We start from the raw sequence: 72,089 nt of genomic DNA, 5'->3' as shown, positions 1-72,089 counted from the left end.
AACACTAAGGTTTATAAGCCCACCTTCCCCGACTAAAACCATAAAATCAGCATGGATTTCATAACTAATACCATAATATACTCATAAACAGAGTGAAGGGACTTACCCAAGGAAGAATCACCCTAAAGCGCTTCAGAAATCGCCCCCAATATCTCTCTAAGTCTCCAATTTAGTGAGTGAGGCAAATGGATTCAGAATTGAGAATTTAAGGCTTCTGCTCAATGATCTTTCCTATGCGGAACTCATGTCCGCTTACGCAATCCCGCATCTGCGGAGAGGTGTTCGCAGATGCAGACTCATTAAATAACGCGGTATACCGCCGAAGCAGAATACCTCTTGCTATTGCTACACCGCGCTTGCGGATGAAACTTCGCAGGTGCGGGTCTTCCCACTCAACACAATCTCACAGATGCAGACCAGGCCCCGCAGATGCGGCCAAACATCCACGTACGCGACTCACCAGAAAACCAGATTTTTCTGGTTTTCACCAAGTTCAACCCCAAAACCCGACATCCATCTGAGACTTCCCGAATACAAATCAGATATGTAGAAACAAGTAGAAAAACGCTACAAACTCAGCCATGGGCTTGGGATTCCCAACGGAGGTCACCTTAACTCGATCAACCCCCAAACGGCCAAAAACAAATTCCCAACCAAAGGAATAAAATGCTTTCAAATGCCTCGGGAACCGAACCAATCATCCTACCAAGTTATAATCGACCTTCCTGACCTAACGGAATTCACAAAAAAAGTTTATTTACCCAAAAGTCAACTACTGATCAAAGGTTTTTCACATATTCAACTTAAAACTTCTAATTTCCTCAAAAATCAAACCAGCCTCGCCCGATCACCTCGGGAACTGTGATACCCATCCCCCGCAAGTCAAACACGCTCGAACAAGGCTAGGAAAAGGGTCAACGGGGGTAAAGGGTAAAATGCCTAAACGACCAAACGAGTTATTACACCCCCTGTCACGACCCAAAATGCCATCATGATGGCACTCACACTAACCCCCTTGGTGGGCGAACCATCCCCTTAATTCATTAATTATTCAATTATGAAAAGACTTAAATAACATGATCAATAATAATAAGTCTAAGTCCATACTATAAATATAAAGTGCGAAAGATACTAAGTCATAATACAATCCCGCAAATGAAGTCACCGTACAAGAACCACTAACTAACGATGTCTAAGAATAATACATAGGTTTGAAATACAAATGAAAATGTCTAATGGAATAGTAGTTGTCACGACCAGCCTGGTCGTTATTGGACTTTCCGCGGCTCGCGTATGAAAACCACGTTTTTGTTGTAAAATGAACCCATAGAGAAGTTTTTCGGGTATATTTGTTTTATCATGATCAAATTAGTAGGAGTTAAAACATTGTGGGCCCGGATAGGACAAGCCGCCGGGCAGCTCCCAGACTTCGCCATGAGCGTCCGTAATAGCAAACAAGAGATCACATAAATGGCCGATCCGAGCGGATCAGACCCAGTTAAAAACCCTATTACGGGAGTAATTCCCACTTTTCCACCAAACCTTCTCTAAGCTGTCACTTAGGCAATTTCTGGACAAAACGCATAAAGACCTGAGCAAGACTACCCTGTCGTGGCCTCCGGATTTGGAAGCAAGGGATGAAGACTCTATGATTGTTCGTGGCACCTAATCGGTCTCGAGGTAGGATATGATTTACTTTACTTAGACTTTGATTAGTGACTCGTATATATGTGTAGAATTGACAGGAGAAAGCATGATTCGATCTTCGGACACGACGTTCGGTTGAATACTAGTTTGGCATTAGTTATAGAATTATGTAGGCTTGTCGCCATTAAGAGAAGTGGTCGAACCAGGTGTGTAGTTTTCATATCTAAGGGGAGGTAGTAGAGTATGTATATCCTCTTGGGGTTGATTTAATCGAAGAATAGGAGTTCTCTTACTAATGAGTTATCCAATAAGGAGTCCCGTTTTATCATGTGCTAGAGTGGTTTGTACTTAGAACATAATTGACTTCATGTTGTACTATTGAGCGAGGTGACTTGTGTGGTAATTTACATGTGCCTTCATTAGAGTATTCATGTCGTGATTTAGTGGATGTCCAATTTGTCTAATTTCTGAGCGGAATTATATTGGGTCTTGTTATGACTTGTGGCGTGATGCCTTGTGATCTTGACGTCGATCGATCATACTATATTTACCGATTTAATTGAATATACATCGTTTACGAAAGGTATATATATATATATATATATATATATATATATATATACACACACACACACACACACACACACACAAACACACAAAAGGCACATTTGACAGGGGGTGAGGATGCGGTGGTCTGTTTCGAGGGCTCGTGATCCGAGGTTAGCCCCCGAGCGAAAGGTACGCGGATACCATGGGTCCCCCGCAAGTCATGGTTATTTTGGGCAAACAATACCATCTAGTACGTGTGTACTGATATGATACTAACTTGGGTTGCATTACATATTACTTACTTCCATTGCCGTGATGGATAGAGATACTTGTATTGGTTGTATTACATTGAATCGTGACTCTTTTTGTGATTTCATACTTGGTTTGTCCTTATTTTTGAGCGGTTGCGCTTAGGTGTAATTTCATGGCTCTGTTGACTAATAAGGGAAGGTGATGTTGGAGTAATTTCTTTTAGCATGGTCCAGGTTTGAAAATACGGTTGAAATATAGTTGTGGGTTGTATTACTTTTACTTAGTTTTGCTTGTAATTGATAAGTGACTTTTGGCTAATGTCTGATGTGGGCTGTCGTGTTGTTATGTCTAATTGTTAAATTACGAGTATGTTAAAGTAAGGAGGAAAATGGTAAGAATTCATGGTCCTGCCGCAGTGTCGCCGATAGTGAGGTCGAGGGTCCGTTTCCTTATAATTTGCCGTGGTTTAATTGGTCCAGAGTCCGCCTTGAACGTAAATCGTTGTCAGTTCTGCCGGGTCCTTACTACTGTAGCGTCGCATTGACATGGTAACGGGATACGAGAATGTTTATGTCAGAACTATTTAAGTATGGGTAGGATTTAAAAAGGTGTTACGACTGTACCTATTTGTTTATTCTGTTTGACTATATATCGTATTGCGTGAACTAATCTTAGTCAGCCTATGATGCTTACTGGTATGTGTTGTGTATTGATACTACTCTTTCTACATCCTTTTCGGGTGTAGATGTGTTTCAGGTTATTGGTTAAAGGTTTCACTTAGTTGCGGTGACGGAGATCTTCCTACAGCTTCTGTGTGTCTCGTTCCAAGGCAGAAGTTGTGTCGTTTTATTTTATGTTTATTCTTCTGTGTTGTAGAAGCTCTTATATAAGTCTAGACTAGGTCCCGGAAAATTGTAAGCTTGAATTTTATGAAGAGTGTCATTTATGTTTTCTCAATTTATGTTTATTAGTTATTGAATGGAAAATGAGTTTTAATAATGGGTTGGTTGGTGAGGGTTCGCCTACTAGGAGGAAATCAGGTAGGTGCCCGCATGATCCGTAGTTTGGGTCATGATAGTAGTAGACAAATAGGAAGGAACTCCAGAGCTGCATGGCAGGAAGGTAGCTCACCCTCGGGATCCTGGCAGCAATAGCCTCAAGGCTAGAATTGGGGTCTGGAAGAAGGTCCTGCCTCAAAATCTGCACTCAGGAAAAGTGCAGCAAGAGTAGTATCAGTACACACATGTACTGGTAAGCATCATAGGCCGACTAAGATTAGTTCATGCATATAAGCACAAAAATCAACAGGATAAACAGATAGACACAAACAACCACTCAAATCACAGAAGAACACACAACTGAATCATCGCTTAAGGTGAAGCACCTAAACACAAGCCTGCCAAGTTTCCAATACTGTCTCAAAGTAACCACAATCACGAATACAACCGACAAATCCAGTCAATCGATGTAAACGGTGATGATGATATGTGCAATACAATGAAATAGACGTCATGCAATGCAATGACCAGTATCTCAACCAGTACACACATGCTCCGGACGAAATATCGACATTTCGGCAGTCATGACCCGCGAGGGACCCACGTCGTCCATGTACCACTTGTGTTATATCCCGTATTTTGTACGTTGGGATATTCCGAGCTAGTCGTGATAAGTTAAGGACAAAACTATTTCGGGATACGAGGTGGAGACTTTTAGCCTCCGAATTTGTTTTAAGGCACAAGTTGCTTATGATTTTATTGGTATGGAATATTAAGAAAGATTGGGGGTTAGAAGTTAATTATTTTTCATGAAATGGCCACTTGTGGCCGTGTGGCTATGTGGGCCCCACCCATGGCTTGGCCAATTTTGATTGAGTCAAGCCATGAGGGGGGGGCATGTGTCCACTTTGTATGGGCTATGTAGCTCTATATATATAGATGAGCCATGACCAAGCAAGACATATTATTCATCTTTTCACAAACTCTAGAAACTTGGAGAGGAAGAGAGACCATTCGGCCATGGCTAGCAAATTTGATGACCATGAATAGTGATCAAAAAAAATATTTTCTTCTAGCATTTCAACCAATTGGAAGGCCCTTTTAATGTGGAGTAGTTGTTGGAGCAAGCAAAGCATTCGTTTTTGCAAGGCACAAACTCTAGCCGAGGGAGGAGTTAAGTGGAAAAGGTAAGATTCAATCCTCCTTTACATGTGTTATGGATGGGTTGCGCGTGTTGTAGTATGTAGAAATGGATGAAATTCATAAAGTCATGTGTGTTGTTGTTGTAGGGGGAATTTTGCTGCTTTGGTATAGAAGGAATGAACTAAATTCATTTAGTATTTTTGGTTGTTGTTGTTGTAGATTCTATGATGAAAATGAAGGTTTGATGGTTCAAATTGAAGTTGTAATCGTTGTGGGGTGTTTTGGAAGCGAACGTGATTTTGATATAATTTCTGGTATTTATGAGAATGATGTTGTCAACGTGTGAATTGTTGGTGTGGTTTATGAATTTGGAAGAAAGAAATGTGTTGTTGTTGTTTTCTTGAACTTATTGTTGCATTGTATATGATTTGGTCGTTTTGAATATTGTGTGGATTGTCAGAAGTGTTCTTGAGTCTTGTTGAATGTTCTAGGGTTAGTATTTGAACGTGTGGACATTGGTGTTGGCTTGATTGTATGAGGTTGATTTGAATATAAGTGAAATGTTGTCGAATTACGTAGGAAGGAGTTACTAATGTTAGAATACGTTTTGAATTAATTGTTGATGTTGCTAATATGTTTGGCATTGTTGTTCTAATGATTCTCTCGGGGTTTGTTGAATTTATGGGAATGCCGCCCGATTTCGTAAATGAGGTAGCTTAGAATTGGATTCCTAAGTGCCTATGGCTAATGTTTGGTATCTAATCGCGCTTGTAGATATTGGGAAGCCCGAGACTTAAGTTCGGATTAAAGCTTAGGAAGCGGACTTTCTTTCTTTTGGCATGTCTTAGACGTAAGTAAGATATGACATGATATGAGCCTTGGGGTAACTCCATTCTTAATTTCCGAGCATGTGTACGATTCTTATTCACTTCTTGATTTTGGCATCCTTAATATGGTCGAGCTATCGTCCTTGAGTCTTTTGTATGATTGAATAGCATATGTTGCATAAAGAGATCCTATTCCCAAAAGGTCCTATAATGAAAATGTCCGTAACTTTCATATATGGTCTCGGATTGCTATGATATGTTCGTAGAGAATTCTATAATGAATAATGCCGTAACTTTCATAGGCGGGCTCGGGATTGGCTTGATACATGTTTATGATCCCCCGAGACGTTATGTGACATATTTCGTAATGATATTTCAAGTCCTCGAGTGTGACTATTATTCGGATCCTCGAGCATTGATTTGTCTTTACTTATCTATCGAGTCCCGAAAAGATGATTTTATATGCATATGGTTTCTCACAACTCTGCTCGTGCGAGCTTGCCCCGTTATTACTTCTTTCACTGCGTCCCGGGCCAGGGCATGTATTCGTGCACAACTCCTCTGCATTATTCACCGCGTCCCTCACTAGAGGGCCGGGGCACGTTATATATATATATATGATGATATGATGATATGGGGATGGCGGCCAGGATGGCACATGATGACTTCATTCACCGCGTCCCTCACTAGAGGGCCGGGGCACGTTATATGTTCATTCACCGCGTCCCTCACTAGAGGGCCGGGGCACGTTATATGTTCGTTCACCGCGTCCCTCGCTGGGGGCGGGGCACGTTATATGTACATGTATATGATGATTTTATTTACCGAGTCCCTCACTAGAGGGCCGGGACGCGTTATGCATGCATATGTACATGATGATTATTTACTTATGTCACTCAGTCCCATAATGGGCGGGATAAGATATTGATACGCATGATTTATGTTTCAAAGGCAAGCCTTACGATTTTCTGGTTACTGTACTAATTTTCTATACTCCTTATTTCAGTATGATCCTGTTTACTGTATTTCATGCTTTACATGCTCAGTACATATTCCGTATCGACCCCCTTTCTTGTGGGTCGCGTTTCATGTCACGCAGTGTATACAAATGCAGGGAATATTGAAGATGTTCCAGCTGGATTGGCGAGCTCTATTTCCTCCCGGAGTGCTGCCGAGTCAGAGTATCTATGTTATGGCATCTTGAGTTATGTTAGAGACTTTGCAGACAGAGTCACGTATATAGCATGTCAGTTTTGTAAGCGGCTCTGTAAGCCGATGTATTATTATGCATTATGTTACACCTTTCATATGTTTACAGATTTTACTTAATTTGAGAAAGACGAAAAGCATGTTGTCCTTTGAAAAGTTTTCATTATGCACTCATGTCATGATTTAAGGGCCCAGTATGATTATGAGAATCACGAGAGTCAGCGGGTTCACTCGGCCCTAAGTAAGGGTCGGGTGCCCATCACACCCTATCAAAAGTTGGGGTGTGACAAATTGGTATAGTGCGCCTCGTCCTAGGGGTTGTCTCGCAAAGTCGTGTCCAAGCAGTCCCGTTTATGGTGGAAGCGCGCCACATTTATAAACGGGAGGCTACGGGCATCTAGGGTGGTTACTCTTCTTTCACGTCCGAGATCGTGCCATAGAGCCAAGTCATAGGAATGAGATTCCTTCTACTAACCTTGATTTCAGCAGAAGAATGGCATCGAGTAAAGTGACTAGCGATATTGGAAGTTACAAAGCACGCTGGTAAGCAAAGGTATGAAAGATATATGTCGGGTGAGATATTGAAGTACGAGTGAAATACAAGTTGAAGATTAAAAGGGAAAGTAAACAAGAAAGTGTAACAAGTGCAGTTTGAGTTGGGCATACGAGGTATGTTCATCATCTCGTACTGTTGTTGATATTGGGAGCCCTGTGTGGCTGTGATATGATATGATATACATATATACATATGTTGGCCCTGTGAGGCATTGTTGGTATTTCGCGTGTGTTTTGAGATAGTAACAATTACGCGCAGGAAACTTCCCTAAAATTTTCCTGGAAATAAAGAAAGAATGAGATATAGGTTTGTAATATGTCTTGAAAGGTCGTGCCGACAGTAATGATAAGATTTGACTAAGCTATGAGTACGGTTGACATCGAGAAAGAAGTTAATGGCTGAATTGAGGATAATAATAACTAGAAGGTCGATATCGATGTGGTAAAAAGAATTTGGAGAGGGCTTGTAATCCTAAGAGATGATTCAGAAAAGGGCTGGTAAATCTTGATGGAGTGTTATTTAAGGTACCGACTGAATTGATAAGCAGGGATGAATTATGACGAGCTTATAGTTAAAAGAAGTAATAGTATGATTAAGACAAGAGTACGGAAAAGAATTGTGATGGATATGAATGTATTGATAAGACAGCTTGTGAGATATTAAGGATAAAATTGATCAGGAAGGGTAAAGGATTAAGAAGTGTTATATTATAGGATTGATTACGAATAAGGTATAATGTGAATATAATGGGAATTGTTATGAAAGTAAGTAAAGCCTAGTGAGAAAGTGGCCAAAGCTATGATGTGATCTATGAGCTTTAGAATACGAAGGCAAGTGTGAAACGGAAAAGCGATACTAGAACGAATCCTTTAAGGTTATCAAGTTCTGTAGGGGAAGTTGGAATAAGGGTTAGATAATAACGGAAATGATAGCGAGTGTAAGAAAAGAAAGGGTATTATTATGCATTATGTTACACCTTTCATATGTTTACAGATTTTACTTGATTTGAGAAAGACGAAAAGCATGTTGTCCTTTGAAAAGTTTTCATTATGCACTCATGTCATGATTTAAGGGCCCAGTATGATTATGAGAATCACGAGAGTCAGCGGGTTCACTCTGCCCTAAGTAAGGGTCGGGTGCCCATCACACCCTATCAAAAGTTGGGGTGTGACAGCTTGCTCCCGAATGTCCCATCAGATCACGAGCACACATACCTTCCGCTCCAAAACAATTCTCGGATCACGAATTCACAAAATTACTTTCATCAAAAGTGTCACATTTCCTTTCATAGTTGCCATAAATCTTTCATCATCGGTACCATATTTCTTCCATAAAATCATTTCCAAACTATTTCCATCATGTATGAATGTATGGATGCAAGAATGCTAAATCGAATGTAGTCAATGCCAATGAATATGCTATGGAAATCACAATTACCATAAGCCATATCAAGACTTGAATAAATCACAACACCCATGGAAATGTAATCAACATCGAGTTTCAATCACCATATTGAATCTATCACATCACATCACTCTACGCACATAACAAGTACACCATATGTCATAATGTGTAAAATAACGACGACAAACCCACATAATCAGAAGTCATACCAACCTAGTTGTATATCCATCCCAACATCATGTCCAAAGACCTAATCATGCTTTCTCCCGTCAATTCTATTCATACATATGTTTCAGTAATCAAGGTCTAACTAAAGTAAGTTATAACCTACCTTAATTGTCGAACAGGAGCCACAAACTACTCCACCTGAGCCCTTTTTTTTTCGAAGCGCCGTAACGATCGAAGTCTAATAATATCAATTCTAAGTAAGTAAATGATCACAACATAATCAACTATTCGAAAAAAGAGTAGGCTGGGAAAGTTACCCAAAATACCCCTAACGAACTACAAGGGCAAAATCGAAAATTAAGGGCGAAATTACACTACCCAAAGTCCAATTGGTCATTATCCTTAATTTCGTGGAGTTCTAATCACAATTTGTTCCTCAATTTCATCAATTACACCAAAATCCCCAAATTGGAAAGGAACCCTAATTCCATAATTTGAATTCTTGAAGCAACGGGAGATTTAAGCTTAGAATCTATTTACCTCATGATTAGATAGTAGAAAATAGTGATTAAATCAATCAAAACTCAATTAGATAAAAGGGGTTTTAATATCAAAGTCTAGGTTTCCATACCCATCTTCCCAATAGTTAATGAACACTATGAATGTTAATAAATCAAGAATTTACTACAAGATTAAGGCACAAAGACTTACCCCAAGATGATTCTACCAACACTTCTTCAGAAATCGCCCACAATACTTCTTAGGATTAGGTTTTTGGTGAATGGGAATAATGATTCGAAGTTGGGGAATGAAATAAAGTTTCTGATACAGCGATCATCACTGGGGCGAAGGGCATCTCTCTTCCGAGATTCCGCCTCGGCGGATACTCGTCCGCTGGGGCGGACTTCATTAAATGACTCGAATTTCCGCTCTTACGGGCTAGGTCCCGCTTGGGCGGATCTGCAGGAGAGAATCCCTTCCACTGGGGCGAGACATCAGAAACCGAAAAATTCTGATTTCACCAAGTTCCAACCCCAAATCCCGGCATTCATGCGAGACCTCCCGGATACAAACCAAACATGCATCCACAAGTAAAAACATACTACGAACCCATCCGTGATCTCAGAATTCCCAACGGAGGTCACCTTGACTTGGTCAACCCCCAGGCGGCTAAAATCAAGTTTCCAACCAAGTACCCAAAACAACCCCGAAAGCCTCGAGAATCGAACCAGCCACCCCACCAAGTCATAAACAAACCTCCAGACCTCACAGAATCGACGAGATTTCGAAAAAGGTCCGTTTACCCAAAAGTTAACTATTGGTCAAGCGTTTTCACTTAAGAGTTCTAATTCTTTCAACTTTCGCTAGAATCACCTGATAACCTCGGGAATTGGGCCTGTGGGGTAATATGGTTTAAACACGTATAATGACTGAAAGGGTCGTTACAACCCCAACCGCCTCCACCCCGATAAACCCCACCTGCCACCACTATAACCATCTCCATGATTACTAGCAAACACAAATGTTTCATTTTTTTTAATCAAATAATATTTTTATTTTATTAACTTTATATCTATTTTCTAATATTTAGTTACTACATTAACTCCCAAGTCTGATACCACTGTACTGCAATATCACGCAGCCTATACGAAGCCAAATCTATGGACTCGACCTCATCTGCATGCATAACCCTCAAAGTCCTCTGCATACCATCAATGAAATCCTGGGGGTCCATATTCTGCTTTACCACGGAAACTCTGGAGGACCTAACCTAAGGAAGGTCTTAACCCTCGAACTACCAGTCCCATCTGCCTGGTCAACACCAACTCCTCGCCGCCGAGCTCGCGCTAGTAATCTCGGTCAACAACGTACGCATCCCGCACATCCCGGCCCCGCGCATCCGGCCGAGGAACCGGGCAGGCCGGGAGGCGCGTATGCGACGTCCTCGCACGGCCCCTCAATCCGAATCTCATCCCCCGGGCTCTCGTGGCTCCGTCGAGTGCGCGCTAGTGGCCCCACCTCGTGGCTTTCGCTCCTTTTGGCGTCGTAGCTTTCTTGGGAGGCATCGCCGAAATCATAACAATTCACCGAAGCGAACGCCAACACATGGCTCTATCGCACAATCTAGGAGAAAGAATGACATTATCCTAAACGTCCCGTAGCCCCTCGTTTATAAAGTGTATAACACGCCCATAAACAAGATTTCATTGCAGACACGGCTCGTATACAACCCTAGGACGAAATCGCCTTCCGATACCACTTCGTCATGACCCAACCCGAGCCGTGACTTCCGGAGTCTGACCTCTAGCGACCAAACACCCCTAAATACTTATCTGAAACATACTGAACATTAAAGGCCCATAAATGGCACAAACTAATCTCATAAAAAGGAATCATCAGAACTCTGTACAATCTGCATACACAACATGCGGAAGAACAGTGCAAGCCAGCTAGGCTACTACATATACTGTACACAAAAGAATAGAAGCCGACAAGGCCACACCATCTGACTATTACATATAACTATCTACAGACCTCTACTGGAATGAAAGCTGTAGAAAGGACGGGACAGGGCCCCGTCATACCCATATGCATACACATCTAAAAAGGGGCATACCAAACCGACCGTAGCTCCCATCGAACGGAGCGTACCGACCACAAGCTAGATCTGGGTGTCTGCGAGCCGGACCACCGTCTCTCCCTCGTACACGCGGGCATGAACGCAACCCCCCCGAGCACCCGTGGGAGTCAGTACGGATAATGTACTGAGCATGTAAAGCATAAGAGCAACATCATATATATATATACACATGGGAATCATGGATAAGATCTGAACTCATAAGCTGAAATGACTGACTGCATGTACTTGTATGAACTAGTATCTGCATGTATCTGCATAAATCGCATATCTACCAATATTCGGGCGCACATGTGCATGCTCATGCCTATCAATGGTTGTCATACATTCGTATATGTGTGTATATAACGCTCGATATATGCGCGCGCGTATATAACGCCGTTTTTTCTCATATCATATCGGCCATCATCATATACATTGCTGCGATACTTTACCGATTCTCATATCATCATCATAGTGCACCAAATCGGATGTGTGCGTATATAACACCTACTTTTTCCATACCCCATATACACATAATACTTGCGAATAGAACGCCTTCTGGTCACGGGTCAACATACATATATATATATATATATATGTATATATATGAATGAATGTAATGTATGAATAATCGTATACATAAAAGCTGGACCCATAACCCGGAAGGAATAATCATAACTAGGCGCACGAATGTCAAAAATCGAAACACTTCTAATGCTTCTAAGAAAGTAGTAGTAATATGGACTCGCTTATTAGATCATATCATAGGATCATGCCAAAAGAAGGAAAGAATAGCGTTATTCACATATGACGTATATCAAATCGTCCAACTCCTACTTCTCAACTTGTAAATCTACAATCAAGATAACATAGACCTTCATTAGACTAGGTACTTCACTTGCTAACCTTCTTTAGATGCATAGAGAGCTTAACCAATCATGGACAACATTTCTCTCATAAGCTTAACAACCCTTCAACTTCTCATTCACTTTAATACCAGCCATAACAACAATAACAATACTTATATATCAAAATATATTCAAATCCATTCCCAATCATCCCTTAAAACAACCCTAAGTCACTATTTTGTCTTTCATCAATTTACCACTTTCACAACTGCCCCCTCTTTACTTAGAATCACTAAAACTCTTGATACTCAACTTAAATACAAAGGTAGAAATCATTTACATACCTTGAGGGGTAAAGATCCCAAGAATCACTTTAACTCCCTAAACTCCACAACTTGAAGAAACCCTAGAAGCAACCTTTCTTCTTCACCATCTCGGGTTTACGGGGTCCGGATCTTGTCAAATCTTCACTAATATGATGGAAATATTGGGAGAGAATATATTAGGGTTTTCTGATTTTTGGAAGGAGGAAAATATGAAATGAAGTCGTGACCCACATATTTATACTTGAATGCCAAAAAGGCTACAGCGGTCCGGTTCGACGAGCGGGTTGACGACCTGTCGACATGTAGACGGTACGTCGACTTGCCCGTTGACCTATGCCTGCAATTGCATAGCTGCGGGATCCCATCGACGCTGCACGTCGACGGTCCGTCGAACATGTCGACGACCCGTCGACGTTGACTGGTGTCCTGCAGATTTTTCTAGTTCAGTTTTGATCGCGTCAACTTGATTCGCTCAACTTCTAACTCTGTAAATTACCCGGAACACATACTGGTACTCCTGTACACGGGGTAAGACATTTTCTACCTCCAAACTCGGGCTCGGGTCTCTATTCCAAAGGCATACCCGACTAGGAAACCATAGGTTCTACTACTACGAAAACGAGGGGTGTAACAATCTAAGTCCACATGGAAAAAAAAACTCACAAATTTTCCCTCCCATTTGATGTTTGCTGAGGAAAATCTAGAAGAAAAAGGGGACAAAAGAAAGTCCAAAATATTGGATTAGCTTACTAACAAGCAGAATTGGAGGGACGAGAAAATGGCTAATAAGCAGAATAGAGACGATGTAAACTTTCATTGTGGTCTTTAATTTTTTCCCTTCAAACATGTGGTCTTTAATACAAAATTTACAGTTAACAGAAGGCAATGGACTAGCAGATTTTTTGGCTAACTTTGTTTTTGGTTTTGCAGGTACACAACAGTTCACTACCTTCCAGGAGTTACCAATTATGGCAAGAAGAATTCTTAACTCAGATAAATCTCAGATACCATATTTGAGAATCAGATATGCCACAGATTCTATACAGCTTCAAACATGAGAAGGAAAAGAACTTCAGCATATGAACTATAGCTACTGCTTTATACTGTCATATATGACATACTGTTGTTGAATTGATCTAATACAGTTGGAAGCTATTTGTATGGGTGGTAGTAGTGTGATCACATGCTCATTCCCATACAGAGAGTTTGCAGCTGTTTTAGTTTCAAAACACAACAGGAATGGGACATATGACACAAGGAATACTTGCTGATTTGCATAAGCTAAAAACTGCAAGAATTGTGAGTTGGAAACTATTTTGGAGGCCCGAATTATATTCATCTAGATCTTGTACCATATCACCTGGTGAGAGCTTGGAGGTGTGATAAATGGAGGAAGATCAAGGCACCAGAATTAGTACTTCCAAGTGCTTTTTCATTGCTGTTTTTAGCTTAGTTTCTTAGGTTGATTAGCTTCTTTTTTGTTTCTTTTGTTTTCTTAGCTTCTTTTTTGTTTTCAAACACTCCTATTTTGGAGTAGTTCTTTTGTACAGATTCTTTATTTTAATAAATCCCCATCATTATGATGGTTTAATTTTAAAAAAAAATACATTTAACACATCCCACAAATTATGTACGGGCACTGCAAAACTTTCAACACTCAACGTAATTTAAAAAATATTACACAACTTATGCCGTATAACTTAATTCCGACAAAATTTGTGCCGAGTGAGATAAAAATTCAATATATGAATATAAAAATTCTATAGAAATTATGCCAAACAAACAGTTATTAATATTAAAAATGAGAGACCGTACATATGAGGGCCAAAAAATTGAAGACTAGTGCATTTGAAGGGCAATCCGTGCCAAAACTTGTATAAAAGGTCAACATCTAAGTCCACCTAAAAATAGAAATTCACAATTTTCCCTCCCATTTGATGTTTGGTGAGGAAAATCAAGAATAATAAGGGGACACAGAATTGGATTTTAGCAGAGCTCTTCTCTAAAATGGGTAATAAGCAGAAGAGAGACAGAAACAATTTAATTGCTTTGACGGGTGGCGCTGCTATTGTAGCTATTGCTGTTAACTTTGCTATCTTCGCTTTCAACAAGAAATATCGCAATAAAACAGGTTGGTCCCTTTGCTTTGCTGCTCTATTTACACTTCAATTTATGTTTATTCATATAAGAATTGGAACTTGTTTTTAGGCTTAATACATAGACAACCCCTTAAACATGCTAGTATATTTCCTTTAGATACTTGAACTGAAGCTTGTTCTAATTGAGCACTTGAACACATAATAAAGTCTTCCTATTAGACGCTTATGGTTCATAATTTGAAAAAACTTTTCCGCGGGTTCTCAAGCGTCTATTAGGTAGCTAAGTTAACCACATAAAATATATCATCTCCCTTTTAAGTATACACATCAACCTCAATTGGAGTAGGCCTGAGGTTTTACGGCTTATTGAGGCGAATGCATATAATTAAAAGAGGTGACATATTTTACGTGTTTAACTTATTTACGTAATGGACGCTTGAGAACACACACAAAAGTGTTTTTTTTTTTTAAAAAAAAAATTTGAACCGGAAGTGTAATAGGAACACTTAATTTTGTGTTGTTGTTCAATTGGAACAAGCCTTAGTTCGTGCATCTAAATGGAATTTGCTGGCAAGTTTAAAGGGTAAAGGTTGTCTATGTATTCAACCTTTTTTTAAAACTCAAGAGTGTGGTCTATGGGTTGTATGGAATGAAAACCATGAAAGCAGTTTTTAAAAGCACTGGCGACAGACTAACCTTATTATAACAGATAATGAAAAGCATTTTTTAAATTGTCAGTAGTTGATGTGCTGATTATTAAAGGAATTTGTAAGCAAATTCGGGAACTAATTCATAGTTATTTTTTGGGAGTGTTTGGTATGAAAGGAAAATGTTTTCTTGGAGAACAAGTGGTTTCTTACTTATTTTCTAGTGTTTGGTAAGTGAGCAAAAAAAATTGCATTTATATGTATTGTAGCCAAAAACTATGGGAGTGGGATAGTCAAGGGATGGGCGTCGGGAAGGGGCGAATTTAGTGTGTAATTTATGGGCAGGGGCGAATTTAGTGTGTAATTTATGGGCACGTGAATCCATGGTTTTTCTGCAAAACTAGGTATTTAGGTACATATTTTCTAGAATTTATCTAACATTACCCACTGGCACTCATGCTACAAAAAGGCTTAATGATGCACTTGGTTGAAAACTGAGTTATTTACCAAGAGCAACAAGGATCACTTTTCACTTAATGCATTTTCCTCGTTTCTTTAGTAGTGCACCCATGTTCTAGAAATCCTACATTCGCCTCAGGCGTTTGCGTTGGGTGGGCGGGGAGGAGACAATGAATTTGGAATGTCAATTATGGAACTTGTTTTCCTTTGGGAATACAGAGTCTATCTTTGTTATACGCGTGTCAGGATCCGCTATTAACTGATTCCGTCGGTTTTCCTTTCTTTTCCTTCTTTTGTGAATTGCAGATGTTCCAGGTTCAAGAGTTCGAGTGAATCTATCTGCTTCTGAAATTTTGAAATTGGCAGAAAGCATAATTAACAAATCGAATCAGGTTCATGAAGCTGTTGCTTCAGTTCCACTTGACAAGGTACTTCTTGTGTTTAACTGTGCCTAGTTAGATTATGGGTTGTCCATTTTATTCTACTCCTTCCGTCCCAATTTATGTGGCACCGTTTGACTTGACACAAAGTTTAAGAAAGAAAGGAAGACTTTTTAAATTTGCGGTCTAAAACAAACTTTAGACATCTTTAAGGGTAAAAGGGAAATTTTAAAGTTAAGATGTTTCCAATTATAGAAAGGTGACATTCTTTTTGGTACAGACTAAAAAGGAAAGGGTGCCACATAAATTGGAACAGAGGGAGTAATATTTTAGCTATATCATCTTTCTTGGCTAGCTATACTAAGGTGACTCTCATGTTGTCATGAAATTGAGAAGTCCACTTTTGCCACTAAACAAACATATTGGGCTCAAAATGTATGGACTTTGTATTGTAATGATTCTCAAGTTTGAGGTCCTGGCTGAGTGGCTGAAGTACAAGATTAACAACGTAAATATCTAACACTCGAATCTCTGCTGCAAATACTTAGTGTGAGTCCTGCTTCAACTTTGGTGGGTAGGTTTGTACTCTGTTCTACATGACAACCTACTATTGATGCTGATACATATACATCGAACTTTACCTTATCCAAAAAAAAAAAAAAAAAAAAAAAAGAAAAAGAAAAAACTTTGGTGGTTAGGTTTACCTAGCACGTGCTTGTGGGTTGTAGCAAACTGTCTAGTGGATTACTCGAGGACGCATAAGCTTGTGGGGACACCAATGTCATAAAAAATGATTCTCAACTTTGAGAAGTAGGTTGAATGTCAAGTTTGGTTTGGCGACTTGTAGAATTGACATTCAAAATTCTTGGAGGGCGGGCATGATGACATCATTCACTAATATTAAAAACATTTTGGGGAAGTACAATATCCAATAGTCATGGGACAATCTCCTCTTTTGCCTTCTATGACCATAAATCTATTCTTTAAATCTTGTAGGCGACTCACATCTTGCGTCTATCTTTTATTAGAGGCTTTCTATGTCTTGACTGTTGCGTCGAGGGGAATCTTCAATTGTTTAGGTTTCTACAACCTCGGTTGCTAGAGAACTATTACTGACTCTCTGACCACTCTATCTGTTGTGTAATCCATGAGCTTACGTATAATCCAGCGTGCTGTCTTGGTGATATCTATACCAGCGTGCTCCCCAGCGCCAGAAAATGGACAAGTTGCGTCTGTAGGCCTGTTAGGAAGCTCGATATAGTCTTTTCTTACTTTTTCAGAAGTTTCAAAGGTAAGACATGAATAGAAGGGACTGAACTCAAATTCTATTACATCTAACGTTATTCCTGGCCGGAATCTTGCCTCTGGCTAACTCCAAACTGTGGGTGACAAGGTTAATGGGAAGGGCTGTTCATGAGGAGATTTCTTACGACTTACGATAGCAGTTGTACGTGTATATTAGGCATTGTAGGGTCTTATACAATAAACTTCTGATATTGAAAGCTGACAATGGTTCTCTCCCGACCTTCTTTTTCTCTGTCTCTTAGCTCAATCTGAGCTAGTTCATTCTGCAATACCAAATTTGACAGTGAAGTATTACACTCTCTAACCATACCATTTGTTGTGAAATCCATGAACTTATCAAATGTTTACCTAATGGAACTTTCATATTAGGGAGATGTTTCTAACTGATACAAAATGCAGTATGCAGACTATGGCTGATATATTGCTTATATGTTTGTTGCTCGGTTTTGTTAGTGCAACAACAAAACTGTAATCTAGGCAGAGGACAATCACTAGCTAGAATTGATGGAATCTTGGGTGATTATATTTAGGTGGCTTCTGCGTGAAGCCCCATCCAGACCACCATATTTGATAGATGATAGAGGATTAAGTGGCAAACCTATACTATGCAAAGTATGGTACCCTATGTTTAATTCTGACTAAAACTTTGTTAATATTTTTTGAGTTCAAATTCATCTTGTGAAGAGGGAAGTGTCTCATTTAGCTGACCGTTAGGCTAACTTGGGTGCTAGGTTGCAGTCTTGTAGTCGAAAACCAGTCTTTAGCCTTCTGCTTACCTTTCTGGAGTCAATCAGGGGTTTGTTTTCCTGGGAACTTATCAAATATTGCTATTTTAGAACTGTCCTGTTCATTAAGTATTATGCTTTATGCTTTAATCTGATATGCACTCAAGATGTGGCTGGATCTTTATTTTTAAATTTGTAGGTTAGCTATGTAAATGTGATATCGCCATTGGCAGAGTTGGAGGCAGAGCAGTTCCCATTGATACAGTCATGTGTCTTTCCTAAATGGTTATCAGCTTCTGAGGATGTACGCAAAGCTAGTGCTGAAGCAGAGAGAAAAATAGATGCTCACATTTCAATGTGCAGGTTCTGCCATTGCAAAGTTTCAACCCTTCTATTTTTTTATGTCTTTTAACTGCAAATTCCTCTTCTGCTTTCTGTTATCTTGAAGTAGGAAAGAAGATCTGTTTGGTTCCGAGTTTGATCTGCTGAAATGGAGCAATTTGTCATTGTGAAGTAGTGATAGACTGATTGGAAATCTTTGAAATCAACTAGCATGGAATTAAATTATCAGGAATCATCATCGACATTTCAGCTTGACCTTTCAAATAACAATCGTATTGACCTTTCTCATGGTCATTAAGCGGACATGATATATGTGTATCTTATTAAATATCTCAATTTCCACCTTCCATTGTCATCAAGACTACCCAGAATCCTCTATTCGTTGTTCTAGTGTTTAACTATTATTAACAGAAACTTAGTGTTAAATATGGACCGGCCCTAACTCATATCCCAAAAGCTAGCTCATGATGGAGGATTGCCCAAGTCCATATAAGGAGACCACCCGTCCCTTTTTCATCCGATGTGGGACTCTTCAAAACTTAGAATTATGATATAAACTAAGTTTTTCTTCCTTAACATGTTTATGCAAAATTCAGAAATTCAGTGGCTTGTAGGGGTGGGCATGGTACGGTATTTGAAATTTCAGTGCGGTAATTTCGGTTTTAAAAATACTATACCATAACCATAACAAATTAATTCTGTATGGTTCGGTATTTTTAAGTTCGGTTTCGGTATTTTTAAGTTTGGTTTTAGTATTTTGCGGTACGGTAAATTGGTACCATAGTTTGTTCGACTTCGACTTACATATACTCATATTATAGAGAATTATGACTTTGGGTACTCAAGAAACGTCTCAATTATATTGTATCCACACAACAGAAAGTACAAGGAATCCCCTTCGTAAATAATAGTTTATATATTTGTTAGTATTATGATACTAAGATATTTGAATTGTATATGTAACTATATACTTCGGTACGACATTTGATATTTCGATATTTTCTTTATGAATACTGAATACCAAATACCATAATACCAAAACCGCGGTATAAAAAAAAATTCGGTTTCGGTATCTACCATGCCATGCCCACCCCTAGTGGCTTGTACTGTATAATAGCTGCAAAAATAACATTGGTAGAAATACTTATTTCCAAAATGTAAATCATATGAGTCTGCTGTGGATTTTTTATGTCCAAAAGCTTACTGACATGCCTAGAAAACTAAGGTGAAGATCCTTCGACAAGCTCTTCAGGGAACATTCTTATCTAGGATGCCCAACTTGCCATGCAGAATCTCGTTTCTAAACTCCCATCAATAAGCACAAGTATGTCTGTAGCTGACATCTGTCACTTATCTACTGATGATAAATCATAAGTAATATTTTGTCGTGCATTAATTTAAAATTCTTAGGACTACTTTTCTGTCAAATTATGCCAAGAAGCATTTGTGCTGTAATTAACTAAAAATCCGAACTTTCCTTTATATGAGTTCAGGAAGCGCGAGGATGTGTACAGAGTTGTCAAAGCTTTGACAGTAACAGGGGACGGATTGAGTACTGATGCTAAAAGCTTTACTCGGTTCCTGGTATGGGGCATGATCTGATTTCTTCCCTTATTTGATTTTTAATGTGCACTGGCATTTGATCACCCACGAGTTATACATTTTTCTGCATTCACTCTACCTTTTGGTGGCTTAGTCTTTGTAGATCGTTACTGTGCTTTCATTCTAGTTGAGGTATTACCAAGGCTTGTACCTTTCAAAATTGTTGTATAGGTTTTCCAAAGGTATGTAAGCGGTTCACTTTGTTGAAGGTTGAGAAACACAAATGTGTCTGAGTAGTCAGAGCTACCTTTGTTGTGAAGTGAAACCTTCAGTCTTATGCAATTAAAAGATAGAGAACTAATTACTCATCCCACTTCTGCTATACATGGAGATTGCACAAGTTTGCTGGTGCACGTTTTAATTGTCTACCTCAGGAGGGACAGACATTTCAATTCTTTTTCTCTGCAAAAAATGTATTTGATTGGAAGCTATTGGAAATGCATACTTTTGTTTTCTTCACAATATTGATACTCAGTGCTTATATAAGGACGAATTTTCTTCATTCTTATAAGATGTTTATAAATTTACTTTCAAGTGTTAAAAAGGTCTATTTTCCCAGGGTCTCTCTATCTCATGCCTCTGTGTACACTTCCAAAGACCCCTTCTCTCCGTGCAGTTATTCATTTTGCTTTTCTTAGTTGAGGTTGTGATTTTTATTTGAAGATATTCTTTTCAAATTTTTATGGGTTAAGATTCAGTGACAGGTTCGAGAATTTGAAAGGAATGGTGTGAATCTGACCTTATCTAAGAAAGAGGAGTTGCAGCGTTTAACAGCAAATATTGATGAGCTAAGCATGCAATACATTCGTAATCTGGATAATGATTGTAGTTTTCTACTTTTCACTGATATGGAGCTAGAAGGGTTACCCCCGGAATTTCTCAAGGTAAATTGTAAGACACTAGTCTTCACATCCATCTCCCACTGGATACTTTTAGTAGTCTGCACGCACAGTGGAAAATTGTTGCCTTTTCTATTTGTCTTTTGCAATCATCATAACTGCTTGTTGCAGGGGGCAATCAACTATCATATTGGGATGTGTAACTTTTACGCTCAGACAAAATTTGATTTTGGATGGTTATAATAATATGGCATCCTGCAGTAGCATAGATAAGGCATCATTACCCCCCTGAACTATACCCGAAGTTGCTACGACACACCTTACCTTTTCCTGGGTCTTATTACCCCCCTAAACTTTTTAAACGGCATAATTACCCTCCTAAACGCTGATGTCCACTCTCATATGGGAGAGTGAGATACACTCTCCTTGTCACACGTATATTTATTTGTTTCCTTCCTTTTTTTTTAAATTTTTTTTTCGATTACGTGTCAATTTCTTTTTTTTTTTTTAAAATGAAAAACTAAATTTTCTTAAAAAAATAAATAATGAAAAATGGATATTTAAAAGATCTGAAAAATTGATTTTTTTTTTTGAAAACCCATTTAAAAAAAAAAAAAAAAACTGAAAACATGGATTTTTGTAAAATATGGAAAAATGGATTTTTTTAAAATATGGAAAACTTGACTATTTTTTAAAATGTCTTAAAAATTCTTGATTTTCATGATTTCATTTTCTTAGGACATTTTATTTTTCAAATAAAATCTGGATTATTAAAAAAAAAAAAAAAACTGAAAAAGTGTTTTTCTTGTCAAAATGTGAAAAAACTGAATTTTATAAAAATTTGGAAAAATTAATTATTTTTTTAAAATGTGGAAAACCCGTTTTTTAAACTAAATTTGGAAAACTAGATTTTAAAAAAAATGGATTTTTCATATTTTTTTAAAAACAATTCAGTTTTCCATATTTTAAGAAAATACAGATTTTTAAGAAAAAAATAAGTTTTCCACATTTCTTCACCCAAAAAAAAAAAGTTTTCCACATTTTTATGCTTCTCACTCTCCCAAAGAGAGTGAAACACACTCTCCTTGCCACGTCACCGCTCTCTCTTGCCACATCAGCGTTTAGGAGGGTAATTATTCTGTTTTTAAAAAGTTTAGGGGGGTAATAGAACCCAGAAAAAGGTAAGGTGTGTCGTAGCAACTTCGGGTATAGTTTAGGGGGGTAATGATGCCTTATCCCTACATTTTACGTATTTAAACCCTAAACAAAAATTAGCTTGACTTGTGTGAGAAATAAGAGAAGAGAAGAAATATATTGACAAGTTGATGAGAATGAATACGAAACACCTATTTGTAGGTATCAATATTACAAATATGATATTTGTCCAAGTTGGGAAATATTTTACTTTAGAACATGACACTTGTGGTTCTGGTTTTAATATTCTAACATTAATACTTTACATTCTCTAATATTCAAACATGCCAACTCAGAGTTAAAATGATAGAATCATGTAGAGTTTGTTGATTTTGAAAACATAAAAAGCAAACTATCACCACAATGGTTCCCGGAGAACCTGCAGTAAGTCAATGGAAAAGATCTAATCACTGGGATCTTGCTGGAAAGTTCTGTTTGCAGAAAGTATTCTAACACTAACATATAACATTCTAGATCTTTTAGCGAAATTCTTCATGAAATGCATTTCAAAGTGACTTATAGTTAAGCGCTTATATTGGCTGCACAAGTTTCAAAGATATTCATTTCAAAGAGCATTTTACGTGATTAATCAAAAAATCCCTTCAAAGAGCATTTCCTGAAGCTCTTCTCATTGTTGAATTCATGCAGAGCTTAGAAAGATCTGAAGATGGTAAAAGAAAAATCAATTTGAGAAGCCATCAAATTTCACCGGTGCTAGAGCTTTGCAAGGTGAGTCAAGCTGAGGTTATGACATATGAGTGCCTTTTTTTTGCTGAAGCAATTTTTGTCACAGGACTATTTTATGGCTGCCTCCCTACCTAAGGTAGGGGTAAGGTCTGCGTACACTCTACCCTCCCCAGACCCCATCTTGTGGGATTCACTGGGTATGTTGTTGTTGTTGTTGTTGACTATTTTATGGCATTGCACCTAATGTTTGCTTTTTAGACTTTACGCGGTACATGTTGATTGTTTGGGACCAGCCAGGTATTCATGTGATGCAATTGATGCATTGTTTCCTTTAGGTTCCGTGTATTAAAATTGTAACTTTTCTTTGTGTATCACCAGTTGAACTGTTCACACTTGTAATCCGAACATAGTCTGGTTCATTTAGTTGAACGTATGGAGCTTCTGTGTTTGTTTAAAATTAAATGCTGGTGAAAGCTTAACACAGAAACATCTTTTTGAAAAATGAAAACTAACGTAAACTATTTATGATTTATTTCATAATTTTGGGAAGTGTTTTTAAAAGTAACCCATTCCTATCGACTAACTCACATCGGTAAGTACCATTATCATATGACACCTGAGAGAAACAGAAGATACTGCTAATTTTTTCCTCAAGATTAAGTGTAATTGTATATTTTTATTTTGTTTTTGGCATAGAATGCAACATGTAAATGTATATCCAAACAATGTCGAAAGTTCCAAATCCACATGCAAAATTTTCAATTTTAAGTATTTATACATAATTGACCTTTTTCATTCCTCTGAAATCTTCTAAGTCATTATTCTTTTTTCTTCATTACTATTTGAGCATAGAAATACAGGCAACACTTTCTAATTTCAATAATTTTGAAATTTAAGAACTAAGATGGCATTTGGTTCAAAATTTTGAAGAAGAGTTTTTGCAATTTCTTTTCCAGCTTTTTGGTTCAATATTCTTTTTCAGCTTTTTGCAACTAAGATGTCAATTTCTTTTCCAGCTTTTTTCTCTGAACCTTCTTTTATGTGGGATTGAATTGAGTTGTGGTTCAGTCTCTAAAGCTCTCCCTTTTCCTCCTATTTAGTACCTCTTGAAATAGGGTCACATTTTATGCATAATTGTTACTTCTAAAAGTTATCTGTCTATCTTTGAAGGTGGGATCAACCAGAAGAGCTGTTGCTATTTCCTATGGGCGCAGATGTGAAGACAATGTTACTATCCTTGAACAGCTGGTAAGAAACCCAGAAGTTTGCAGTTTTTGAGCATTTGTGAAGAAAAGCATTTGACTTCATACTTGATCTTAGTAGTTTTATTTTATTGAGAACTGAATGTTCTATGAGCTTTTGTTTAACTTATTTGGTTGTCTGTGGAGAACATTGTTTTAACTGAAAATGTTGATGATTAAAATTGTCAACGTAAGTTCCTGCTGGTTGTAGATTAACTGACCAAAATGTACTGATGTGCTGTCTTCTCCTCCTATTCAAATTCCATTTAATGTCCATGTTTCCTGTACAATTTCAGATTCAGATGCGTCACAAACTTGCTAGATTGCTTGGATTTGCAAATTATGCTGACTATGCCACTGATGTTAGAATGGCAAAGTCTTCCTCTAAGGTTGGTGCAAATTAATTGATGATTGATAATCTTTACAGAACATGGACAATTTGTCCCAAAGAAGAATGCACACTCCTCTTGGTTCCTGTTAGGAATATATGTCTTTCTTAACTCTATTCCTTCACTACTGTGAGAGAAAAGAGAATTGAGAGAAAACGCTGCTTAATTCCTCATGCCATCGCTGTTTAAATAGCTAACTGTACATGTTCTAAGAAAGGCAGAGAATCAAATACATAATTACGGGAAGTAAATCATGGTATGCTATATTTACAAGAACCTAGAATATCTGGAATATCTACAAGACTCTAACACTCCCCCTTAAGCTGGTGCATAGAAATCATATGTGGCAAGCTTGTTACAAATGTTACTGATACGAAACCAATGAGGGACTTGGTTAAACTATCTGCAAGTTGATCATTTGACATCACGAATTTTGTTAACGGTATCTCCTGAGAGTATTTTTTCTTTGATGAAGTGACAATCGATTTAAATGTGTTTAGTTCTCTCATGAAACACCGGATTTGATGCAATATGAATAGCACCTTGGTTATCACATACAAGTTCCATGTGACTAATTTTTCCAAACTTCAATTCTCTAAGTAATGTTGATCTAAAGTAGTTCGCAAATTGCCACAATCATTGTTCGGTGTGCTTACCATGCACCTTGCGTCACAACGTTAGAGCGATAAAGGACATGTATGATGGAGCTAAGACCGAGGGTAAGGACGGTAGGAGGGGCTCGGACGCTGCTGTTTGCATCGGGGATCGGCTCTTACAACCCGTTTTTATTTGCCTTGGTGATGGATGAATCGACGCGACAAAATGCAAAGGGTGCGTGCCTTGGTGTATGTTGTTCGCGACGACATAGTCTTGATCGACGAGACTCGCCAGCCGAGTTTACGCTTGCCGGGAGGGTTGGAGACGTACGTTGGAGTCTAAAGGATTTAAGTTGAGTAGGACCAAGACGGTATTTGGAGTTCGGGTTCGGTGGCGTACTACGGGGCCGAGGAGCGAGGCTTGGTACCCAGGCCATCTAAAAGAAAGGAAGTTTCTTGAGTCTATTATTCAGGGAGATGGGGATATTGACGATGATGTTTCACATTGTATTGGTGCAGGGTGGATGAAATGGAGGCTCGCTTCCGAAGTCTTTGTCAGCAAGGACAAAGAAAAGTGCCACCAAAACTTAAAGGCAAGTTCTACAAAGTGGTGGTTAGACCGACTTTGTTGTACGGGATGAAGTGTTGGCCCAAGAACTCTCACGTTCAGAAGTTGAAAGTCGCGGAAACGTGAATGTTGCGGTAGATGCGTGGGCACACTAGGAGGGATAGATTAAGATGAAGATATCCGGACAGGTGCGAGTAACATCGGTAGAGGACAAGATGCGGCAAGCGAGGTCGAGATGGTTTGGGCGTGAATAGGAGAGACACGATTCCCCGGTGCGAAAGGTGAGAGAGGGTTGGCTATGGACGGTTTTCGGTGAGAGATAGAGGTAGGTCGAAAAGTATTGGGAGAGGTGATTAGACGGGACATGGCGCGGTTTCAAGCTTTACCAAGGACATGATCTTAGATAGGGAGGTTGTGGAGGACTCAGATTAGGATAGAAGGCTAGGAGGTAATCTCGCTTATTCTTTCGTCCTAGTAGTTGTAGTTTTGCTCATTCGTTTGTTGCCATTTGATTTCTGCTTATATTTGTTGGGTCTTGTACTTTGATTATTGTATTTATCTATGATAGCGACTGCTCCGTTCTTTCCAGACTGTTTTATCATGACTTTTTCGCTTTTGTTATTTCTCGTTTTCGTATTGTTTTGATATGCTTGTCCGTATCTGACCTTTTTGTCTTGTTCTCTCTTGAGCCGAGGGTCTTTCGGAAATAGCCTCCCTACCTTTCAAGGTGGGGTTAAGGTTTGCGTACACTTTACCCTCCCCAGACCTCACATTGTGGGATTCTACTGGGTATGTTGTTGTTGTTGTTGCACTAGATCTAGCAACCAAAGTTTTGTTTCTTGCTCTTCGAAGATACCAAATTACCTCCTACCAGAACACAACATTTAGACAGAAGACTGCCTATTAGAAGGTGATCCTGCCCCAATCAGCGTCTGTATATCCAACAATCTATTCATGGCCTTAAAGATCCAATAGACCTGGGGGTTGGAGCACTTTTCAGACTTTTCACCTTTGACAATGCTGGTCATAAGCGAATAACAGATATGAGATTGAAGGGGTAACCAGGAACATAAAGAACTGAATTCAAGGTTAAGGAAGTAAGTGGGCTAGCTTGACCTGTTCCAGTAGCCATGGTTTGAGATCTATTGGTCATTGTGACTGTCGGAAGAGATTGAGAATCAGAAATAGAAGAGAAAAGAGATTTATACTAGAAATGTGGTCTGATGCACCTGAATCAATGACCCAAAGACTGCCAGAAGAAGATTGAGAGGCACAAGCCACACCATTACCTGTTTGAACAACAAAAGCTATCTCAAAGGTGTTTGCCTTTGTGTGCTTTGTGCTAAAGAAACTCAATATAATCGGGTAAAGAAACCATCGGATCATTCAAAGTATTGGATCCCGAGGATTTTGTGCCAATAGCCTCCACTCCGGGTCAAGTAAATGGAGTAGTAAGTTGAATAGAGTTTTACTAAATAAGGAGCTGAATAAAATAGACAGTGCTGGAAAGCGAGCCTATTCGCTGGACAAGCTTCTCAAATCACTATGATGGTATTAGGATGTCGGTCAATTATGGTGAAAAGTGGCTGAACAATGAGATTTTAGCCTTAAAAAATATCAGAACTTGTCGGATAAAGGCTCTTTGTCGACCAAAAACTGATGGAACTTCGACGGGTGAGGTTAGATCGATTAGGCGACCCCACAGACTGAAAACAGTGGAGAAAGCTCACTGGAAAAGGTCGCACACGCCGGAGTTCTGTGTCGGTGGCTCATGGAGGCATGTGACAGGGTTTCCTGCGGTGAGTTTTCTAGGGTTGAGCCGCACGATGAAGTCGGGTCTCCTGGTAGTACTGGTATGTGCACAGTACTGACCGAGAGTGACAAACTAGGCGGACAGTAAACACGCTGGCCTGAAAATTGCACGGCAATGGAGTTTCTCTCTTGTATGTTGCTGGTTACTGCAGAACAACTAACTTCTCACTTAAGCTCTAATATCATGTAAACAAGAAGAAAATTGAGAGAAAATACTGCTTGATTATTCCCTCAAGCCATTGGGGTTTAAATATCTAAGGGCTCGTTTGGTGAAAAAATAGTCCTGGGATAAAATTTAGTGCCGCCTTATCCCACGTTTGGTTGGAATAAAAACTCGGGATAACTAATCCCGGGATTATAGTGTTTTTTTATCCCACCTTGAGGGTGGAATAACTAATCCCGGGATTAGTTATCCCGGGATAAGTTGTTTCCAACCAAACGAGCCCTAAATGTACATGTTCTAAGAAAGGAAAGAGAATCAAACACATAATTACGGGGAGTAAATCATGCCTTTACTATATTTACAAGATCCTAGAATATCTACAAGATTCTAACAACTACCTTTTCTTTCATTTGAAGAGTTCTGTTCTGACCACTACTATATAAACAAGAGAAGGGCGTTGCCCAATATGCTAAGAGTTGGTGAATATCTTTTTTTTTTCCCGCTATATGCCAAGACTAACGAATTATCTCGTAGATTGGAAAGTCTATTTCAAGTTTGCGAAATGGATTTGTTCTTCCATTCTCATGATTTTGAAACCTCTTAGGTGTTTGAGTTCTTGGAGAGTCTCTCTGCCAGCTTGAATGATTTAGCCCACAGGGAACTTTCGATGCTTAAAGAATTAAAGGTAACTTCAAATTTACTATATGTCAACACTTCAGAGTTCAGCTTAATGCTTGGTCTGTTTCACCTATATGCTTCACCTCTGAGGATTTTACTGTTCTGGTAATATAGAAGAAAGAGGAAGGTGAATCTCCTTTTGGCATGGAGGATCTCTCATACTATGTCAAAAGAATCAAAGATCAACAATTCCATACGAATTTCGGAGCAATTAGACAGTACTTCCCTATCAATTTGGTTTTGTCCGGCATCTTCAAAATCTGCCAAGACTTATTTGGTAATCACCGCGAATAGTATTTGGTGCGGCTTTGATCCTTCTTTAACACATCGTGCAAGAATGTAAATACTTGTAATTGTTTGTTCAATATTAGGTTTAAGTTTCAAAGAAGTTGAAGGTGCTGCGGTTTGGCATCCAGATGTTCAGCTTTTTTCAGTTTCAGATCTAAGTTCTAAAGAACTTGTTGGTTATTTTTACCTAGATCTGTACTCCAGGTTAAGCTTGATTGTTCTTCTATAGGTTCAATGTGCTTGCTTTATCAGCTATATGGTAGAATACTGAAAATCTGTTACAATCTGAACAGAGTAGGCAAATATGCTCACACCTGTGTCATAGCGCTTCAGAACGGTTTACTAAATAATGGTTCTACACAGGTAACTGCTGAATGTATCACTTGCTTGGTTCCATTGCTTAGATTTTCACTTAGCGACATTTTCTTCAATCCAGATTCCTGTGGCGCTGCTTGTTTCTCAATTTGAAAAGGAAGTTGATGCTCACCCTGGGTTGTTGCAGTTCTCGGAAGTGGTTAATCTTTTTCATGAATTTGGTCATGTGGTATGTGACTTTCCTTTGAAGCCTAGTGCAAAATCAGAAAACTAGTCTGGATTCAAGTTGTCTCTCCTGTCAAGTTATAATATTTTGTGGTGTGTGACCATCTCATCTAAAAGCTTAAGCTATTAGAGAGCACACTTTTATTTATTTAATTATATTCTCAACACGCCCCTCACGTGCAGGCCTGATTATTTTTTTATGGGCCAAACACGTATCTTTTTGATAATGGGTGGCGGTGAGAATTGATCCCAGGACCTCTGCCTGCTCTGATACTATGTTGAAGTGTGTGAAGCTTAAGCTGTTAGAGAAAGCACACTTTTATTTACTTAATTATGCTCTCAACATGTAAAAATATGACACTTCGACCTAACTCATTTTAACTCATTTCCAAAAGCTAGCCCGTAAGGGGAGGATTACCTAAGTCCATATAAGCAGACCACCAGTCCATTCCCCACTTTGTAGATACAGTTATCATGACGCTGTGGTACTCATATTGATAAACTTTTACCTTAATTATACTTCTCTATGTAAAATCTCATCCACACTTCCAGGTTAATTATTGGAACAGCTACGCCTATTCTTACTCATGTATTTACTTCAGGTGCATCACATTTGCAACTGTGCATCATTTTCCAAATTCTCAGGGCTGCGTCTGGATCCTGATTTTGTGGAGATCCCTGGCCTTTTGATGGAGAATTGGTGTGTTTTTAATAGGTTCCCCTCTACATTGAGCTTCTGTATTGTTAGCTTATGGTCTTATAAGTTTGAAATACTTGTTCCAGGTGCTACGAAAGCCTCTCCTTGAGACTGATCTCTGGCTTTCATCAGGTGATGCATACTTCCACTATTTCAGTCGGAAGAGACACTTAAAATATGTCAGATACTCAGACTTGCTACTATTCTTTTTTTTCCTTGCTCTTCCATCCATGATATCTGCTGCAAGAAATGTTCTTTTGAGAAGTATCTCCCATTAAAAAGTTACTTTGAGGAAGACAAAAAGGAAAATTTCACCTTGTGCATTTGCTTTTTTACTTGCTCATCTTAACCTTCACGAGTTGAACCATAGACATCATGTTTGATACATCGGGGCTTCAAATCAGGAATCATGCTTGACGTGAAAGTTATTGCAAACTAGTTTGGTAATTGTTCTATGTCAGATAGTTCAATTATGTTAATACTCTTGAGTCGCATGCATTTTGTAGGATATTACGAAACCCATTAAGGATGAGCTTTGTAAATCACTTAAGAAATGGCGATGCTCCTTCTCAGCACTGAAACTGAAACAGGAGATCTTTTATTGTAAGCCTTTCTATTGACTTGCTAAAACATAGCAATTTACTGGCTCTTCTTCTAATCCATGAAAGGCTAACTTATTCTGTTTTTTGGGTCCATTAGATGCTTAAATTGTTATTCTTCAACTCAAGCATGTATAACGTGATTTCTTAGGTAATATAAGAAATCCGACAGATATACTTGCTGCTGCATGCATGCTTGTCATGCATGCGTTATTAATTTGCCGCTATTTCAATGAAAGACTTAGTCCTTTCCAATTTTTCTATGATATATTCTTGGGATGTACGATGTTACATGTTAAATAATCAGAAATAATATCATGTCATCTGATAAAAAGAATCAAATAATTATGTTATCTGTACTTGCTCCAGTCTAGATTTGTCCTGCTTCTGAAACTGAGTCCATTACCTTGTGCTATGAAAACCTTTATCCAGTCTGTGTAGGAGAATACGAATAAAGAGATATTGCTCTAGGATCAAGTTTCCCAAAATTTCTAGTGTGAACGAAGTAGACGGACCCAGACACCTTCGGAGGAACAGTATATCTATTCTCACTCTTTATAGCATCTAGAGGACTCAGAAAATTGAGGATTTTAAGTGGCATTCGATTGATAAGATAGGCAACAACTAGAATGACAACCCCTAATAAGTTTTTGTTAAATTCATGGTAGACATAAGAGATCTTACTACTTCTATCAAATGCCGATTTTTCATTTCAGCAATCCCATTTTGTGCACTAATGTAGGGACGACTAGTTTGATGGATTATCCCATTGAACTCTGGATAAGCACCAAATCTTTTATCCATATATTCTGTGCCATTGTTAGTTCGCAAGATTTTTATCTTATCATCAAATTGAGTACATATCTGTCACGCCCCGAACCATGGCCTGAGCGTAACACAGCACTCGGCGCATGGCTGCATGTGACCGGGCGAACCAACTGGCTGGTTGAATCAACATGTGATACCAAAACATACTAAATGTGGAAATAATACTAACACATGTTGATCTACTGAAAGTCTGACTGAAATATCATAAATGCGGAAATACCGAATAAGCCTGAAAGTCTGAATAAGTAGCTGACAAGGCTAACACAAAAGCCTACTAAACATCTAACTGAATGCACTATAGTCTATGAAGCCTCTAAAGAATACTAAGAATGCTAACTGTTTACCAGGACAAGGCCCCCGACATATCTTACTAACTGAAATACTGTAAAGACTGAAAAAGGGATAATGCCCCGAAAGACTGGGGCTCACCAATAGCTAATACGAGATGTCCTACCAAGCAGAATCGTCAACCTGTAAATCGTTACCTGCATTGCAAAGCAGGCCCCGGGCGAAAGGGACGTCAGTGCATTTGAATTGCACTGGTATGTAAAGCAACTGAAAGAAAAAACTGTAAGTGGGGTGCTCGGGGAAAGGGCAGCCCAAATCAATAAACATGTAATGAGTGCTGAAACTGAAACTGAAACTGAAACTGATATCTGATAGCTGATAACTGAAATGAACAAAAGAAATAAAGATATGAATACTCCCTCTTCTGAATAGAGAATCACATGTTTAGCTGAAAATCATAGTTTGTGGCCTTAGGCGCAATATATATGTGCATGCAAAATCTGTGACCTTGTGCCCAAGTATAAGTATGCTGCATGTGGCCTTGTGCCCAAGTATAAGCATGCTAAATCTGTGGCCTTGTGCCTAAGTATAAGCCTGCAAAATCTGTGGCCTTATGCCCATTTACAGGTATTCAACATTCAACAATTTGTATTAAGGAACTAAGGATCATGCTGTAATGCATAACTCTGGAATACTGAACATCACTATACTGAGACATGCATTCATGAACTGATGAAGCTTTACTATTTATAAACATGCTGAGTATATTCTAGACTGAGACTCATGGGTATCAAACATGAGTCTATTTTGATTACGTACTGAGCTCACAACGTTCAGAATGAAAGACACAAACGAATTACGAAACTAGAGAATAGAAGTTCTGCAATTATTCAAGGAACTAAGCTGAACTATATTTCTGAGGCAATTCGTAACGCTGTAAAAGAACGTGGCGTGGGGAGAATCATTAACATTCCCAAACGTAGAGAGTTTGCCTCACACCTTAATTCAGGCATTTGAGCGTAGTACAATGCTCGTTAATCCTTTCAAATTTTAATCTACAGCAACACAAGACAAAGGGATTTCATATTAGCAATAATATCCTTGCTTTGGTCATCTAAGCATTTTATCAAACACATGGTGAACATAAAGCTCCACAACCTTATTTAATGGTGTTTCCTTCACCCAATTCCCATTCTATTACTTCTGTGTGATTCTCAAAAAAAAAAAAAAAATCGCTATTCTATTACTTCTAGTGTAATTAACATCATTCTTCATCACTCATATGGTTACAACAATCTCAAGTCAACAATCCAAAACCCTAGTATAGTTCATATGATACTCTCTATCAAACCCATTTACTATTCTCCCAATAACTCATCAATTCACAACTATAGTTATTAGAGAGTAGAAGTATTACCTTTTTGAAGTTCTATCTCCTTGAATTCGGATGTTAGGGTTTCCATGTCCAACAATGATGTTCCAATCACAACTCTATGGATTAGAAGGGTATACTCAAGTTAGAAAGGGATTAGAGACTTGAAATCAACCTAGAATCATTGGAAAACTCATCTTGGAGGGTTTCGAGGACTTGTTGCCTTAGGATGAGGCTTAGGGACTATGTTCTCTCTTGCGGATCCTTAAGTGTATTTTTGGAGAATGGCGAGGTTTCGAAAAGTCCGAGTAACTTAGTTAGGGAATGAACCCCAAGCTTAAATATAAGAAAAACACGAAAATATGAGGTTTTGACCCTAAAACCCGACCCATCCGCGTTGGGCCCGCATCGCACGTCCAACACAGGACCCACTGCAGGTCCCTGGTCATAGAGGGTGTTTTTGTACGATCGGCCAGCAACGCGGGGCCTTCGCACGCGCCCTAACGCGCTGCCTGTGTTGGTTCTACGCAGTGTTCGGTAAAATTTGCATAGCTTCTTGTACAGAGCTCCGTTCAGCCTCCACAACATATCGTTGGAAAGGTATTTCAATGATCTACAACTTTCATGATTTAAGTTTTCTCAAATACGCAGCAGACTTTCACGAAATTGGGCTGGAAGGCAGACCTATCGTATACTTAGCCGATTCTAACGAATCTTAAGCATCTTACTATTAGCCATCTTGCGACGATCATATCTCCTTGATCCGAACTCCGATTGGCCTGATTCTTATATGCCTGAAAAGGTATTTCTACGTACTACAACTTTCATTAAGAGACCTTTTCCAAATTCCCAACTAATCAAAGAGGTTATGACTGCCCGAAGTAGCATGTCAACCATTTTCGCAAAACGTTCAAACCTTCAGATTTTCCACTAAAACTAACGGTACGAGTCTAACCTTAGTTCTATGATACAGGGTGTAACAATATCATCTTATGAAATGACTGAAAACAAAAGAAAACCTCACTTTTGGTCTTCAACAGATACACCCAAGTTATCCTAGTGCAAGAATCTATAAATGTAACAAACCATTGATTTCCCGGCAAAGGAATAATTTGAGTAGGGCCCTATACATCATAATGGATAATCATAAAAATAGTAGTACTCTTATTATCACCCAAAGGGTAAGAGCTTCTAGTATGCTTGGCACAAGCATCACAAAATAAAGAGTCAAATTCAGTTTTAGAGAACAAACTAGGATATAACTTCCGTAAAACAAAAAAAAAGGATGGGTGCCTCAACCGCCTATGCCACTGGATTATTTCTTGGTTGATATCTTTATTTCCTCCAAAACATGCTTGACCAGAGTCTCGAGTCTCATCCAACATGTATAGCCATCATGCAATTTACCACTGTCAGTCCTCTTCTTTGTTTGAAGATTCTGAAAAGCATTATGATCGGGGAAGAACTCGGTATTACAACTTAGTTCTTTGGCGATGAACTAACAAATAACAGGTTAACAAGAAACTCTGGTACATGACGAATAGATGATTATGTAATATCTGGTGTACAGACAATAAAACCTGTTCCAGAGATCGGGGTTAGAGAGTCATTGGTTATTATCACATAATTCCCTTTGAGACTTGGAGAGTAGTTTTGTAAGCCTTTAGAGAAGCTTGTCATGTGTCTATTTGCACCGGAATCAATAATTCAATTATTACGGTGCACAGTAAAGGCAGTACCTGATTGCACTTAATTAGATGTGGCAACAAAAGGTGAGTCAAATATGGTCAGGAATTGCGAAGATGCTGAATTTCATCTGAAGACAGTTTACCCGAAGCCGTTTCCCTGGATGTCTCCACATTTTCTACAGTATTAGCCAGACCCCTTAATGGATTACACATATTCCTCCAGACCTCTTGTTGGTTTTCCATGTAGTAACATGTCACCTTTGTATGCCTTGGCTTTTCACAATAGTCACAGTGCAAGTGATCTTTATTAGAAGTGACTGCCTTTGGTTGTTCATGAGAGATAATGTTGAAAATTGCTTTCAGTTACTGCTGTAACTTTTTAGCATAATAAGTTGCTTAATTAGGTTTAGGATGAATATACTTTTTTGAATTTTAAAGTTCCATTGGATAGATTAGTTTGTTGGGATAGTTTAGTTCTTTTGAATTTAAATGTGTTCAAGTTTGCTATTTAAAGCACCCAATACTTAATGAAATTATTGAGAGGCAATTTTCAACCCATTTTTAATCTTCTTTTTGCTGCATCATCTTTTAAAAAACCAACAGTGGTATAAAAGCCTCATTAGTCTTACGGAATCTGTGAGTTCATCTAAAAAATCATTTTCAGAAACTGTTTTAAACCTATTTTTAACTCGTGCTTATTTTTGACGTGCAAGACTATTTCAACCAATATCAATTTTAACTACCCTCTAACTCATACTCCTTCCGGTTTATAATAAGTGTCTACAGTCTACTTAGCCTTTTAATTTTGATTCAAAATAAGTGTCCACTTACAAAATCAAGAAGGAATCAATTATTTTCTTACAGATTTACCCTTATTTAGATAATTGAGTTTTTGTGTAATCAAGAAACTATATTAACTAGGTAGTATTTAATTAAAGGGTAGTTAGTCAAAATACGAGTGAATAACTTAAAAGGTCATTGAACTATAGCAAAAGTATCAGTAAAGTCACTTATGTTTGTTTTGTATCAAAAAGGCCATTCAAGTTAGACTACTTTACCTATAAAGTCATTATACCCAAAAACTAAAGAAATAATTACATAAACCTCCCCCAAGTTTGATTTTGTAACACTTACTTCCTTTCTGATTTACTTGCCTCTCTTATTTTAAATTTTTTATGATAATTTTTTAAACTTAATTATTATTAATATAAGAAAATAAGATTAACCAATTTGTCCTTTAGGATATATATATTTTTTTTTAATCAACTTTGTAAACATTCTGCACTTAATTAGCTCTAGTTTATATATGTGGGATGACAGGACTTTGCAATCAATAATCAAAATTTTAACAAAAGAATGCTCAAATACTGTACGTTACTTTTCATATTAATATAGAACTATCGATCGATCTTGTTTTCCCAACCGTTATCCCAGCATTTTTGGAATAGGAATATTTTAGACGCATATCGTACGATTATTAATTGATGCATAATTAATTAGATTATAGTTCGTGAATATTTCTATTTCAACTAATTAATTGTAAACATTATGTTGTACCTTTACGATAATTTTCTTTTTTCTCTATTAACTTTGTAAGCATCTTTTTTTTTTTTTTTTGCTATTTGAATTTTATACAAATTTAAGGTACATACGTAGGAATGCCATATTAATTAGTACTTCTGTATGTGAAACTTGATAATTTAATCTTATTTAATTAAATTAATTGAGGAATACATATTCTTTAGAGAAATTACTAAATTAACTTTGGGGACATGTCAGAATTTATTTATCAATCATGACGAAAGGTTAATACTTCTTATATTTTTTCACTTTTTTTTTTTTGTTTATTTAATATTTTGAATCTTATTAGCAAAATTTCTAAGAGATATTATCATATGGTTCAATATGTAACGTTCACAACAAAAAACACTTTTTGATCTTATTTTCTCGTACAAGCTTAGGTACTCCAAAATTACCACAACCTAAATTCTTCACAAACTCATAATGTTCCATCACAAAAAAAAAAAAAAAAAAAAAGGAGTCCAGGTTTTAAGATTCTTTAGAATTCTCAATTAATCAAAGAATAAATTATAACTCGCATAATTCATCAAACACAAAAGAAAATACCTTAAATTAATTCTTCTTTATATTAATAATAATTAGGTTAAAAAAATAAGAGGGGCAAGTAAACCACAAAGGAAGTAAGTGTTACAAAATCAAATTTGGGGAAGGTTTATATAATTATTGTTTAGCTTTTTTGGATATAATGACTTTATAGGTAAAGTAGTCCAACTTGAATGACTTTTTTGATACAAAACAAACATAAATGACTTTAGTGAGACATTTGCTATAGTTCAATGACCTTTTAAGTTATTCACTCTCAAAATACCTATGTTCTTCTGGGAGTTAGCATTTTCTTAAAGGGTGTGCCAAAGACTAAGTGGAGACATATTTTGAGCCGAAGGGCGTACTACTTCCAAACCTATTTTTTAAAATATGACAAGCAACAATCTCTCTTTGAATGCCCCACAAATTTTCACTGATGAAAATTATCTGAATTGGTCAGTGAAAATGAAATCGTCTTTTGAAACCTGTGTTTTATAGAATGTTGTGATGGAAGAAAAATCTGTGCAACACTTTTTTTGCAAATCCTTCAATTGTCCAGATTAAAGCACTATCAAAAGAGCTTTTAAACAAAACAAGTTTATTGAGGGTTCTTTTTATGCACAAAATCAGAAGAAAAAGAAGAAAGAGTCATATTAAAAAAGTGTGCAAGTTCAAAAGCAGTCAGAATTCAGCACCAACTGCCAAAGTAGAATTGAGGAGGAGCAACGTTTTTTAGATTGCAGCAACTGAAATGAAGGAGTGTTGAAAATTGCTTTCAGTTTCTGCATTTTTTTTTTTTTTTAGCATAAGTAATCGCTTAATTAGGTTTAGGATGAATTTACTTTTTTGAATTTTAAATTTCATTGGATAGATTAGTTTGCTGAGATATTTTAGTTGTGCAAATTTTCTTTTCTCAAGTTGGCTATTTAAAGCCCCATTGCTTGACAAAATTATTGAGAGACAATTTTCAACCAGTTTTTAATCTTCTTTTTGCTGCACCATCTTTTAAAAAACCAACGGATAATTAACCCAGACATTTTAATTGAAACCTGATACAACATGAAACCTCGTTGGCTCTCTTCCTGTTAAACATAGGAGTATGCATCCTCAAGAGAGAAGGAAAAGGAACTTTGCTAAGAACTTGAACCTTGATCTGATCATCCTCTTCAAACTGCCAAAAAAATTATAGACCCTACCCTTTCCTTTTTAACCAATTGCTAAAAAAGGACTAAATTATCGATACGCTTTTCTTGGGGATGCTGATAATAGTCAATCTCCTTCAATAACCCATTAACTCAGAATAATAATCAATGATAGTCAACTCACCTTGCTTAGTGCATGAATTTTACTTTGAATCTCAAAGATCCGGGCATCATTTCCCTTGTGAGAGTAAGTGCGCTTCGTTGAATTCCAGATCTTTTCAGCAGTATCAAGCAATAAATATTGCTTAGAGATCCGGGGGTGGGGGGGGGGGGGGGTGTAGTATTTAAAAGTCATGTCATAACAAGTGAATTTCTCGAAATTTTCTAGATGCAGTAGGTTGTTTATTCTCTCCATTAATACAACCAAGCAATTTTCTAGATTTAATAGAGAGCAAACAAGAACTTGACCAAGCAAGCTCCATCTAGTTTCACAACACTGATTGGTGGAAGATAATTATTCTGCACTCCCTTTGTGTTCCCCGTGTTTGGGTTGTTTTTGGGTGGGGGGGGGGGGGGTCTGCTGAACCTACCACTCAGAATGAAGATGTTGGACCAGTCACTGTTATTGTGTTTAAACTAGATTAGCTGAGAATATACTAAACAAATGTTTTAGACAGTTGAAAGTTGGTTAATGCACTACATAGAAGCACAAACCTCTAAGACTCTGTCGCTTTATATTTGAGAGAGCCACCTATCAGAAGTTGATTTTCATCTTTTCAGGTCTATTTGATCAAATTATCCATTCAACTGAGAATGTTGATATTAATGGGCTGTTCAAGCATCTCTATCCAAAGGTATGAATTGTCACTCTTGTTTATTGGAAGGAAAAATAATATTTGTGTGCTTAAACTCTTCTTTGTTTCTTCAGGTTATGGTAGGATTACCGCTTCTAGGAGGAATAAATCCAGCTTCATGTTTTCCTCGAACTGCTATTGGCTACGAGGCCACTTGCTACAGTCACATCTGGAGTGAGGTCCTGCTCATCCTTGCTCGTATCCATTTACATAACAAGTTTGTCATTAATGGACGTTCCCAAAGGCTAATAGCTTTTGGTACATGTTTATTTCTTTTTCCCCTTCATTTACTCCCTCTGTTTGCCATGGCTTATTTGCTTCCATTATTTCTTTTTCATACTGCTTTTGTACTACTTGTCCTTGTGCCGAGGACCTACCGGAAACAGCCTCTCTACCTCCCAAGGTAGGGGTAAGGTCTGCGTACACTCTACCCTTCCCAGACCCCACTCCGTGGGATTTCACTGGGTATGTTGTTGTTTACTCCCTCTGTTTCTTTTATATGACTCATTCTTTTTTTTTTGTCTGTTCCAAAAGGAATGACACCATTATATATTTTGAAACTCTCTAACTTTGAATTTCTATTTTACCCTTAATGACATGCTCTTACAGCCATAGTAATATTATGGCATATTTAAGACCACAAGTTCCAAGGAAACTTTTGGTATGTGCTAAAAGTCCTTTTTTCTTTGGTAAATTAAACTCATGTCTAGCCAAACATCGCCCTATAAAATGACACAGTGGGAGTGTCATATTTGCTAAATGCATCACAAGCTACCTCATGTCATGCTCTCTCATTAATTTTCCAGAATTGCTGCAGAGTTTGGAATATAGATGTTCTGTTTGATATACGATTTTTGATAAATTTATCAATTCCTCGTAGGTCTTTGCTGCTGATATATTTGCCATGAAGTTTCATGATGATATTTTCAACCTACAAGCAGGCTTGCAATTTAGGAATAAGGTACCAAGTACACCCCTGAGATTACTCTCCATTTGCTATACTTTGGATTTCATGTTCAGATTGACAATATTTTGGCTGCCTTGTCAGTAACTAATTGTAATCCACTTGACACATATAGATGTCTAATTCCGCGAGGATTGGTTTGTTTTCTTATAACCTGAGTGATTATTACTGCGTGATCCCAGCAAATAACTTATCATGGATAGATCACTTTTTCTCTTTTGCAATAAGAGATTTAATTTTGCCTTTTCTTTTTGTGATTATCTGAGCCGCAAGTGTTCCTTTGGGGACATCCGATTAAAAAGAATCGGAGGCACATGTCAACATTAATCTATGTTTTCCAACTATGTAACTTCAATTTCCAAATTCCACATCTAACTGACTGAATCCCTCTCACTAGGATTGTTGTCTCATCCACATTCGGCTATGTTTCTATCAACTTGACGCCCCTCCCCAAGGTCCAGTAAAGTTGAAACTTAAAATTTCACTGAACACTAGAGAACAACTCCTCCATTCTCTGATTATGTTTGCAGTATATACCCCTGCTTCTAGAAAGATCAGGGCCTTTCCGGCTACGAGTATTGAGTTTCACTTATTATTAAAGTTCATGATGAGACTCAATCTGAGGAAGTCTTTTGAGTGCAGTTTCTGGAAAGTATCAGGAAGATCTCATCCTAAGTTCCTTGCTGAATTGCTAATGCATTTTCTGATGTAATGACATGAGAAAACTCTCCTTTTTTGGCACTTCAAAAATAATTTATTTTCACTTTGTGATAGGTATTGGCCCCTGGAGGTGTAAAAGACCCCCTTGAAATGTTATCAGATTTTCTTGGGAGGGAACCATCAATACAAGCTTTTCTTGACAGTAGAGCTGACATAAACTAGAGCTTTGTTTCACTTTTGATAGCAGGGTGATTTTTTGCTGCTACATCCTGTAGAGTTTTAGTATCCGGCAGGAAATGTACTATTTTCCATTATCAAAATAGCATGTAAAATAAAAAACACTCCAAAAAATCTGTGGTTGAGCTGTTGCTAATGTAAGGTTATTCTCCCTTTCGGGTTTCATATTTATTTCTGTACCAAATTTTTGAGAGGGGGTCCAATGTACAACAAAAGAAGTTTTTGCACGGATTGCCCTTCAAACATATTGGTCTTTAATTTTGGCTCCTCATATATGTGGTCTTTAATTTTTGCCTTTGCTACTGTTTTGATGAAAATATCCAGACCTGCTTCGCTCGGCATAAGTTCTGTAACATTTTTATCTTCGAAAAATAAACTTTTGCCTTGCTTGGGCACAAGTTCTGTAGGAATTAAGTTATGTGGCATAAGTTGTGTAGTATAATTTAGATTATGTCGAGTGTTTAAAATTTTGTCCCGGCATAATGTATGTGGATGTTATGATACATAAGATAAATGTAAATTGTGCCGAGCGAAATTTAAACTTATGCGGTTTTTCGGATTATGTTGAATGTTGAAAGTTTTGCCCGGCATAACTTGTGGGATGTTATGATACATATGCTGAAGCTAAACGTAAACTATGCCGAGTGAAATCTAATTTATTCGCGCCAAAAATGTTGAAGGGAAAAAATTTAAGATCACAAATTTGTGGGGTAAAAATTAAAGGCCAGCCCGAAATAGGGACATTTGTGCGAATGACCCCAACAAAAACTTGTAATGTGAAGTTATAAGGTATCATGTCCTGGGTAACAACAGAAAGTATAAATATGTAGAACTTCTATCATTTAGACCAAAAATATGTGGAGGAAATCAAGTTTTAAATTTTCAGAAACCTCATGATTGTATTTGGTTAAATGGCTTTTCATATTTTGATCGTCATAGTTACTCTCTAAGCTCAACACGTTAATTGTCATTGTATGATTCATGCAACAAAACCAACACCTAAGAGCCGTAAGATGAAGGCGTTACAAATGTCAATTTGGGTATTTTATTCGCACATCGGTGTTTTACTTGTTCTTAGATTTTTAAAGTATTTGAACGTCTTCCCACTTCGAAAAAATTCAAAATGCGGCTATCAAGTTTTGGCAAAAATAATTGAATTCAATCACATATGATTGAAATTCAGCCAAAAATTGTTGAACTTTAGCAATATAGGTTTGAAGTTTAGACAAAAATGACAGTTGCATGTGCTTGAACATCCAGAGGGCAACAACTATGATTTTGACTTTGGCTCGATGAGAGTAAAGTTAACTTTTCAAATTGTACACTCGGTTGATGTGATTGTCTTTTGTCTTTTTAAGAAAGCAGCCAGACATCATCAGATGAAATTTCTCTAGTTAATAAGCGAAAATGCATTTGAATCTGAACACATTTGATTAAAAAAAAGTAAATGGAAAGGAAGAGGGCCTTGCATTCATTGATTTAGAGAAAGCTTACGATAAAGTCCCGAGAGAAGCCCTATGGAGATATTTGGAGATTAGAGGGGTGTCGGTAGCATACATCAGGGCTCAGCCCTTAGCCCGTTTTATTTGCTTTGGTGTTGGATGTATTGACGAGCCACATTCAAGGGGAGGTGCCAAGGCGCATGTTATTTGCAGATGACATTGTATTGATTCACGAGATGCGGAGCAAGGTGAACGCCAGGTTGGAGGTTCGGAGACAGACCCTGAAGTCTAAAGGGTTCAAGTTGAGTAAGACGAAGATAATGTACGTGGAGTGCAAGTTCAGTACGGTGACAAGTGAGGCTGACGTGGCAGTGAAGTTGGATTGGCATGTCGTCCCAAAGAGGAGGAGTTTCAAGTACCTTGGGGCTATAATCCAAAATAATGGGGAGATTGACGAGGATGTTACACATCGTATTGGAGCGGGGTGGTTGAGATGGAGGCTTGCATCTGGTGTCCTGTGTGAGAAAAAGGTGCCACCAAGACTTAAAGGGAAGTTCTATGAGTAGTGGTTAGACCGGCGCTTTTCTATGGAGCAGAGTGTTGTGCAGTCAAGAACTCTCATGTCCAAAAGATAAAAGTTGCGGAAATGAGGATGTTGAGATAGATGTGTGGGCTTACTCGGAGAGATATGGTCAGAAATGAAGATACTTGGGATAGGGTGGGAGTAGCCTTCGTGGCAGACAAGATGCAAAAGGTGAGACTGAGATGGTTCGGACATGTCCATCGGAGAGACACTGATGCTCCGGTGAGGAGATGTGAGAGGTCGTGGAGACAGGCTTGGGAAGAGGCAGAGGTATGAGCCAAAGAAGTGTTGGGGAGCAGGTGATCGTGCAGACATGACAAGTCTTCGCCATCGGGGACATACGACCCTAGATAGGAGGGTGTGGAGATTGAGGATTAGGATAGAAGGCTAGCACTAGGATTAGTATTATTTTCGTCATTTTTATTTTAATATTCTCGTATTTCTTATTCTTAGTTTTTTATTACTACTTGTTGTTGCTTCTACTTTAGTTTTCTCACTATCCTGCTTATGTTTCTCTATTCCCGTATTTCTGCTTTACTTGAGCCGAGGGTCTATTGGAAACAACCTCTCTACCTACTAAGGTAGAGGTAAGGTCTGCGTACACTACCCTCTCCAGACCCCACTTGTGGAATTACATTGAATATATTGTTGTTGTTTTTGTTGTTGGATGTAAACACCTTCTTGTACAAAATAAATGGCGGGTTAAAATATCTCTTATTAGTGTTTTATGCGTATGTGCAAACAATTGAATATCACAATATAATTTTCTGCAAGTATGATTTTTTTTTTCAAATTATATTAACAAGTAGCATAATTTAATTTTCTACAAGTAAGTTAAATGATAGGATAGAGTCGAAGGTAAAAATTTATCCGCACCAAGTATTTACACTAAACCGAACTAATTAAGGTGAAGTGATAGACTCAGCTGATAACCCTAATAATCAGTAGTGAAGACCATACGAATTGAATCACCATTTAATCTAAACCGTGTAAGAGCTTTCAGAAATCAAGATTTTAAAATTGAAAAATGCCCAAAACCTATCTAAACAATCCTGGAATGCTGAAAAATAACGTTAGGCATTATGAGTATTGCTCATGGGGTCGTTCAAACCTCAGGTCAATCGGAGTTGGTTAAAATCATGACCTTAAATCCATATCAAACTTGGAATAAAACTGTTTTAGTAGTTTTTAGTGCTTAGTTTTTTTTTTTTTTTTTCCCCTTCTAATTTTATCACTTTAATACATGTTAAATCATCATGCTTGGGCATGATCCAATAAACAGTAATCAAAATTAACAACAAAATTTTAATTACATTTTTCATAAATTAAAATGAACACGAGAAATAAACAACATGTTCTGGAGAAATATTCAAGAACAGTTTTGGAAATTTTCTTTGTGTATATGTACAAGGACTATGTAATTTATACAATTACATGAATAATGAACTAAAAAATAAATCATAAATCCTATACAATTTGTCTACTCTTTATTGGTTGTACCTATAACAACTTAACTGAAGCATATTCCTATTCTATACTTAAAACCTTCTATGAAAATCACAGCTGTCTAGTACAAAAATCTAGTTATTTCATCTGGATGGGCCAATTCGTTGCTTATGCTTGTGTAGGGCTAATAAGTGGCCCAAATTTCTTTTTTCATTGATTCGGACGGATAGGCCTATTTCCCTTCTTTAAACCAAATAAGAGACTTCGATTTATCCGAAGTCTTTTTGTCACCACCCAAACCGATGAGTCGTGACGAGCGTCTGACCTCTAGCGACCAAACACCCCTACACTCATAGCTGAATCTTACTAAACATCAAGGGCCCATAATGGCATAAACTGATCTCATAAAAGGGAACATCAAAACTCGCACAATCTCGCATATATACACAATACGAGGAAGAACGAAAAGCCGGCCTAGGTCGCTACATATATCGTACACAAAAGAATAGAAGCTGAAACAAGGCTACATCATCGGCTACTACATACAACCGGCTACGACCTCTACCGGAATGAAAATGAGAAGCGGACGGGACAGTGGCCCCGTAATACCCATATGCATACACATCTCAAAGTGGTGGCATACCAAAAACCGACTCGCAAATGATCAAATGGAGCGTGCCGACCACCGCTAGATCTAGAGGTCCTACCGAACCGGGACCACCCGTTCCGTCTACCCGTACTACGCAGCATGAACGCAGCCCCCCGAGCAACGGGGAGTCAGTACGGATAATGTACTGAGTATGTAATATATACAAGAATCGTGAATAAGATCTGAACTCATAAGCTGAAATGACTATTTGCATGTACTGTATTTAACTAGTATCCGCGTATCCATAAACCGTATAACTGACAATGCCACTGTGGGCGTATAATATGCATGCTCATGCCTATCAATGAAGGTCATACATCTATATAAGTGTGCGTATATAACGCCTAATATATGTGCGTGTATAACGCCTGTAAAGCCTCTATGGCATCTCATCGTATCATATCGGCTCCTCTGCGGCCATAATCAATATCATCATCAATGTGCACCACCGACTGTGGTAATGCGTATATAACGCCTATCTCTCTTCCCATACCCCATATATATATATATATATATATATATATATATATATATATATATATATATATATATATATATATATATATATTCGCGTGTATAACGCCTTTTGGTCACTTCGGTCAATGTACACGGATATATAATGAATGTAATGCAAGAATAAACCGTATGCATACAAACCGGATATCTATACCGGGACCCATAAACAAAGGAATCATCATAAACGGTACATGAACATCAAAGATCAAGTACTCCTAATGCTTCTAAGAGTAGAATAATATGGGAGCTCGCTTACTTGCTCGTTGGCTCATATCATAGATCATGCCATGAAAGAAAAAAGGATAGCCTTAACATACCTCGACGTATATCAAATCGCCCAACCTCTACCCCTTGAACTTGTAAATCTACAATTAAGATAACATAGGCCTCAATTAGACTATTAACCTCGCCATACCGACCATCCTCAAATACATATAAAGCTTTAACGACTCTAGACAATATTTTTCTTGTAAGCTCAATAACTCTTCAACTTCAATCGATTCAACCTTAACCACAACAACAATAACAACACTTATATATAAATATATATATACTCAAATTTATCCCCAATCATCTCTTAAAATAGCCTCAAGTCACTACATTACCCTTCATCAACTTACCACTTCCACAAATGCCCTCTCTTTACTTAGAATTACTAAAATTCTTGATAATCAACTTAAATATAAGGGTAGAAATCATTTACATACCTTGAGGGGTCTAAAAAAAGAATCACTTCAACTTCAACCCCCTAAGCTTCACAACCTTGAAGAAACCCTAGAAGCAACCTTGTCAAATCTTCACTAATATGATGGAAAATATTGGGAGAGAAAATATTAGGTTTTTTTTTTTTTTTTTAAATTTGGAATGGAGGAAAATGAGAAATAATGTCGTGGCTCCTATATTTATACTTGAAAGTCAAAAAGCTACAGCGGTCCGGTTCGACGAGCTGGTCGATGGCCCGTCGATGTGTCGACGGTCCATTGACTTACTCCGTCGACCTGCGCCTGCAGATGCAAGGCTGCGGGACCCTGTCGACGCCGCACATCAACTGTCCGTCGACTATGTCGATGACCCGTCGACGATGACTGGTGTCTGCAAATTTTTGTCTGATTCAGTTCAGATCACGTTGATTCGATTCGTTCAACTTCTAACTCTATAAATTGCCAGGAATATCTGTTGGTACCCTTATACACGGGATAGGACACCTTCTACCTCCAAACTTGCGCTCGGGTCTCTATTTCAAGGGCATACCCGACTAGGAAACTATAGGTTCTACTACTACGAAAGCAAGGGGTGTAACATTCTCTCTCCCCACTCCCCCCAAACATTCGTTCCCGAATGTTTGAACAATCCTGGGTTATAAACATTTCGACAGAGTTTCCCCTGTACTTATACCAATCCATCCTGCACACAGTAACCCAGAATAATGCCACATAGGGCCACATATTGCAACATACAATACCATGGCCTCACATGACCAATCACGATAACTGAAAGGAGATAATACCTGGGGCCGATGATGCCTCAATCGAACCCCCATCGTTGGGAACAAATGCGGGTACTCAGTCTTCATTGCCTCTTCCGCTTCCCAAGTCACTTTCTCAACATTCTTATTCCTCCATAAAACTTTAACTGAAGCTACATCCTTGGTCCGCAGCCGACGGACCTGTCTGTCCAATATAGCCACTGGAACCTCTTCGTATGATAACTGCTCGGTCACTTGGATATCATCTACTGGTACAACTCTTGAAGGATCTTCGATACATTTACGAAGCATAGATACATGAAATACTGGATTTACCGACTCTAATTCAGAAGGCAATTCTAGCTCATATGCCACCGTGCCCACCATTTAACGATCTTATATGGCCCAATATATCGAGGGCTCAACTTACCCTTCTTGACAAACCTCATCACTCCCTTCATGGGCGAAACTTTCAGGAACACCTAATCGTCTATCTCGAACTCTAGCTTACGTCACCGATTATCCGCATAGGATTTATGTCGACTCTGAGATGTTAGCAACCTCTCTCTAATCGCTTTCACGTTATCAACTGCTTGCTGAATTAAGCCTACTAACTGATTCTCCCCGATATCGAACCATCCTATGGGGGATCTGCATCTCCGCCCATATATAAGGCCTCGCAGAGCCATCCGAATACTAGAATGGTAATCGTTGTTATATGCAAACTCGACAAGAGGCAAATGATCATCCCAATCGCTTGAAAGTTAAGTACACAAGCTCTAAGAATATCCTCAAGGGTCCAGACAAGACGCTTGCCGTCTATCTCGTTCGGGGGTGAACGCAAGTGATTAAGACTCACTCGAGTCCCCCAATCCCCGCTCGAAAAGACTCCAAAATTTAGCTATGAACTCGTGCTCCCTATCCGAAATAATGGCCGTAGGAACACCTACGAAGTCGTACAATCTCCTTAAGATAAAGCTTTGCATAATCCTCGGCTACGCAAAAGTAGTTCGATGGCCAGTGGAAGCGGCTGACTTTGTAAGCCTATCAACTATGACCCATACCGAATCACACTTCTGCTGAGTACGGGGCAACCCTGTAATAAAGTCCATATTAATTACCTCCCACTTCCATGTCGGAATTTCCATAGATTGCAATAAATCTCCGGGCTTCTGGTGCTCTATTTTGACCTGCTGACAATTTAGACACTGTGCAACAAATTCTGCTATATCTCTCTTCATACCATCCTACCAATAAACTTGTTTGAGATCATGGTACATCTTTTTTGAGCCTGGATGAATAAAATAGCGGGAGTAATGCGCCTCCCCCATAACCTACTGACGGAGTCCTGCAATATGAAGAGCACATAACCTACCTCGATACCTGAGTACTCTATCACCTGTAATAACAAAGGGTGTCTTTTCTTTCTGAGGTGCTGTATCTCGGTAATGAATTAAAATCGGTGATCCTCATACTAACGCTCCTTATCTCTACTACCAAGGATAACACCACCGTGTCTTGAACAAGAACTCCCGCATTACCCGACCTATCAATCGAACTCCGAGGCTAGCTAATCATGAACCCTCACGTACCATTTCTCTCTCTCTCGGCGCACGTGTGACAAGATACCCATAGATTTACAACCGAGGGCATCGGGCCACGTCTTCCCGGATGGTGCGTAATATCCACATCATAGTCTTTTAACCACTCTAACCATCGCCCGACGCAATTTCAAGTCCTTCGCTTAAAGATATATTCTGTGAGAATCTTAAGATCAGTATAGATATCAACACGGACACCGTATAAGTAGTGCCTCCATATCTTCAAGGCATGAATCACCGCCGCTAACTCAAGATCACGGGTTGGATAATCCTTCTCGTGTTTCTTTTCAACCGCCCGGAAGCATAAGCGACAACCTTACCGTGTCAATAGACAGCCATTGCCCCAATCCAACACCCGAAGTATCACAGCATACCACATAGCCATCGCTTTCCTTCGGAAGAGTAAAACTCCGGGCCAAGTCAACTTATACTTCAACGATGAAAACTCGTCACAAGCATCCGTCCATTGGAACTTAGCCGATTTCGAGTCAACTTAGTCAATGGGCCGAAAGAGAGGAAAATCCTTCTACAAAACTTCTATAGAACTCGGCCAAGCCCAAGAAACTACATATCTCGTCAAAAGCGCAAAGGGGCCTGGCCAATTCTTCATAGCTTTAATCTTTTGGACATCCACTCTAATTCCTTCGTCTAAAATAATGTGACCCAGAAAAGCCACAGAATTCAACCAGAACTCACACTTAGAAAACTTAGTATACCACTCTTTTCCTCAAATAATTCCAAGCACTGTCCGTAGATGTTCTGCATGATCAACCTCTGACAGCAAATAAATCAGAATATCATCTATGAACACAATCATGAACAAATCTAGAAAGGGCCTGAATACACGATTTATCAAATCCATGAATACGGCTGGGGCATTAGTTAGCCCGAACGACATAACACGAAACTTATAGTGGCCATATCTAGTTCGGAATGCCGTCTTTGGAATATCCTCCTCCTTCATCCTAACCTGGTGGTACCCCAATCTTAAGTCTATCTTCGAGAAGTATTTACCGCCTTGCAACTGATCAAATAAATCATCGATCCTCGGGAGAGGATACTTATTCTTTACAGCCACTTTATTCAATTGCCTATAATCAATACACATTCGCAAAGAGCCATCCTTCTTTCTTATAAACAACACTGGCGCTCCCCACGGCGATGTAATAGGCCTAATAAAGCCCTTCTCGAGTAAATCTTTCAATTGCTCCTTCAACTCTTTCAACTCCGTTGCGTGCCATCCTATGCTAAGGATAGATATTGGTCGAGTGTCTCGAAATAGATCGATAGCAAAACTTCAATCTCTCTCTTTGGGGAATGCTCGGAAGCTCATTCAGAAACACCGGGAACTCACAACCACAGAATGACCGAAGAGTCGGCGACTCCGCCAAAGACATCTCGAACTCGAACTAGGTGAAAAATATACCCTTTTTCGACCATCTTCTTCGTCTTAAGGTAGAAATAAAACCTACCTCTAGGCAAATAAACATTGCCCTTCCAATCTAGGGATCGGCTCGCCCGGAACCGGAATCGAACCATCTTTGCTCTACAATCAACATTAGCATAACAAGAAGCCAACCAGTCCATGCCCATAATAACATCAAAATCAACCATATCTAACTCAATCAGGTCTGCTACGGTATGGCGGTTACAAACTATAACAACACAATCTTGGTATATTCGCCTAGCTATAACCGGATCACCGACTGACGTAGACACCTCAAAAGGTTTAATCAACTCGGGTTCTATCCCAAACTTGCCAGCAACAAAGGGCGTAACATAGGATAAAGTGGAACCCGGATCAATCAGTGCATAAACATCGTGGAAGGAAACTGATAATATACCTGTAACAATATTAGGAGACGTCTTGCGGTCCTGTCTACCAGCCAATGCATACACGCGGTGCTGAGGACCGCTCGAGCTGGATGCTCCACTCATCCCTCTACCTCGCCTTGCTGGAGTTTGAAAAACTTGCCCTGGCGGTGCACCGTGTACAGCGAGAGCGCCCAACGTACCCCCGTAGGCCGAACCATACCTCGTACTAAAACCCCCATCGGGCACCCCCTCATCCTATGGCCTACGCCCACAAGCATAGAAACCATCCGAGCTCACCGACACCGACTCTGCATGTAACTTGCCACACTGGGTACACCGCGGCAAAGGGGGCCTCATCTGGCCTGACTCTGGTCGGTACTGAGAGCCTGACGCTCTAGAACTCTGGCTCGCTCCGGAATAAGAAGATCGGTTAAACCTCGGACCTGAAAACCGCGGGGGTGCACTCCCTACCGGTTGATAAGAATATCTGGAATGTTGTTGTCTCTGTCCTCCCCTGAACTCACCAACCATATCAAAAGATCTAGCCCTCTTACCACGGCCTCTGTCATGCACGCGCTCTATCCTTCGTTGGAGTTGCGATCCTCCAAATTCTGTGCATACGCCTGTATATGGGAGATATCCATGCTCGGGTGGAAGCGCAAAGAGCAGACACCATCTATCAAGTGTGGCCCTAGACTAGCAACAAAGCGATGAACTCTATCCTCCATCTCAACCACTATGGCTGGGGCATATCTAGCTAAGGAATTGAAGTGTACACAATACTCTTGAACATTCATACTGCCCTACTCAATACGAAGGAACCTGTCTACTCGGGCCCGTCGGACCTTTGGTGGTAAATAATGGCGAAGAAAAGCATCTGAGAACTCTCGCCACACAGCAGGAGAGGCATTTTCTCCCCTAGATAACTCCTATGCCTGATACCACTGTATCGCAATATCTCGGAGTCTATATGAAGCCAACTCTACTGACTCAACCTCATCCGCGTGCATAACCCTTAAGGTCCTCTGCATACCATCAATGAAATCCTGAGGGTCCATATTTTGCTTTACCACAGAAAACTCGGGAGGACCTAACCCAAGGAAGGTCTTAACCCTCGAACTACCGGCCCTGTCTGCCTGGTCAACACCAACTCTCGCCGCCGAGCCCGGCGGCTACTAAACGGGTCAACAACCGTACAGGGCGTCTCGCACATCCTGGCACTGTGCATCCGGCTGAGGAACTGGGGCAGGTGCGGGAGGCGGGGTATGCGATGTCTCAGATGGCCCCTCACTCTGAATATTATCCTGGGCCCTCGTGGCCTGCCGAATACGACTAGTGGCCTCACCGACCGCTCTCTTGCCCTTCTGGGCAGTTGTAGCATTCTTGCGGGGTATTACTAAAATCATAACAATTTATCAGAAAGCGAACGCTTAACACAGATCTCTATCGCACAATCTAAGAGAGAAAGAATGACATCATCCTAAATGTCCTGTAGCCTCTTATTTAAAAGTGTGGTGCACAACACGCCCATAAACAAGACTCTACTAGACACGGTCGCAGAGACAACCCTAAGTGAATCGCTCGATACTCGTCACAACCCAACCGATGAGTCGAGTGAGCGTCTCGACTCTAGCGACCAAACACCCCTACACTTATATCTCGAATCTTACTAAACATCGAGGGCCCATAATGGCATAAACCGATCTCATAAAAGGGAAACATCAAAACTCGCACAATGACATATATATACACGACATGCAAAAAGAAGGGCAAGCAAGCCCAGGTCACTACATATACTGTACACAAAAGAATAGAAACCGACAAGGCTACATCATCGGGCTACTACATACAACTTCCTACAGACCTCTACTGGAATGAAAGCTGTAGAAGGGATGGGACAGGGCCCCGTCATACCTATATACATACACATCTCAAAAGGGTGGCATACCAAAAAACCGACGCCAGCCTCCGAATCAAATGGAGCGCATCGACCACCGCTAGATTCGAGGTCTACCGAGCCGGACCACCGTTCGTCCGCACTCCGTACCGCAGCATGAACGCAGCCCCCCGAGCAACGGGGAGTCAGTACGGATAATGTACTGAGTATGTAAGGCATAAGAACAACATATATATATATACAAGAATCATGAATAAGATCTGAACTCATAAGCTGAAATGACTATCTCGTATGTGTGTATGAACTAGTATCTCGCTCAGTACGCATAAATCTCGTGTAACCGACCATGCCATTGTGGGCGTATAATATACATGCTCATGCCTATCAACGAAGGTCATACATCTATATAAGCGCGCGTATATAATGCTCGATATATGTGTGTGTATAACGCCTGTAAAGCCTCTATGGCATCTCATCGTATCATATCGGCTCCTCCGCGGCCATAATCAATATCATCAATGTGCACCCGCCAATCGGTGGTAATGCATATATAACGCCTATCTCTCTTCCCATATATATATATATATATATATATATATATATATATATATATATATATATATATATATATATTCGCGTATATAACGCCTTTTGGTCACGGGTCAATGTACATGGATATATAATGAATGTAATGCAAGAATAAACTGTATGCATACAACTGGATATCTACACCTGGACCCATAAATAGAAGGGATCATCATAAACGGGGTACATGAACATCAAAGACTGAAGTACTCCTAATGCTTCTAAGAATAGAATAATATAGGAGCTCGCTTACTCGCTCGTTGGCTCATATCATAGGATCATGCCAAAAGAAAGAAAGGATAGCCTTAACATACCTTAACGTATATCAAATCGCCCAACCTCTACCCCTTGAACTTGTAACTCTACAATTAAGATAACATAGGCTTCAATTAGACTATTTACTTCGCTTACTGACCATCCTCAAATACATATAAAGCTTAACGACTTGTAGACAATATTTTCCTTGTAAGCTCAATAACTCTTCAACTTCACAATTGATTCAACCTTAACCACAACAACAATAACAACACTTATATATAAATATATATACTCAAATTTATCCCCAATCATCTCTTAAAATAGCCTTAAGTCACTACATTACCCTTCATCAACTTACCACTTTCACAAATACCTTCTTTTTACCTAGAATCACTAAAATTCTTGATAATCAACGTAAATATAAGGGTAGAAATCATTTACATACCTTGAGGGGTCTAAGATCCCAAGAATCACTTCAACTTCAACCCCCTAAGCTTCACAACCTTCAAGAAACCCTAGAAGCAACCTTGTTCTTCACAAGCTCGGGTTTACGGGGTTCGGGTCTTGTCAAATCTTCACTAATATGATGAAAAATATTGGGGGAGAAAATATTAGGGTTTTTCTAAATTGGAATGGAGGAAAATAAGAAATAAGGTCGTGGCTCCTATATTTATACTTGGAAGCCAAAAAGCTACAGTGGTCTGGTTCGACGAGCGGGTCGACGGCCCGTTGACTTGCTCCGTCGACCTGCGCCTGCAGATGCAAAGCTGCGGGACCCTGTCGATGCCGTACATTGATGGTCCATCGACCATGTCGACTACCCGTTATTAATGACTGGTGTCTGCAGATTTTTTTTGATTCAGTTCAGATCGCGTCGATTCGATTCGTTCAATTTCTAACTCTATAAATTGCCCGGAATATTTTGCTGGTACCCTTGTACATGGGATAGGACACTTTCTACCTCCAAACTCGAGATCGGGTCTCTATTCCAAGGCATACCCAGCTAGCAAACCATAGGTTCTACTACTACGAAAGCGAGGGGTGTAACACTTTTATTGAGTTTCAACTGATTTGAATTCCTCTTTCCCTTTCTCTTTGCTCAAAACCCTTTCTACAATTGTTGATGATTTATTATTCTCAATATCCCTCCTCAAGGTGGAGGGGAGTGAAGTGAGCCCCAACTTGTTGAGAATAAGATGATGAGAAGGTCCCGACAAGGGTTTCATAAAAACATCGATGAGCTGATCTCTTGAGGAACAAACGAAAGAGAGATGAGACCGGAGAGGAGTTGCTGTCAAACAAAATGATGGTCAAGTTCCACGTGTTTCATCCTTTCATGAAACACGGGATTCCGAGAAATATGGATCGCCACATGACTATTGGAATGAATAAGGACCATCAACGACTGAAAATAGGACAGATCTGAAAGTAATTGAGTTAACCATGTTAACTCTGCCACCAAACGTCTCATCGATCTATATTTAGCCTCTGCTAAAGAAAGTGAGACATATGCCTCTTTTTTCGACTTCCACAAGATAGGGGAACCGCTTAGGCTGATTACAAAACCACTAATGAAATGACGAGAGTCCCGGCATGAAGCCCAGTCAGCATCGCATAAAGCTTGGAGGGAATATAATAGAGAAGCAGACAAGATCAAACCTTGATGAGGGTTTCCTTTGATGTATCTTAGTAATCGAATAGCTGCTATAAAATGATCCACACAAGGTCGTTGCATGTATTGACTTAATGTCAAAACAACAAAATATAAATCCGGCCTTGTGTGGGTTAAATAGTTAAATTTTTCGATGAGATGCCGATATAAAGCAGGATCTGACATTAAATTTCCTGATTCTGCAATCAATTTGTGTGAAGGATCTTGTGGCCGTGAAATGTAGGAATCAGCATTATCGGGTCCTCGTGCCCAGAATGAGTGTCCTCTTGCTTCAGCCGTCTTTTGTAGGCTTTTAACCAAATACTGGCCATAACACTATAATTCACCAACTCGGGGATACCTCCAGCCATGCTTTACAGGATTAGAGGGATATCTTAGCTCCCTACATGGGCCTAGTCCAACAATCTTGATATATATATTCACGGACAGAGCAGGATGACGAAACCCTAAATGTCTCTCGTGGAGAATTGACGAAGAGTGAGTTTTGAGAGGCTGCACTGCTGTAGAGGTCTATTTTGATTATATAAGAAGCTTTCGAGTTGAATTTGATGAGTTCTTTGAGGATGGTATTATTCCCTGGTTGAAGTTAGACTAGGCCCATGTGGGGAGCTAAGACCTCTAATCCTATAAAGCATGACTGGAGGTATCCCCCAGTTAGTGAATTCCAGTGTTATGACCAGTATTTGCTGAAAAGCCTACGGAAGGCGACTGAAGAAAGAAGACACTCATTTTGGGCACGAGGACCCGATAATGCTGGTTCCTACATTTCACAGCCACAAAAGACTAGATTTTTTTGTGACCGGGCTAATTATGATGGGTATTATGGTAGGTTTTTCTTCAATTGGTACTCTCAAGTTCTGGTTGACCATGCAGATCGCGTGCTTTCTTTAGCCAAGTTAGCTTTTGATGGGACCTGCATTGCTGCAAAGCTATCAGGAATTCATTGGTGGTATAAGACAGCTAGCCATGTTGTTGAATTAACAACTGGGTTTTATAACCCGAGCAATCGAGATGGTTATGTTGTCATCGCGGCAATGCTGAAGAAGCATGAAGCTGTATTGAACTTCAAGTGTCTTTGAAATGAGCATGTTAGAGCAGGCAGTGGACTTCTCTGAGGCTTCAGGTGATCCTGAAGGATTAGCTTGGCATGTGCTAAATGCGGCTTGGGATGTTTCTCTGCCAGGTTGCAGTGACAATGCACTTCTGTGTCAAGATAGAAGAGCCTACAATTGTTTACTGGAAAAAGCAAAACCCTTGAATGATCCGGATGGGAAGCATATTTTTTGCTTTTACCTACCTTAGGCTCAGTCCCCTTCTCATGGATGGACAGAACTACATGGAATTTGAACGATTTGTTAAGCGAATGCATGGTAAAGGATTGGAAGGCTTCCAACTCTCTGTCAGTTATTTTGATAGATTTGTGGTAGACTAGTTTATGATTACTTTGGGTAGAATTTTTTGGATCAATACTTGAGGGTTCAAAACATGTCTACAAAACTTAGATATCAGTATGGATTGGACTTAGGATTAAAAAAAAAAAAAAACTGGAGAAAAATGAGATGCATCAAATTCTAATAATAAATCTGAGGTATACTTTCTTTGAGTAATAATAATTACATGATCTTCACGTAGTACTTCCATGCCTAAGAAATAGTGAAGAAGGCCAATGTCTTTGATTTTGAACTCAGACTTAAGAAAAACCTTAAGAGCTTGAATTTCAACTTGATTACCCCCTGTGATAAGAATAACATCCATATAGACAGCAATTATGGAAATAGAATTGGTTGATCTTTTAAAAAAATAGGGAATAGTGATTAAGTAAAGCAACAAAACCTTTGAACCTCAAAGCACCTGCAAGCCTGGCATACTACTGCGTAGATGCTTGCTTCAAACCATAGAGAGATTTTCTCAATTTGCAAACCAAATTAGAACCATATGTAGTCATACTAGCTGGAAATTTCATGTAAACCTTTTCTTACAATTCACCTTGCAAGAAAGCATTGTTTACAACAAATTTAAAAATAGGCCACTTCTTCTTAGCTGCAATAGCAAGTAAACATCTGATGGTGGTCATTTTCACAACTGAGGAAAATGTTTCATTGAAATCAATTCCCTCTTTTTGAATACCACCCCTTATGGCCAACCTTGCCTTCAGCCTTTCAATTGTACTGTCTGTATGTTGTTTGACTTTATAGACCCATCTACATAGAGAGTCTTTCTACCTTAAGGAAGAGCAACAACATCCCATGTGTGATTTGATTGTAGAGCCTCAATTTCACTGTCTATTGCTTATTTCCACCCTGGATGAATATATTCCTGAAAATAATTTGTTGGTTCTGTTATATTAGAAATAGAGCGTAAGATGACTTGACTAGGTAAAGAGAAACCTTGGAAGGAAAGGCTTGTGGGATTGGTAGGTGTGGCAAAACAAGATTCAGTGACAGGACTGAAAAAGATAATGTTGCAAAAATAGTCTTTCAAATGTGTAGGTAAGACCCCTTTATTAGTTCTAGTAGATCCTCTGACATCTACAGTAGGGGTAGAATAAGGAGGTGAGGGTGGTGTATTAATAAATGACTCGTCAAGATTAGTTTGAAGATGGGGTAGGAGATGAACAAGGTATAGGTGAGCAATCAGATAAATCTGAAATTAGAGTTGTGGATGATGGAGCGTTTGAGGTTGATGTATTAGGAACTCAATGTGTAGTTGGAGGAAGTGTAAAAGAGTTAGTGAAGGTATCAGGAGACGGGGCAGGAAAAATAGGAGGAGTAGAAGAGAATGACTAATTGATGAAAGGAAAAATATCTTCATAAAAGTGAACATCTCTGGACACAAATATTTTCCTGGTGCTTAATTTTAACAACTTGTATCCCTTTTGATCACAGAGTATCTAAGAAATATAAAGGTTTAGCTCTTGGGGCAAACTTTCCCCTTCCTTGTGCTAAAGTGTTGGCGTAACACAAACAACCAAAATATTTTAAGAGTTTATAAGAAGGTGATTTGCCAAAAATAATTTCATAAGGAGTTTTACCATGAAGTACCCTAGAAGGTAGTCTATTAATTAAATAAGTAGCTATCAAAAGACATTCTCCCCAATAGGAAATAGGAACTTGAGATTGAAATAATAGTGCGCTTGCTATTTCTAGCAAATGACTGTGTTTCCTCTTAACTACCCCATTTTGTTGAGGGGTAGCAACACGTGAGGTCTGATGAATGATGCCCTGTGAACTGAAAAATCAATGGCTACTGCACTTTAACCCAATTCTAATGCATTGTCTGATATGATAACCTTCACTTTAGTATTGAATTGTCTGTCAACCATCTGTAAGAAGCATTGCAAAAGTGGAAATGCATTGCTCTTAGTTATCAACAATAGGTCCAACTGCCCCTACTATAATCATCAACTATAGTCAGAAAATATCTCTAGTTATTATAAGTAGGACCTTTGTAAGGTCCCCACGTATCAACAAAAATTAAATAAAAAATAGACTTGGTGGAGATTTGACTGTTTGGAAAAGGCAGCCTAGACTGCCTTGCTCTAGGGCATATATTACAGAAACAATTACAATCAATGATAATTGAAATGAAACTGCCATTTTTCATTGATGAGAAAGGCAAATGCCCCAATCTAATGTGCCATAACCTTGCATTAGAAGTTGCATTATTACAAAGTGGAAAGGAAACTGAAACTGGAAAAAAAGTTGAACTTGAATTACTAGAAACTTCCTTAGATAACATATAAATTTGTTGCTAACATGTAAACTAGTCTTATTAAGACTGGGTTGAAGCAAGTAGAGACCCTCTCTTGATTCACCAAAAGCTTGAGGCTTCCTCATTAAAGGGTCTTGCAACAGACATGAATTAGTGCTGAAAAGAAGATGACATTGAAATTGATAATAGAATCTGTGGACAAACATGAGATTATACTTTTAAGATGGGACATATAAAACATTTTGTAAGATAACATCAGAGAATACAACAACAGTTCCTACATGAGTGACCATAATAGTATGAGAATTAGGAAGATTAATACTCACAAGGAATTCAAGAAGGGATAATAAAGTGAAAAAGTGTGAATTAAAAAACATGTGTTTTGATGCACCTGAATCAATGATCCAGGTACTGGAGTTAAAAACAGAAAAACACGAACCAAGATACTTGAAAATAGTACCAGCCACTGCATTTGCATTAATTTCAGATCTTGCACTTGCAGTTGTTGTGTCATCCAGTTTTATTTGTTGCTTGACCATATGAATGAGATGATTGAACTTATCCTTGTTGTTAAGATCAATATAGTTATTAGTCTTGCCTTCATTTTCCTCCATGGTCACAACTCCATTACCCCTGAATGGTCCCTGATAATTCCTGTTATTTGTGAACTGAAAATCTTCTGGGAACCCTATTAGCCTGTCACAGTCATCCATCACGTGACCAGTCCTGCCACAATGTGCAGGGTTGTACTTATCCCTTTTTACTTTGAATTTCTGGGGCCGTTTATGAATTTTCTTAGTGTTGTTGGTTTTGGACATGTGTTCCCAATCCTTTGTGTAGGTCTATCAAACATTTGAGCCTATTTTCCTTTGTACTGATTGAGATTACCAACCATGAATGAAGATGAATCAAAGGGAATGTGTGGACTCATATAAGTTTCCCTTTGGTTTTCATCATGCAATATTAGTGAATATGCAACATTTATGTCAGGCAAGGGGCTCATCATCAATTTGTTTCCCCGGGCTTGTGCATATGTATCATTGAGTCCCATGAGAAACTGCATAAGTCTTTCACCTTCCAAAGATTTTTCCAGTTTTTGTTTTCCCTCACAAACACACACACAAGTGAATTTGATGGAATTCATAGATTCCAACTCATCCCATAACCTCTTAAGTTTTTTGAAGTAACCAACAATATTATTAGTACCTTGAATTAACTTGCTCAGTTCCTTTTGCAGATGGAAGAGTTTGGCACCATTTGATTGCCCAAATCTATGCTCCAGGCTTACCCAAAGCTCCTTAGCAATCCTTGAATAGATGACACTGTCAGCAATCTCTTTGGAAAGAGAATTTAGGAGCCAAGTTGTAACCATGTCATTACATCTGCTCCAAGGTTGTAGATCTGCTGAACCTTCAGCTGGAGTAGAGTGTGCACCAGTTATGAATCCTAGTGTCACGACCCAAACTCGCTTAGTCGTGCCGGCACCTACCATTTCCCACTTGGGTAGGCGAACCCTTCCCTTAACCAACATGTAATCTATCAATGCGGAAGAAAAATGTAATAATAATAAATCTCAATATGAATTAAAAGAGAATAAGTGTGGAATACATCTTCTACCCAAGGCATCTGGTCTAAGTCAGCACAAGAGCTACTGATAAACACATAGGTCTAAATATGTAACAAGAACTATCTAAATGTTGCCATACCAGGCTCATAACATCAAAAGGAATATTGTCTGGATACAGATTACAAGTATACGAAGAATGGAAACTCAGGCTGCAGATCCGACAGTAGCTCACCTTAAATCTCCAACAACACTGTCTCGAGAAGCAGTCTCGAGGATCAGAAATAGAACCTGTAACAGACTCTACACTCAAAAGAAGAGTGCATCAAGAGTAGCATCAGTACAAACAACAAGTACTGAGTAAGCATCATAGGCCGACTAAGATTAGTTCATGCATCTAAGCATAAAATCAACAAGATAAGCATATAGACACATAATACCCAAATCAAGGTCACAAAATATCCAATATTCGAAACCTAAGATGAAACTTTAGGCAGAGTCACTACTCCGCAATCTGACCCAGTCCATAATTCAATCTATGCCACCACAATGATACGACCATATCAAAGACGTGAAGAGCCATATGATGATGCAGAATAAAATGCTATGTTGTGCAATGCAATGTACTGGCCAAATATCTCAAACATGTACACACATGTTAAAGGTATTATTTGCTCAATAGTCATGACCCCTGGGGGACTCGCGAAGTCCATGTACCCCTCGCTCCGAACTATACCTCAGATCAGTAGTCCACTCATTCCAGAGCAGACCTCGGATCACGAGTTCACAAATAGGCCACATGTTCACCTTCTGTAAAATGTACCTTATATATATATATATGTATAGGCCACATCCTCACCCCTGTCAGATGTTCTTATATACATATATTGTATACAAGATGAGTATTCAAAATATGGTTCAAGTCTAGAACCCCAATATGAAACACCAACTCAAAAGTAAGCATAATAAATCAATGAAATCAAATGCCAATGAAAGTACGAGTCACAATGCCATAAGCCATATCAGGACTCAGATAAATCATCTCAACCATGGAATGAATCATACAAACTATTTACTTCCAAATATAACAGGTACACCTCATAACTAAGTCTTGTATCACCAAACTGCTCTATTTACTCATGTATCATCATCAGTACCAAGTCATAATTCGATATCAATATACATATGAAATTAGAATGTATGCCATGCATGTATCATCATAATTATACAACACGTTTCACGCCTAATCTCATTATCCTTCCTTTCTCCGATGATAAATGACACCACAAGAGAGAAATGAGTGCAACATGTATCACAATAGAGCAATTAAGGCAATAAGACTATTCACAATAATAGGGAAACAAGCCACAATCAACCAACCTAATAGAATACCATCCCAAATCACCACAGTATGAATACAAATAGACCATCACAATGCGTAAATAACGGCAACAAGCCCACACAGTCAGAAGTCATACCAACCTAGGTAATATCCGACCAGACATCATGTTCGAAGACCTAATCATGCTTTTCCCCCCCTCATATCTATATAATATATACATTTCGCTAATCAAAGTCTAACTAAAGTAAGCCGTAACCTATCTCGATCGCAAAACAGGAGCCATAAACTACTCCACACGCGCCTTCTATTTTCGAAGCTCCTCAGCATGATGGTAGTCTAGTAAATAACATCGCAAGTAAGTAAATGACCACGACAACCAACTAATCAAACGAGAAATCAATTCGGGAAAGGTTACTCAAAATACCCCTAACGAGTCACGAGGGCAAAACGAGAAATTAAGGGTGAAATTACCTTACCCATAGTCCCAACAATCATAATCCTTAAATTTTTGGGTTTCTAATCACATTAGACCCTTCAATTTCATCAATTAGTCAAAACTCCCATATTTGGGTGAAACCCTAAGTCTCTAATTAGATGCTTGGACTATCAAGCAATTCAATCCTAGAGTGTGCTAATCTACACTTCTAGATGATATAAACAGTAAGTTAATCAACAATAATCAATTTATACTAAGGGTTTCATGACTAGGAGCCTAGGTCTCATCACCCACCACTGTAGGACCTTAAACCACCATGAAACTCAAAGAAGAAAGGTAAAATAGCAAGATAATGGGTTGGAACTTACCCCCAAAGATGATACCACCAAGTTTCTTCAATATTCGCCTCCCCAAGCTCCTAGAATTAGGTTCTAGAAGTGTTTGGACTAATGGTTCGAATTTAGGAATATAAAATGAGTTTCTAGTCCCGTCGATCCTCTACAGCAGTCACTATGGCGATCCTGTCGTAGCAGTCAAGCCTTCCGCTATAGCGAAAATCATTAAAAGGCCATCCCTCGCCGTAGCCTCCAGGACTGCGCCATAGCAATCCCGCTATGGCGGTCAGACCATCAGCCATGGTGGAGTCAAAGAAGTCCATACCACCCCTATAGCGGTCAAAACCCCGCCATAGCGGTCCCTCTACAGTGGCACCAAGTTCGCATGGCGGTCACACTAGAACCAGCAAAAATCTATTTTTTTGCAAGTCTATCCCGATATCCCGACATCAATCGATCCCCCCCCCCCCCCCCCCGTACACACAAACTAGATATGCACACACATATAAAAAAGCGCTACCCTCCGGACCTCACGGAATTGACGGAAATCCAAAAAAAATCCGTTTATCCAAAAGTCAACTTTAGTTCTAACGCTTTCACTTAAAGATTCTAAATCCTTGTTTTTTTCATTAAAAACGCTTTGTAATCTCAAGAATTGGTCAACAGGGGAAAAATGGTCAAAAGGCACATAACGACCTAAGTTGTCGTTACACCTAGTTTATTCTTTGTTGACAAAACAATGAGGATTGATCTTTTCCAATCCTGGTAACCTCTACCATCAAAGAGATTATTCACCAGAGCCATTATGAGAGAATCAGAGGAATGAAGACGATAAGGATGGTTAGAATCAATGGTTGAAACATTTCCAGCTCTTTCTGTAGTGTTTGCAGGTGCGTCAGTAACATTAGTTACTTCGGCCATTGTTCTGAGATGAAGAAAACAATTAATTGAAAAGTAGAATAGAGAAGGATAGTGATTACTGCTCTGATACCATGTAGAAATACTCAAGAGCAGTTTTGAAAAATTTTCTCTGTGTATATTTTTGTACAAGGACTGTGTAATTTATACAAGTCCATGAATAATGAATTAAAAAATAAATTATGAATCCTATACAATTTGTATACTCCCTATTTGTTGTAGCTATAACAAATTAACTGAAGCATATTCCTATTCTGTGACATCTGTCTAGTTATTACATCTGGATCAACCAATTCGTTTCTTATGCTTGTGTTGGGCTAATAAGTCGCCCAAATTTCTTTCTTCATTTGATCTGGACGGACTGGCCCATTTTTCTTCTTTAGACCAAATAAGAGACTTCGATTTGTCCGAAGTTTTTGTTGAGTTTCAACTGCTCTTTCCCTTTCTCTTTCCTCAATATGTTCATGCATATAATCACACATATCTACAAATATCTTTAAGGTTATGTAGTTAGTTGTGAGCTAGCTCTAATATTCCACCACGATAGCAAAGAGTTTTGCCTCGAATCCAACTGATTTCTCTTTTTCTTCGAATTCAAATGATTTCTCCTCTTCCTTTAAGAATTTTTTATTGTTTAGTTAAGACTTGATTGAGGGATCAATTAACTCCAAAACATAAAGTAATACGACTATTCACATATGTAGATGTCATGGTACTATAAAAAAGGAATGTCAACATTGGCACGTCCGTGAGCACTGGTGTTTAATTCTACTTTTGTACTTTGGATTTATTTGTATCAAAATTATTTGTAGGAACTCTTGCTATAAGTGTTACAAAGTACAATCGACCTTGAAAAACAGTACATGTATGTCGAATCACAGGCTAGCCTTATTATTCATTAACAGATTACCTAAGATTCTGAAAAGGAAAATAAATTAATCAGAGAGTAGCAAACTGCAGATCCTCCTCTTATCCGGACGCATAAAGCCTGTTGATGGTTGGAACAAGTTTTAGAGCCACTTTTTTTCTAGTAGCCAGTCCAAAAATCTCAGACAAATCAACATCTTGATCTGCTACTCCAGGAGGCAATTTCCAATCAAAGTGATACAACAAACGAGCCAATGAAAGCTCAATAGTCGCTAATCCAAGAGCGTAACCTGGACAACCTCTTCTCCCTCCTCCAAATGGCAAGAACCTGAAATCTTGTCCCCTAAAATCGATATCATTCTCCATAAACCTCTCGGGATTGTAGTCCAACGGACTCTTCCATGACTTTGGATCCCTTCCAATGGCGTACGTGTTGATTAGGATCCTAGTTTTTGCTGGTATTTCGTAGTCATTAAGAATGCATTTCTCCATGGATTCTCGAGGTACAAGAAGAGGGACAGGGGGGTGCAATCGCATTGTCTCCTTTATTACTGCTTTCATGTAGTGAAGGCGTTGAAGATCAGATTCTTCTACCTTTCCTCTATTAGCTGTAATTTGCCTTACTTCATCTTGTGCCCTTTCCAAAACACTTGGATGCCTAGCTAATTCTGTCATTGTCCATTCCAGTGTAGCTGCTGACGTATCTGTTCCAGCAACAAACATGTCCTATAGAGACAAGTATAAATGTGTTAGTAGTAGAAAAGTCATGCGCTCCAAAATGCTCTATGAAGTTCAAACATTTCTTTTTCTATATGTAGAGCACTAATTATTGATTAAAGCATGTAGGTAGGGAGGCTTATAAAGGTGGTACACATTGAATTTTTTGATAAATATAAGAATTTTAAATTCATAATTGCTAAATTACAATGAGTACAATCTAAGAATTTAATGGTGAACTCATAAAGTTTATAACGTTAATCTGTCGCTATGATACCAAATCCAACATGGTTGCCTCCAAAATTATGATGTCAAATTGTGAGAAGCATTTCGATAAACCAATGAGAAGTTGGACTTTAGCAACCTATAGATTGCGTTTAAGTTTCAACTGTTGAATGATTTTCAACTATACAGCAATTTCCTGCCTAAATATTAGTAGATTCTTTTTCCTATTTGGTAATGCTTCTGTTCCGGTTTTTATTAAAAAATATAGACTTTTGAAACTTAAGACCTAAAACAAATCATAATTGGCTATAAGTCATCTCATTACCTGTGAAATTACAAGTTTAAAGTTTAATTATTTTTAGATATAAAAAAATATTGTTCATTTTGGGAAGAAGGAAAAAGAAATTGTCACGATGATTCTTGCGCTCCTTCGACAAACCTTGAACAGCTCAAGTATATAGATATATTTTAGAATCCAATAGCCAAGTAAATCTTACCATCATTTAGTGTTTGGACCTGTTAACACATCATCTTCCTCGTCTTTTAGAATAGACGTAATACATAAACAGGCCCTCAAACTTGGTCTCTGCTGGCAAGTATATCCTCCAATTTTGGTGTGCACAAGTAGACACATCAATTTATATAAAGTTGAACATGTAAACACAGATGCTGACGTGACACATAAATTTTGGAGGTTTCTAGACGATCATTTTGTAAGTTGGAGTGTTCAACTGATAAAAAGGAGACAAATTGAGGTGTCTACTTGTGCACATCCAAAATTGGAGGGCATACTTGCCAGCTGAAGCCAAATTTGAGAGCTGAATTACGTATTATGCCTTTAGAATATATTACTAACTTTGTCAGAAGACTTAACTGTTAATTGACCCATATTTACCCAGTGCCATTAATTCCCATGATTCGTTCCTCCCGCTTTTCCTTCCTTTTAAATTGTCACCCTTACATTTTAGGAGTCAATGGTATCAAACAATAAAGATATTTAAACACTTGTTTAATATTATGAGACAGTATTTATTTATTTTGATTTTGGACTATTTCATGTGATTTCATTCCTCCAAACACTAACTTCAGATTTCAGATGTATCCAATCTTATTCAAAACTACAAGTGTATCCAATCTTATTTGGTCAAGTCAACTATTGAAAAGTGAAAAACAACAAAAACACTGATATCAGTGAAGTATTTGTCGTTTCAACACAGGATAATTAGCTTACTACAAAATGATGGCAGTCTTATTTAAATGGTTAGCAAGTATAGTTTGAGAGTTAAGTAGTGTTATGCCCACCCGGAAAAAAATGAATAGCCATGTAAATAATTTTACACCATAGATAGCATAATTTAATCGAAAAAAGCTCAAATATGCCATCGACCTATTAGAAATGCCTCATTTATGTCACTTATCAATAGTTTGGCTCATTTATGCCATCACCCGTTACCAAAATGACTCATCCATGGCATTTTTCATTAACCCTGATTTTATAATACCTGATATGACACGTAGCCTCCAATTAGATGTCTACATCGTTTAATTAAACCAGCCCAATTTTAAATCCCAAATTAATAAAAAATCCGACCCATACACCTGCCTAACCCACAACCATAATCTAGTTGGAGGCCATGTGTCATATCTGGTATTTGTAAAACCGGTGTTAATGAAAAATACCATGAATGAGTCATTTTGGTAACGGCGATGGCATAAATGAGCCAAACTATGTATGAGTGGCATAAATGAGCCATTTCCAATAGTTCGATGGCATATATGAGCCAAACTATTGACGAGTGACATAAATGAGCTAAACTATTGACGTGTGACATAAATGACCCATTTCCGATAGTTCGATGGCATATCTGAGCCTTTTCCGTAATTTACTACTCCCTCCACTCAATTTCGAGTTTCGAGAGTCAAATGAATTTCTTTTAAATATTTTAAATTGTTACTTATTGTAACTTATAGTAACTTTTACATAATTTCATATATATAAGTTTTATTTCAAGAGACTTAAATATTCTATGCTTGAATTCAAGGTCAAAAAAAATTCAGTCTCGAAATCCGAACTATGACTCATAAATTGAGACAAAGGGAATATGTCGTAAAAGGTGGCTTGCCTTATTTTTAAGGTAATTAGTTCCACTTGTTACAAATATTTATATACTATAATTTAATATGTTATAGATAGTTATTTTTAATTATCTTTTAAATAACTTAATCTAAATAAATAGGCACTTTTTGCTTCTAAAGTATATCCAAATTAAGTGAATAAAGTTAACCAGATATTTAAAATGTGTTTTCTCACCATTTTGACAGGAGGCAAATTATTCCTTATACTGCTTTTGAAGTTTTGAAATATCTAAATTTTAATTTGAACATATATTTACTTTTGTTCGATATAGTTTGTAAAAGTAACTCTCTACTGATCATATTATGTGGTGCTTTTAATTTGGGCATATAAAAAATTTACTCACTCCTAGAATATAAGAATATTTTAATAATTTACCCTTGAATAAGGTATCTATTTAATACGAGTTTTTTCGTTATGTAAAACACTTATCTAGGTAGATTTGAAAAGAAACAATATTTTCTTGATATCTGAAAGTACACCACTTATTTTGAACTAAAATAAAAAAGTAAAAACACCGCTTAATATGAATAGGGGAGAGTAATAAAAAAAAGTGGAAAGATAAATGAATGAATTAATGTTTTTATCCTTCTTCTCTGTCACTCTTTGTCTTTGTATTGCTATTTGTTTGGACAGAAATAATAGAGTAGGGAATTAAATGCTTCTTCTTTCTCTATTTGACAAACACAAGAGATAGGAAAAGGGAAATTTTCTTTTTCTTTCCTTAACTTTTTTTAACTGCAAAACAAAAAGAGTAAGGAAATTCTTTCCAGCTGGACCTTTTCTTCCCTTATTTTCTTCCATAATGTCATTTTTTAATCTCTGAAACCAAACTACGACTATAGAAATCTGTCTCCTTTTTATTTGTTCTTATTGCGCATTATGTACGATTAAAATAAGCTTAAGCTATATACGCTGGTAGTACAATTATTTCAACACTATTATTGCAATTCAAGTATTAACTGTTTGTATTTAGTCAGTTTATTTTGAAAAATGCTTTTCAAAAAAGTATTTTTGACAAAAAAACAGATTATGTTTGGCTAATTGATTAAGAAAACACTTTTGAGCAGCAATTAGTGTTTGACTAAGCTTTAAAAAAGTGCTTCTAAGTGTATTTTTTTCAAAAGTGCTCTTGGGTAAAAACTATTTTTTTTAACTACTGAAAAATTGATTCTACTACTCACTAAAAACACTTATTTTCTTCCAAAAAACTTGGCTAAGCACCTCACTTTTTTAAAATAAGCATTTTTGGAAAAAAATTAATTTGGCCGAACAGCCTAAAAGTCTCCTTACAACTCAACTAATAATAACATTGAGCAAGCTAGATTGATTGAAAAGGCAAGCTCAACCTAAATTCTACCCCCTAACCGCCTAGCTACCTACTCGTGTCAGTAGGTTGATCGGAGGTCGAGACTCTGGTCCGGCGGAAAAAAGAAGTCACTCATATTAAGTTATACTTGAATTACTCAAGAGAAAGATCTATCTATTAATCAGCCTAGACTGTCCTTTTCGGATAAAATATGTAAGTCAATTTTAGTTGCTAGTGTAAGAAACATATATACTATCGGTGCACATCCGTCATCGGAGTAATAGATATTATGATTATTATATTGTTTTGTAAGAACTTGAAAATTTCTTTAAATCATTGTTTTGAATGAACTTGAATATTAGACATAAAATGAAATTGTAGGATTTATTAAAGTTACTTGGAATAGCAGTGCTTAGTTATTTGGTGAAGGCAGGATGTGGTCATCTGATGAGTTTGCAACCCAATGTTAAAATTAACTAATCCGTACCAAATCATTACTGTAAAAGTTATACTCCATCCATCCGTTTTAATTTACTTGACACTTTTCCAAACTCGAGATTCAAACTATTTTCATTTTTTACCATAATCTTTTCTTATGCTTTATAAATATTTGAATTTTCAAACATTGTGACTTATAATATTTTTTATATAGTTTTTAAATATATAAATTTTATTTTTAAAAATTTAAAGATTATATATTTAAATTCACGATCAAAATTAAAAGATTTAACTCTCAAAATCGGAACTATGACACATAAATTGCAGCAGATGAACTAATCAAATTGAACATAAATAAAGTCAAAGAGGAATACGTAAATACCAGAATAAGAGCTTTAAGGTTGTCGTCAGTAATAGGCACTTCAAGATCATCTCTTTTCTGGACTCTAAGCAATACGTCAACAAAGTCTTCCTTTCCTAAAACATCACCATTTTCATCTCTCTTTTTCACATGCTCTTTTATTACCTCATCACACACTTCCCTCAAATCCTTGAAATTATTCATTAATCTCTTCTTCATCCCACTCAATGAGTTAACCCATTCCCACTTTGGAAAAAAATCACCTACACAAAACCCTGCTAATAGAGCTTGTGTCTCCGTTAATACGCTCACTAAATCCTTCTCTTTCTTCTCTTTCAAATTATGATCAATAAATCTCTTCCCAAATGCCACCCTGCACAAAATATCGTTCGCGACCACGAAGAAAACCTGTTGGTTTTGAACAATGAAATTAGGAAAATAACAGAGAGAAATACTTAGAGAAAAATAATGAAATACAGTCAAAGAGAAAAATTCTTTTATTTACTCCGCTTTTTTGAGCTCTGCATTTATAGGAAACTTGCAGAGTTGTATTAACCGAAAACAGTAAGAAGTTGATAAATCTAGCCTAGAATATCTCTACAACAGATCATATCTTAAACTAACTGATTACTAAAAATTAGGGATAGCTAGCTAATAAATATTTCTCCTGTCTCAATTTATGTGCCACAATTATAATTTTGAGATCAATTTCTAAACTTTGACCATGAATTCAAACATACAGAAGCTTTAAGATTTTCGAAATAAAATTTATATATTTGAAAACTACGTCATGAGTACTATTAAATCACAATATTTAACGACATATGAAGAAATTCCGGTAAAAAAAATAAAATTGGTTGACTCTCGAAATTCCAACTGTGTCATATAAATTGAAACAAAGAGAATATTAACTAGGATGTATTCAAAAAATTAATGCAGTAAAACAAAGTCACTACAATAGGTTCTAAAGCATAATTAAAAAAAAAAAAAAAAACCTGACTCATATCGAGTTCACAATTGGAGTGTTCCGAGATAACTCGTAGCATGCGGTTAATTTCCTCATTCCTTACGAACTGGAACGAGTTAACTCGTTTCGAACTCAGCAACTCGGTTACGCAGATTTTTCTAGCTTGGCGCCAGTAAGGGCCATAAGGCGAAAAGGTGACATCAGAGCAGCCAAAGGAGAGGTATTGAGCTGCAATGATTTGTGGGCGGCTCGCGAAAACATGGTCATGGGTTTTTAGAACAAGTTCAGCGAGTTGAGGTGACGAGATGATCACTGTAGGGACTTGACCGAGTTGAAGGTGTATGATTGGGCCGAGTTTTTGAGCTAGTTGAGTCAAGGTGTGATGTGGCATGTCAGTTAAGAGATGGAGGTGACCGATTATAGGGAGCGAAGGTGGAGATGGTGATAGAGTTGATAATGGTGGGCGACGATGACGTTGGATCATGGTGTAAAAGAGAAAGGTGGCAATGATGAAAGATACAAGTGCTAGTAGAATTTGTTGTTCCATTTTTTTTTATTTTTTTTTTTGAAATTGTGTTTTGAGAAGTGAGGAAGATTTTTGGGTTATAGTGTTAATAAGGCATGTATCGGTTGATAAATATGGGGAGTGATGTAAGACTTTGGGGTTTTGCACGTAACATTTGGGTAGTTGGGGAGAAGGCTGAAGTGTACTTGGACCATTACTTTAATTTGTATTGCACCACCCCAAGCAGTTGCTTAGATCAAGAGAGCATCGGCCATTGAAATTTTGACTTTGGCAGTCAGAGAAATGGAGGGAAAGGTTAAGTACTCATTTTTTCTTTTGGTCGTTCCTCCTTCTGTCCCAAAAAAATTATTCTACTTTCCTTATTAGTTTATCTCAAAAAAATTAACATCTTTTTATATTTAAAAATAATTTAATTTTATGAGATGATTTACAGCCACACAAATATCTAAAATTTATTTTGGATCACACATTTCAAAATTTTTCATTTATTTCTTAAATTTCGTACCAAACCAAATTAGGACAATCTTTTTGGGGCAGAGAAAGTATTAAAGTACTTTCACTACTATTATTTTATTTTATTATATTCTTACTATTAATAAGGAAGAGTTAAGATCTACCTCGAGGGTTGTTTTGTAATTGCGACAAAATAAAATGATTCTAGTGATTATAAATGAATTTATTTACTGTAACTTGGTTGAAAGAATTTGTCCTCTTTGACGATTATACTCCTTTGCTTGTGTCAAAGAATAAAGGTGTTGAGGGTTTAATTCAACCGGTTAATTGTTTTAAAAAATTATTACCATACAAATTTTTCAATTATATTAATTTATATAATTAAAATTAGAAATTTTTTTGAAACTGTCCCAATCATCTAGGTTTCTCTCCAATATCGGTACTGTTCTGTTAATTGTTGATATTTTATATACGTACGTCATGTAAGAGTGATCTATAGAAATTAGAGCACGATACCATACATATATACTTGTGTAGGACTTGACCAAAAATTCTCTAGATATTTTATTGTTTAAAAGGTGATGAATCAAAGGAATACGAAAGACAGTCACGATGCAGATTCATCTCATTATTATATTGTACAGTAATGTAAAACAAATTACGTAAGACAAGAAATCAAACGCATCCTAGTAGAAGAATATTAATCATGATGAAACTCAGGGACTAAGTATGCAAAGATCAAGTATCCAATAAGAGAATATCCAATACATTGTGCCTTGCTATTTAAGATCAAATATACTTTGTAGTTTTCTACTCAAGATGATAGAACTAATATTGTTTGAATAGGAGTGGCATAATTATAAGTCTTGGGAGTTGGGTCCTCAGATGTTAATTACCTGTTGACTTGTAGCCATTTCTATCACCCCAGCTCAACGCAAAACTGTAACTCCTTGTTGTTTTAAAATTTAATATACAAAATATATTTTATACATATAAATTTATAAGGTGTAGTTCGGTTTTGTTTTGATTCATTTTTATAAAATTAAGAATCTATTCTACTTTTCTGTGCAGTTATGAATTTATATATAAATCGATGATTTTATAAAGAAAAATATAGTTGTCAGTACGAGTCGATTCAATCGGTTTTGTTATAGCCCGTATTTCATACGTTCGGATGTTGTGAGACAATGGTGAGAAATTAAGGACAAGACTATGTTCTAAAAATAATTTTAATGTATGAGTTATTAGGAATATTATTTATGAACATTGGTGTCGTGGAAATGTTGAAAAAGGGTTAAGGGTAAAAAGGAAAATTTGCAAA

At 38.0% G+C, this 72,089-nt stretch overlaps 2 protein-coding genes and 1 pseudogene across 5 annotated transcripts; 2 read left to right on the top strand and 1 right to left on the bottom strand.

The window, feature by feature from the left end:
* Positions 1-14,359: 14,359 nt before the first annotated feature.
* LOC132056910 (probable thimet oligopeptidase) lies at positions 14,360-40,809 on the top strand. Of its 4 annotated transcripts, none has more exons than XR_009415033.1 (20): positions 14,360-14,678; positions 16,059-16,180; positions 18,362-18,525; positions 19,998-20,088; positions 20,811-20,990; positions 22,788-22,868; positions 23,997-24,074; positions 24,364-24,456; positions 28,200-28,280; positions 28,388-28,550; positions 28,645-28,765; positions 28,855-28,924; positions 28,998-29,105; positions 29,704-29,801; positions 29,885-29,930; positions 30,305-30,401; positions 38,602-38,675; positions 38,750-38,933; positions 39,556-39,636; positions 40,414-40,809. XR_009415033.1 is itself a non-coding variant. In XM_059449310.1 (20 exons), the coding sequence occupies exons 1-20, from the start codon at positions 14,555-14,557 to the stop codon at positions 40,519-40,521; spliced, it is 2,085 nt and encodes a 694-aa protein (XP_059305293.1). In that variant the 5' UTR covers positions 14,364-14,554; the 3' UTR covers positions 40,522-40,809. The 4 variants fall into 4 exon arrangements, 3 of the variants coding, with proteins under 3 accessions (XP_059305293.1, XP_059305294.1, XP_059305295.1); XM_059449310.1 differs by having other exon boundaries at positions 14,364-14,678; positions 38,750-38,854; XM_059449311.1 differs by lacking the exon at positions 24,364-24,456 and having other exon boundaries at positions 14,364-14,678; positions 38,750-38,854.
* Positions 40,810-42,666: 1,857 nt separating this feature from the next.
* LOC132057827 (beta-amylase 2, chloroplastic-like) lies at positions 42,667-57,251 on the top strand (annotated as a pseudogene).
* Positions 57,252-63,527: 6,276 nt separating this feature from the next.
* On the bottom strand, positions 63,528-70,598 carry LOC132056909 (tryptamine 5-hydroxylase-like). The gene is made up of 3 exons (XM_059449309.1): positions 69,818-70,598; positions 68,844-69,230; positions 63,528-64,364 (listed from the first exon to the last, which is right to left on the bottom strand). The coding sequence occupies exons 1-3, from the start codon at positions 70,334-70,336 to the stop codon at positions 63,741-63,743; spliced, it is 1,530 nt and encodes a 509-aa protein (XP_059305292.1). The 5' UTR covers positions 70,337-70,598; the 3' UTR covers positions 63,528-63,740.
* Between the last annotated feature and the right edge of the window lie 1,491 nt (positions 70,599-72,089).

This window comes from Lycium ferocissimum, chromosome 5 (genome assembly GCF_029784015.1).
Source record: "Lycium ferocissimum isolate CSIRO_LF1 chromosome 5, AGI_CSIRO_Lferr_CH_V1, whole genome shotgun sequence".
Taxonomy (NCBI): Eukaryota; Viridiplantae; Streptophyta; class Magnoliopsida; order Solanales; family Solanaceae; genus Lycium; species Lycium ferocissimum.
The sequence above is the reverse complement of the archived record's forward strand: the minus strand, read 5'-3'. Positions and strand labels throughout refer to the sequence as shown.

Bases quoted from the DNA above. Each gene is read 5' to 3' on its own strand.
- LOC132056909 (XM_059449309.1), bottom strand. From the start codon at position 70,336: ATGGAACAACAAATTCTACTAGCACTTGTATCTTTCATCATTGCCACC. The intron at 69,231-69,817 runs GTTTTTTTTTTT...CAAAACCAACAG, and splicing joins GTGAACTCGATATGAGTCAG to GTTTTCTTCGTGGTCGCGAA. The intron at 64,365-68,843 runs GTATTTACGTAT...TTGTCTCTATAG, and splicing joins ACCTTAAAGCTCTTATTCTG to GACATGTTTGTTGCTGGAAC.
- LOC132056910 (XM_059449310.1), top strand. From the start codon at position 14,555: ATGGGTAATAAGCAGAAGAGAGACAGAAACAATTTAATTGCTTTGACG. The intron at 18,526-19,997 runs GTTCTGCCATTG...ATATGAGTTCAG, and splicing joins GCTCACATTTCAATGTGCAG to GAAGCGCGAGGATGTGTACA. The intron at 28,925-28,997 runs GTAACTGCTGAA...TCTTCAATCCAG, and splicing joins TAAATAATGGTTCTACACAG to ATTCCTGTGGCGCTGCTTGT.